We start from the raw sequence: 60,948 nt of genomic DNA on the forward strand, positions 1-60,948 counted from the left end.
ACCCTTATCTCTGAAGACACAGAGATACCAAGAAGAATCTGAACAAACTGGTCTTGATAAGTTCCCCCCAGTTTATTACCATTAGATCATACTTTTTTGTCCTTGAATCATACTTCTGCACAACTGTATATAAAATACACAGATTTCCCTGTTTCTTTGGATCTTATTTTCTGAATGTTTCCATGTCACATAAAACTTATATTAAATAAATTTTTATGATTTTCTCCTGTTAATTTGTCATTTATAATAGGCTATAAATACCAAACCTTGTGATGAGTGAGGAAAATATATTACTATTTCTCATATGTATGTGCATGAATATATATATATTATATTACATATATATGCATGAATGTGTATGTATAAAAAATTCTGAAAGTATATACAGTAAAATTTTAATGGTAATTGTCTGAATAGTAGGATAATTGTTAACTTTCATTTTCTTCTTTTTATTAGTATTTTCAAATTTCCTATTACAAATATCTGTAAGCCGAATGTGATGGTTAATTTTAAGTGTCAACCTGATTAGATTAAGGAATACCAAGAAATTTGGTAAAGCTATCTTTTTAGGTATGTCCATGAGGATGTTTCCAGAAGAAATTAGCGAGATTAGAATGAAAGCCTGAGTGGACTGGGTGGTAAAGATGCCCTCAATATGGATAGGAATGGGCCGGCCACGTGGCTCACTCGGGAGAGTGCAGCGCTGGTAGCACCAAGGCCACGGGTTCGGATCCTATATAGGGATGGCCAGTGCGCTCGCTGGCTGAGCGTGATGCAGATGACACCAAGCCAAGGGTTGTAATCTCCTTACCGGTCAGAAAAAAAAAAAAAAAAAAAATGGGTAGGAACCATCCAATACACTGGGGAACAAAAACGAAAAAAAGGCAAATTGTTCTATCTGCTAGAGCTGGGATACATGCTTCTCTTCTGTCTGTGGCCATCAGAACTAGAGACTCTTCAACTTTTCTATTCCAGGACTTAACGCCAATGGCACCATTGGCTTCCCCAGTTCTGAGGCCTTTGGACTTGGACTGAGCCATGTTACCAGCATCCAGCTTTCAGACAGCCTGTCATGGAACTCCTTTTCACAATCGCGTGAGCCAATTCCCCTAATAAATACCCTCTCATGTATTTATAAATGTATCCTATTGGTTCCGTCTCTCTGGAGATTCCTGACTAACACAACAAGTCTTCCCATTTTAACATTAACCAAGATATCGCTCTCTACAAAGAATGCTCAGAAATACTGCCACAGAGAATAAATAATTTTTTCGAAGTGTTCACTTGATCTGGCATTCAACAGATGACTCACAATTTAAGAAAAACAATTTCATTTGAAATTGTGAGATCCATGGAGTTGATGAATGAATGGGAGTACCAACTTCATAGGGATGTCATGAGGACTAAACAAGAAAATGTGAGTAAAAAGCTTTACCAGTGCCTGAAACATAGTGACGTAGTAAACACTCAGTCAATGACAGCCTGTTAAAACTTTCAGGGGAGAATGACAATGTCCACTCTCTAGTGCTTCAGATTCAAGTTCCCTTTATCAAGTCCTTTAGTCTCTCTCAATCTCAGTTTCCTCATCTGTAAATTGTTGGTAGGAGATATCTACATGTATTTTGTCAGTTAAGAATTAAATTTGATAATATATACAAAGCCCAAACCCTAAGCTTTGGCTTAAAAGTATTTCTGAATGATTGAGTAAAAAGGTAGAGATGTTAAACAGCCCCTGCAATAAGCTTGGTTGTGAAGTGCAGGTGCAAGTGTGGTCGGGGTACAGAGAACTAAGGGAGGGTATTTTAAAGACAGGAGAAATTGAGTATATTACTTTATTTTCTGAACAGAATAAAATAGTGGAGTAAGAAAATGAAGCTATGAAATGAGAAATGATAATCTATGAAACAGTATCTTTGATGAAATGAGAGAGACTGAGCCTTAGAGCATAGGAGAAGCATCTACCTTAGTCATCTTTCCTTTGAGACAGAAGGTAAGGACAGGTGCCAATAAAGAGGAACCAAATCTAGGAAGGAATTTTCTTGAACTGTCTCACCTTGAGAGAGCTTCTACCTGAAGCTTGGTGAATACACATTTTTGACTCTTAAGTTTATCAGTATCTGCTATCATTATTATCATTTCCTGTTCTCCTTTGGTGTGTTATTAAACTATCTCTACCCCCACAAAAAAAATGGAAACTTAGAGGGCAGTTCACTGAATTTTTAAAAGTGGGAGAAGACATTTACTTACTCAGCTAGTGCCTTATCCAAACACCTTACCCTGATATTATTGCTAAATCTCAGTTATCTTTACACAATTAAGCCTCAGTAATTTGAATTCCCACTTCATATAAACACTGGTTAAGACAAGCTATGTGCTTGTTCCCTTAGAACTTTGAATTAACATTTTGAACACTTTAAATTTTTGAGTTCCATAAAAGCAACATTTTTAAGATATTTTTGGCAGGTGCTCTGGCTAACATCACTGAATCCATTCATTTGTACAAGGGAGTATTTTCCCCTCATTGAAAACCAAACTGAAGGTGAAATTTACTGGATAAATATTCCTGTTTACTTGTCATGGTGAATTATGTGATTTATGTTTGAACTAGTTCATTATGCACAATAGTTTTGTGTGATAAATAAACTAGTAAATAACTTATAGGAGCCAAGATGATGGTCAGTAACATGTTAAAGACTATGTAACACTGAAATCTTAAAGTGAATTATAATTACAATACAGCTTTTGTGCAATTATCATTACCATTGTCACTATTATCATCATCATTCTACTTTCACATGCAATATAATTTTCTCCTAGAAAATGAGTATGAATATACTCCATGTTTATTAACTATTTGATTATACCTCTTCTTTAGTCAGGGTTCTCCAGAGATACAGAACTAATAGGATGTTTGTACATATAGAAAGACATTTATTTTAAGGAATTGGCTCACATGGTTATTCAGATTGACAAATATAAAATCTGCAGGGTGGGCCAGTAGGCTGGAAACCTAAGGGAGAGCCAGTGCTACAATTCAAGTCTGAAGGCCATTCTGTGCTGCAGAATTTCCTCTCACTCCAGGGAGACCAGTCTGTTCTATTCAGGTCTTCAAGTGATTGAACTAGGCCCCCCCGTATTATGGGGAGCAATCCACTTTACTCCAAGTCCACCAATTTAAATGTTAATATCATGCATAGAACATTCACAAAAACATCTAGAATAATGTTTGACCACATTTCTGGGCTCCGTGACTCAGCCAAGTTGACATCCATCCTTAATTGTAATCTATGTTAATGCAACTTCAAAAATTAGACTGCAATTATATATACCTGTGAGAAAGAGTTGAATATAATAAATCATTACCAGAGAAAAAATTGTCAGATACCTATCCTCCCCACACCCCATCACTTCTGCTATGCCAGACAGATAAGTCATGTGCAAGGCATGCTGCTCTGTCTGTCTCTGATCTCAAAGCCCAATTCCAATCTCTGTCCCTACTGGAACAAGCTGCCCAATATCAGTCTGCTTTTGGCCTTATTCAAAAACGCAGTTTGTGGTACCCTGTCCTATATTTCTCCCCTCTTTTTTTCTCCCATTTCCTCTCCTTTTCTCCTCTCCTTTCCCCAGTTCTCCTTGGAGGTCTCCAAGCCCAGGGTCCTCTCACTTTGCACATGCTTGAATGAGTAATAAACCTTTGAATCCCTTGCTATTACTGGCTCTGGTGAGGTATATTTGACATCTGATATCTCACATGACAGGAGTACAAGAATGACAACCGGCTGAGTCGGGAAAGGGAAATAACAGAATCAAACTCTTAACCATACCATTCCTAGATAGGAGAGTGGAGAGGGCAAAATTTCTGTTTTTTACTCAATGCACAAGAGCATTAACATGCATATATTAATTTTGTAGTTTTTAAAAATATCTATTAAAAAATAAGTCCATCTAATTAGACAAATTCAGATGAACAGAATATATTTCCTGTATTTTTATGATATACATTTTAAATAGAGCATTAGCAATGGCATAAACAAAACAGAAGTTTATTATCACACAAGAAGGCCCAGGCTGCTACAACAGTTGTGCTATACAAAGTAATCAGCAGGTCAGCCTCCTTCTATCTTGTGGTTTGCACATCTCCAGGTTCCTACATAGCTTACTACCACCTATCCAAATGCTAGCTAACATTAAAATGGAACAAAGAAGAAGGCAAATTATTTCCCTTTTGCTGTGGGTTGAATGTGTCCCCCAAAAGTTCATGTATTGGAAATTTGACCTTCATTGTAACAGTGTTAAGAGTGTGGGAAATCCAATTATGGTTTGTGAAAGATGGGGCCTTTGAGACGTGATTGGATTGTGAGAACTATCCTTTCATGAATGGATTAATCCATCCATGAAGTAATGAATTATCATGAGAGTGGTTCCGATGGCTTTATAAAGAGAGCCAGTGAGAAGGTTAGCTCTCTTTATCAGCTCATTCTCTTGCTATGTGACATTCTGATCACCACAGGACCCTGTAGAGAGTTCCCACCCAGAAGGCCCTCATCAGATGTGTTCCCTGGATTTTGGTCATCGCAGACTCCAAAACTATAAGCAATAAGTTTCTTACAGTTTATAAATTTTCTTCATAAATTACCCAGTTTCAGGCATTCTGTTATAAGCAACAGAAACAGACTAATATACTTTTCTTTTAAAAGTATTATATACAGAGATTACGCCTGCACACATCCTCTTCTCTAGTACACAAGCACACATAGCTTGAAGGGAGACTGGGAACCCTCTTCTTTAGTCCAAATGACCTTTTAATTGGCACCCTACAAAAAGAGGGGGAAACAGATGATGGGGCATAAATAACCAGCAGTGTTGAGTACATATATAAACTTCGGTTTAATAATTACATAGAAATGTACATGTGGGTATGTATGCATACATAACTTCTTGCATTGCAAGACTGGAAGTTGACCTGGTTATGTCAGTGAATGAGTGATGACTGAATGTCAGGGCCTAGGACATTACTGCATATTGCTGTAGACTTTATAAACACTTAGGCTACACTAAATTTATAAAAAAATAAAAATAAAGTAATTGCACTACGATGTTACAATGGCTATGACTTCACTAGAAGATAGAAATCTTTCAGCTCCTTTATAATCCTATGGAACCACTGTCATACTTGCTGTCCATTGTTGATCAAAATGTCACTATGTGGTGCATGACTGTATTTAGAAGAAAAAACTGATAATTTTATTCATATGTTGAAATTAATTAAAATTGTAACTATCCTTCTGCTATTATGGTGATATAATTTAATTCTGCCAATAAGGATTTACTTTATGTCATAAGGCATACCATTTTCATTTTGATTATGACAATTTGCAAGCACTGAGGAATTTCTCTGTGGATACAAAATAGACTCTGTGGTTTATTTGTTAATTATATGGAAAAAAAATAATCTCTTCATAGGTAAGTGTCAGCTATTGCCACAATTGTGCTGGAAACAAAACTCTCCACAACTCAGAGGTATCACTTATTCTTGCTCACAAATCTGTGTGTCAGTGGAGGTTGGCTGACTTCAGCTCCAAACTACAAGTTCCTTCTGGGTGTCTTTCTTGGCCCAGTGGGACTAGTAGGCTACCCACAACATGTTCTCCACATGATAATAACAGAAGTTCTAGAGTAAGATTAACAGCTTCATCATTTTTCAATATTTTATTTGTGTAGTGTCTGCTAGTAGTTCATAAGCCATTGCTAATCATATATTCAAGTCCAAAGTTAAGAGCAGAAGTACCTCCTTCCTGCCCATCTAGACATATGACAAGGGTGTGAATATGTTACTAAAATAGGAAAATGAAAATTGAGACCACTAATTCAATTTACTATGCAATGATATTGTAACCTTTCAAAGTGAATGCAACTCTACTTTGCATATTAGACTTATTCCTATAAATTAAATCATTTATTTGATACTTATTTAGCTACTATCATATGTGAGGCACAGAATTTTTTCCAAACATTTTTAAGATACACCTTCTCCTCTATATAAAATTAGTCTGGTGAAAGATTACAGCAAAGTAAAAAGCAATTATAGCATAATGTGGTAAACTCAATGATAAAGGTATGGAGAGGGAAATTACAGAGATATGAAAAGACGCATCTATTGCTGCCTAGAGAAAAAGAAAGGATACTTGAAAGAGCTCCTGGAAGAGATGTCTTTAAAATCCCTGTATTAGAAAGGGAATTAAATTCTATAAGTTATCTTTTGATGCATTAAAACTGCCAAAATATTTCACAGAATTTTATGTACATCGTTGGGTTTGCTGGCATGGTGTGAATTGAATGTGTCCCCCAAAGGTTCACATATTAGAAACTTACTTAATCCTCACTGTGACAGTATTAAGAGGGTGGGAAATCCTATTATAGTAATTGAAAGGTGGAGACTTTAAGAGGTGATTAGATTGTAAAGATTATGCCCTTGTGAATGGATTGATCCTTTCATAAAGTAATGGCCATGGTCTGATGGCTTTATGAAGAAATTGTGTAAGCAGGATAGCCCTCTCTTGCTAAAGCCATTCTCGTCATGTGATACCCTACACTGCTTTACAGAGTAAACACCAAAAAAGGCCCTCTCCAGATGTGCTCCCTGGACTTTGGACATCCTAGACTCAAAAACTTTAAGAAATGAATTTTATTTCATTATAAATTACCCAGTTTCAGGTATTCTGTTATAAGCAACAGAAATGGACTAATACATAGGGTGGCTGTACTTCACATGTTTCTCTTTCTCCTTCTGGAGCCAGTAGCTAGTCAGGGCATATTCCTCTCATGGTGACAGCAAAGAGCTAGAAGGCAAGGCTGAATTCACAAACACATTGTATCCTATTTTCTAAAATCTCGCTGGCCAGAGCAAGTCACATGATTGAACTCAACATCAAGAGGTGGTGAAGAAAGTATGTTCCTATTTTGTGTGTGTGTGTGGGGGGGGGGGTAGAATTGAAAGGTTACATGTAAATGATTACATGGAGGGGGAGAAGAACTGAAACAAATAATTCAACCTACTATACAAGTGAAAAAAATCATGAAAAACCTAATTTCCTACTAACTTATCCTCTACTTATCTATCTGTATTTCCACTAAATGTGTGTGTGGGTGGAGGGGTATCACTGGTTTCAGGTACAGGAGCTCAAGAGAAAATAAATCAAAATAGCAGGTAAGAGTGGACAAAAATACTGCTTAAATTTTTAATATTTATTTTTCTGATATGCACTTTGTATATAAAACCAAAACCACTGGATGTGAATATACTTAAAGCACACTTGGACAGGGTAAATTTAAGATGAGGGTTATTTTTTGTTTCATTACCATTGTACTAATTCTATGGATATTTAGTAGAATTTTGTAATTGGAAAAGCAATGAGATGCACAATGAGATGGTTTTCAGACTCTCCTTAGTTTTTATGTAGCAGAATTAAAGACTTCCAAAATTTGCTTGCTTACTCTTCTATTACTAAAATGTTCTTGATTCTCATGACTGGAAGCTGTAATTCTAATTCTTTTCTAATATATATTACCTGTTATAAAGAAATTAGGATAGCTGGACAAGCCAGTGAAGATATTCAGCATCCTTGTTGTCAGGCATTCTATAAAAGTGGCTGCCAGCAATATTCTTAAATAGAGATATTTGATGTGAAAATCTGATGTGACTATTTAATGTAATATATAATCCAAACAACTGGATGTACTTAGCGTCAAATTTAACTATAAGATTCAGCTTTCAAAAAAATTTAAAAGTTATAAAAACACAGTAAAAAACAAGCATTAAATTAAGGCAAGATTGATAATTCACTTATTAGAACAATAGCAGCTAACATTCATTGAACTCTTATGGGCAGTTTACATAAATTATTTCATTAAATTCTTTCACTTGATATTATAATTATTTACATATTTCAGATGAGGTTCAGAAAAGTGAAGTAATTTCTCATGATCATGAATTAATAACAAGAGTTTTTTCTTACTCATTTATGCCCATATGTAGCTTAACATCTCAACCATAAATCTGTTTTTCTTCAATTATTAAATACCTTAGGTGAAAATAGTCCTGATTTTTTCTAACTAAATTATAGTGTCATTAATTGTTTCATTTGTTTACTTAATAGATATTACCTGAGCAGTCATAATATGTAAGACATTATTTTAGGAATTGGAGACAAAGACATGAAAAAGGAAGATAAGATTCACTGCCTTCATGAATCTTACAGTCTGATAGGCTTAATAAACATGGGTTGACTGACTGAATGGCTGACTAATGGCAGTAGACCCACCCATCCTCCCACTTCAAATTTCTGTTTCTCTACTGTTTGCCCCAAAACCACAAAACAGAGATGTTTAGAATTGTTCATAAACTAAAAATATGAACTGAAATAAAGGAGTAAATAAATCACCTATAAATTAAAACAGTCAGAATTCTTTTGGTTCCAAGTGAGAGGAAACTTAGTGAAGATGGATGCTATTTAAATTAAAAAAAATTGGTACCGGCTAATGTAGGGGTAGATCTATCTATCTCCAGGACAGTAACAAACATTCACCAGGATATATGTCCAGGCTCTACTCCCTTTAGAGACCCTGATTTTAGGCTCTCTCCCATCCTTTAACAGAACGTTTTGCTACTTCCTAGCCACTCATTGTCATTTTGAGTCCAGTGTTTAAGATAATATCTGCCTTGGCATTTTCACCAAAAAAAAAAAAAAAAAAAAAAAGTTCGGAAATGTACTTTGATTGGACCAGCTCTCCGGCTCACCCCTGAAACAAGCTCAGTGGCCAGATCATGATTGCTTCAGTCAATATGAATCTGGCCCCGAAAAAGAAAGGGGCAACTCAATCCAAACCTTATCAGTGACAAATGGTGGGATAGGGAGGAAGTTCTCCATAGGTAGGATAAGCTTTATTGCATTAATTTTCTTATATATATTTTGAATGCAAAGAGACCTTTGCCAATTATTCCTTTTTTTGCTAGGTTTTATTTTATATAGATTAGGCTACCAGTTTGCCTAGTTCTAGATAATTGTGGTCTTACTGAATAACTGTTATGATCAAAATCATTTAGCAACTATTGACTAAATGCCAGTCTTCAATTAGCTAGGTATATCATAAAAATTACCCAGAAGAGTATAAGTTATTGTTTTTGATCTTAAGAAATAGCTATTTTCTGACTTAATAAGCTGTAATAAACATTCTAACTAAAATTATCTAAAACTTGATACCTGAAAGTAGTTAGTTTTTTAAACCTTGATAGAAGCAGAAGAAACATTTAAGCTAGTGGTTCCATTTTTCTGGAAGTAAAGAAAAATTTTTAAGGGACTTTTGGTATGAAAAGGCACAGCAACAATCCAATTTTGGAAAGGAAAATTTAAAAAGATGAGGAGCTATCTGTTTTGAAGAATATTTTAAATGTTTTCATTATCGTGACAGAAGCTGAATCAATGTTGATTGTTTCCCTAATGAAAATGGATCTTAACTAAATTTAGATTAAGACAATGTGTCTGAAAAATATTTATTTGGAGGAGATATAATATCTATTTGTTTGCCGATCTTTATTCAAACAGTTACTTACAAGGAATAAATCAGAGCAAGATACTTGGTAAAAGTGAGAAGGCAAAAGTTCACTTTAAGCAGATGGAGAGACTCTATAGGAGCAGGACTGAGATTGCTGGATCCCAGCCTAAAGTGTTCAGTTATAATTCTTTCACATGGTATTATTCCACACTTGGAAATTTACCAGTGTAGAATGACCACTGTGTACTGCTGGATATATCTTTCTGGATATTCCCTGGTGGATGTTTCTTAGAACAAGACCCCCTCATATTAATAGAAGTCAGGGGTTTTCCAAAAGGAATGGGCATCCCAACTGTCAGTCAGATTCTTGGAAGGAGGAGGACTCAGGATGGAAAGTAAGGATCTGGAATTGAGACCTGAGCATCTAGGAAAAGAAACTTCCTCAAGGGCATTTCTTTACAAATGAGAGCTGAACTCTGTAACCAGAAACTAAAAAGAGAAGTGGGTAGTACCTTACCCAACCCTATTAAGGGCTTAACTGTAGACTCTGGGAGTACTCATATTTAGTTTTGAGCTTTAATTATTTTTTTTTAAATGTATTGAAATTTTCTTCTGTTATTCTTCAAGTCTTGAATAAAGTCTTGTTAAATGCTGAGGTAAAAGAGGGGAAAATATTAAGCATTGTTGCTACACCTAATTAAAAGTGGCAGAGGTGGGCAATATGAAACAAGAAGAGTAGGGAGGTAAGATGGCCATTAGCAATCCATACAAATTTGTAGTACATATAAGTATTTATATGTTGTATATATGGTAACTCAGTGCCACTTGGAATAAAGATCATTTTGCAGGGCTGGCCCCGTGGCTCACTCGAGAAAGTGCAGCACTGGTAGCGCCGAGGCCGCGGGTTCGGATCCTATATAGGGATGGCCGGTGCACTCACTGGCTGAGCATAGTACACACCACACCGTGCCGAGGGTTGCGATCCCCTTACCGGTCAAAACAAAACAATAAAATAAATAAATTTAAAAATATCATTTTGCAGATTAAGCTTTCTGAAATTATACTGAGTAGGAACTCAGATTATTTTTTGAAGTATGAACACATAGGTAGATACAATAATAAAATATCACAGGAAATATAGTTAGATTTCCATTATTAGGCAATGTTGGAATCCTGTAAAACATGAAAAGAATGTTCACTAAACATTGCCAAAAATTACAAAGCAATATGAATGGTAATATTCAGTTTTTACAAATACACATGAATAATATATGAAGAAATAGGAGAAGGAATTATACTAAGTTTTTAGAAGACTTTATCAGTAGTTGATAGGTTATTCTTTTTTTCTATCATTTTGCTAATCAGTACAGAGTTTCAGTGATAAATATGTGTTACCTCTGGAAAATAGTAATGTACAATTTCAACTAAGTTATAACAATTAATTTCAACTAAGTTATATTTCACTGTTGTAACTTAGTTGAAATTATTAATTTATAACTATTAAATTATAATTGTTTTTAAAAGCTATGAACCCTTAGGGTGAGTAGGTCTGGGATATTTGTGGGGCAGTAATATAGTTAAAAACATACTTAGATGATGCTTTCTTATTATAATAGTTCGTCTCATGGAACCTCTCTCAAGATGGATATAAAATAATTGTAAGAGTTAGGTTTGAAAGAGAAGTTGGGAACGGGGTAGGAAGAATAGAGAGGAAGTAGAAGTCAATGCAGTCTCATACAATATAGGTCTTCCCATGACATAAGAAATCACTGTCAATGAATGTTTTCTTCTACTTTGAATTATTTAACCTGAGAAAGACTATCAGTATGTTTGAATCCCTGCCAACAATGCTAATGGTAGCATCTCAGCTATGCCTGAGTTAATTTATCAGCCAGCAATTAAATAATTTGTATTCCTTTTATTTTAAGACATCCTAATCAAGTAGAGAATTAAGCAAGAGATAATCACTTTCTCACTACACAGTCATGCTACAGTCTGAATATATATGTTAAAATACATATGTTAATACATATGTTAAAATCCTAACCCCCTGGGCCGGCCCGGTGGCGCACTGGATAGTGCGCCGCTTGGGAAGCGCGGCGGCGCTCCCGTCCGAGGGTTCGGATCCCACATACAGACCGGCTCCCGCTCACTGGCTGAGTGAGGCGCGGGAGCGACGCCGAGGCTTGCGATCCCGTTGCCGGTCCCCGGTCCGGTACGGGGGCAACACTGAGGGTTGCGATCCGTTGCCGGACATGGAAAAAAGACAAAAGAAAAAAAAAAAAAAAAAAAAAAAAAAAAAAAAAAAATCCTAACCCCCAAGGTGATGATATTAGCAGGCCTTTTGTGTGGGGATTAAATTAGTGCCTTTATAAAAGAGGCCCCAGAGAGCTTGCTTGCCCCTTCTACCATGTGATCATGTGAGAAGGCATCATCTATGAACCAGGAAATGGGACCTCACCAGACACTGACTCTGCCGGTGCCTTGATCTTGGAATACCTAGCTTCCAGAACTGTGATAAATAAATTTCTGTTGTTTATAAGCTACCTAATTTATGATATTTTGTTATATCAGCCTGAATGGACAAAGACAAGAAGAAAAGAGGGAAAAAGATATTTTATTTAGCAGTTGAAAAAAAGTTTCTTTCTTTTATCAAATAATGTGTCACATCAAGACACAAAGGAAACATTTAAAATATTTTTCTAAGTATACTTTATTTAGTAGCTGATTTTTTCAAAATGTAAATAAGAAAACAAAAATTCTCTCTAAAAATTAGTATAATGAAGATTATTACCACTATCTTAAAGTACTATCATTCATTTTTATATGCCTACAATTTTAATTTATTTTGATAAATTTAACTCACCAAAGCATAAACATACATTTGACCAACTTTAAGTAACTGATATTTATGAATTTCAAAAATTCAAAAAGATGACCATTTAGAGGTTGATTATCTAATTTGTAGCCTCCTCAACACTTCCTTTTCATTTTTTTATAGCAGGAGGCTTTTGATAATTTTGCTAAACAAAGGTGAAGTTGCACAGGCACAATAGCAGTGAGCCTAACAGCTTATTTTCCCAAGATGGTACATCGAGAACTGGAAGGAAACCAAAAGGGACATATGCTTTACATCAATGTATAGTGACCAAAAATCAGAAAAAAAGACAAAGTTCTTGCTCAAAAATAGAGAATAGATGATATAAGATAAAGGATAATTTAAGTCCCAGCCAATATCAAAGTATATTTTGGAACCAACAGTTTTAAAAGTTTTATATTGAAAGAATTAGGAAATACTTGTCGATAATGAATACATTAAAAAACTTTTCTAAGCATTTTTTAATAGAAAAGTACGAATATAAAAAATAAACAAAAAAAACTAAAAAAAATTAAATTAAAAAAGAAAAGAAAAGTATGAATATAGTAACAAGGTGTCAGTGGAAAGACAGAAAGATGAGCTAGTCAGGAGGGTAGAGCACATGTTGAAATGAAGAGGAATGAAATACAGGCAATTCATCTTATTTTATGATTTAACTTTCATGGTCCCATCACCCTACCAGTCTGAAGCACACATATAACATTTTCCCTTACAATAGTCCCTCATTGTTCAGTTTACGAAGGCTTAAAGCAGGCAATATTTTGCCTTGCCTAGGACAAACTTGCCATCTAATGACCATGCCTGGTAACTACAGAATTTGGGAATGTGCCCAGTGCACTCAAACACGCGTTCATTACCTTAAAACTAAACCATCTTTTTTTCCCCCTAAAAATATTTATAGAGCTCCTATTATGAACTGTGGTTTGGAGATACAATTATGGGCAATAATTAGTATTGCTCCTAAAAATCTAGTGGGAAAGAGAGACATTATTCAAACAATCACCAATGAAATATAAAAATAACAAATATAACAACTTCTGTAATACCAACTCTGTGCCATATTAATTAATCTGATACTCCTAACAAGCCTATGAGGTAGACACATAATAATATATCTCCATTTTACATATATGAAAATCGAGGCACACAGATTAAGTAACTCTGCCTAGGTCACAAAACAGAGCAGGAATATAAACCCCAGACATTTTTATTTCAAAATCTGTCATTTTAGCCACTTCTGAATGTAAAACTGAAAGTTTGATAAATGCAAGATAAATATATGATTGGACAACCTTCATTCATTCATTTATATATCTGTCTATTCATTCAGTAAATATTTATTGAGGATCTATAACGTGCCTATGAGGTACTACAAGATATCTACAAGTATCTACAAGGTACTATTTCTGGCCTGAGATAAAGCAGCAATCATGACAAAGACTCTAACCTTATGGAGCTTGTATAATAAATACACACACACACACACACACACACACACATGCATGTATGTGCAACATCGATATAAAATTTTTAGGCTGTTACAAGATATTTATAAGGCAGAGTAAGTGATTAGTGATGGGTAGGTGAGGAGGAGCACTATTTCCAGAATGGTCATTTATTCCTCTTTGAGGAAAGGACATCTGAATAAAGACTGAATAAATGTGATGAATATGAGCATCTGGAAGAAGAATGTTAGAGAGATAGCAAATGCAAAGGTCATTAGTAGGAATTTTATTTTTTTGTTTTGCACTTCTACCCCCACTGCTGCAAGAATGACTAAGGGGAGTACTCATAAAGCATAGTGGGATATGAGATTACAGATGTACCAAGAAATACTTTATAGGACAAGATAAGAAATTTAGATTTTATTCCAACTGTGGTGAGAAACCAAGTAAAGGTTTCAAACAGGGAAGTAAGATGATGTAATTTATGTTTTCAAAGATCACTCTGGTTTTTGTGAAGAGAGTATAGTGCAAGGTGCTTAGAGTAGAAACAAGGAAACTAATCAAGAGGTTATTGCCACATTTTAGGTAAGAAATAATGATGAAGAGATAATGATGAAATCTAATAGTCAATAAAATCAAATTTACAAATAATTATAAAACAAGGAAAACTATAAATGTAATAACAGAAGGCAAGATGTATACAGAAAATCAAAAGAAAGGTCATATTTAGATGAGGAGCAAGAAAATCATTCGGGGGTAGCATATGCAGCATATCTTACTATATAAAGACAAGAATACTTGGGTATCTTCAAGGAGTAGATACTTCAGCTTTGATGCAGAGTAAGGTGAATGCAAGGATGAAACATAAATTAGAGTCAAATAATGAAGGGACTAAAAGGATTAGGGAGATAAAAATTAATCCCTTTTCTATTTTTCTTTCCTCTCCTTTCTTACATAGCTTCCAGAAGAATCCTATACAATTCAGTTGCATGCTGGTTGCCACCTAATGCGGCGTCTTTTTAAAGACCTTGATAGTGTTGGGCACAGAAAATGTTGTTCAGACATTGCTAATAAATCTATTCAAAGACCACCAGACTAAGACACATGTATTGTCTGACGAAGTTAAGTTTATTAATTTGCTGCAGTAAGAGAGGCTGCACATCAGAGGATTGCTTGGGACATTTCACCAAAATACAGGAAGGAAGAGCCAGTGTTCTTATTTGTTTGAGACTAAGGTGGGGTTTAAATAAAATTAAATGAACAATTCTTTTATAGGCTGAAAGCAAAACGAGGTTGTAATGGCATCAGGCCTGAACTGAGGAGTAGGGTTAGGGTCTTGTTTGCCTGGAAAGTACAAAGTTAGAATGAATATGAAATTTCATGTCTGAAAACACATTATCTGAAGGTTTGCACCTGGGTAGGAAATTGAAGTTGCTTCTCTGTATCAAAGTACCCACATAGTTCAGCTTCCCAGGCAGAAGTGGAATGTTTCCAGCTCACTAATATGATATCAAAAAGCAAAGTGTTTGATAGTCTATGATTTCAGAGAACAAAGTTTCTCAGTGCTGAAATTGAAGTTAATTAACAAAATAAGGGGTTTTTTGGTTTTTGGGTTTTTTACAGTTTTACACCACTATAGCTTTTAATATATTTGATTAAAGTACAGTTTTAAAATCTTGGTTTTGCTGTGAAGCAGGAGCATATTTATCTTGAAAATGACTGAGGAGGGGAGTAGAGGAACTTAGAGAAGTAAATGTGGGACAAAGTATCATTTCCTCAGGCCTCTTGTAAGCTAGTTCTAAGAATTTTGAGGCTCCCTGGAAAATAACTGGCATCCAGACTAGCAAATCAGTGCAGGAGGTAGCTGGACTCATTCTATGTGGATAGGGCCCAAGACGGTTTATCTGCTGGAATGAATGACTCTGAGTGGTTATAAGCAGGTAATGAAGTGGAATCATAAGGGGTCAGCCATAAAGTACATCACTGACGTCATGAAACTACGTGACATAGATTCTGTAGGGCCCTCTAAAGGTCCACCAAAGTAACCTATATATTTGTTTGCCTGCCATGAGAAGACATCAACAACCAAGAGAGAACTCGTCTCTTTTCGCAGAGGATCCTGAAACAGAATGTGAAGTAGGTGAAGGAACAGGAACAGAAAAGACTATCCCACTTTCCCCGCTGTATGTTCCCTGAACTTAGGGAAAGGTACAAGCTTAGAAGTAAGATTAGTATTTAAAACTGGACTGAAAGTGAATCTAATTATAAATAGTGGATTGTTTTTAAATCAAATGAAAAAGTAGGCTAAGGAAAATGGCAGGGAAGGGAGAATCAATAAATCATGTTTGAAACTATAAAATAAAGAGGATTTTTTTGTTTGTTTTGTTTTGTGGTAGCTCCATGAGGTTCAGCTAAATCAACCATTCAGCAAATTGATTACATACAGATGCTTTTACTTTCATAAGATAGATTTGAAAAGCATAATTGCTGCTTCAAAAAGTATTGTTACATTTTTTTGTCTTTTTTTTCTTCATGTTTACATTTTATTTGAATAATTACAAAATTTATTTTTCCAAAAGCTTTTGATGCAAATTTGCCCTCATGTGGAAATCAACATTAGATGTCATGGCTATGTAAAATGTTTTCCAATCCGATAGGTGAGAATTAGCATTTTCTTCTGGGGTCTAATTGGCATTCTCTTTATTACTAGTGAGGTTAAACATCTTCTCATGCATTAATGGGCTCTCTAGATTTCCTTTTTGGAAAATTACCTGCTTATATCCTTTACACACTTTTTCCATTGATTTGTTTTCCGGTAGCACCTATATTTTCTGACACCTTAGCATTTGTCTGTAATTTATTTTTTATATAAGAGAGGGTAGTCTAGCTTTGTCATCTTAGAGAGAGACAATTACTTAAGGCAGTGCCATTTATTAGCTAAAGCAGTTTTCTATAGGCATCTTCTGTAACATTTCATACATTTCAATTTTTTGATTAATAAATACTTAAATACTAATAAATACTTAAATGTTTAGGTTAATGCACAAGAAAACAGTCTTCCAGGCTGCATCTGTTTTAAAAATGGATAGACTAACCAAATGGATTCCTAATTATAAATGGAGTCAAGGAAATATTTTAGAAGGTATTTTTTTCTGCTGTAACTTTCCTATCTTCTCTGGATCCATGCCAGAACAGCAGACATAAGCAAGTTACATGCCATTATAATATGTTAATTTCCTCTGCAACAGCCAAAAGGGCATGTAAATCCTACCCCTGTTCACTTGTTATTTAAAGGCAGGGAACAAACCTACGGATGACTATGTGTTGGATCCACACATAAACATCTATCAATAAGTAATACAGAATAATATTAACATTTTATCTTTGTGATAATTTTGTACAGAAATCTATAGTTTGGTTCGTTAAAGTCGTCATGTAAACCAATGACTATATAATCTCTGGTTGTCAGCAGGATGTATTTAGTTTCTTGTGAATAATGTTAATTTACAAGTTTTAATATTCAGTGATTATTAATCTATTTGTAGGCCGCCATGTTAATGTTTGGAGGATATAGATGAATAGAGCAATTACTGCCTTCAAGGAGCTTATCAGTACTAAGAAGACTACATATACAAATCTATAAATAATGACATCTATAACAGAGATGAAAAAAATACAATAACAAATGGGATGAAGACATAAATTTTGCCTTGAGAAAAAGGAAAAAAATCTTTGATGGTGATTGTTTTAAGTCACTAAATTTTGGGGTGGTTTATTACACAGCAATATACAGTGAAAACACTGAAAAATCTAGTCTCTAGTCTTTCAGCCCCTCAAGTACAGAGAAGAGAATAGAAGAGGCAGAGATGGTTTTGACTGACAGTGGACAATTTAGTGAGAAGTCATATCTGAGCACTTGAAAAAAGCGAGCTAAGCATGCAGATATCTGTGGGAAAAGCATTCCTAAAAGAGAGAACAGCAAGGGCAAAGATCTGAGTCATGGGTCTGAAGAGTTAATGAACAGTTAGAAGGTCAGTGTGTGTATAGCAGAGTGAAAGAAGGGAAGAATACATGAAGTCAGAAAGGTCATATACTGGGGGAGCCATATCATATAAGTTCTTACAGATCAAAGGAAAAACTTCAGGTTTTACTCTAAGTGAGAGAAAAAGCCACTGCAGACCGAGGATTTAACAGAATCAGTCTGACTGCTGTGATAAAAATATATTGACAAGGACCATATTTTTAATGATCATAAAATGGGCTTTGCTATAGTAAAAAAAAAAAGAATAACAATAATTCTAAGTTATCTGTGCCTTTAACATAAAAAAGTTCTTTCTTATTTACGCAGTTTGGGAGGAGTCAGGCATTTCTGTACGGCAGTTGTCACTTAGTCTGTGTTGCAGGTTTACCATCTCAATATGTGGCCTCCACAATCACTTCTTTCACGTTCATTCTTGCATGCTATAGTCTGACACATGTCACTTTTACTAAGAGGCCATTAACCAGACTGAATCACACAGTCCCAACCAACAACAAAGGAATCGGGAAATGTAGAGGAACACATGAAATAATTGTTGAGCCTTACTACGTCTGCCCAGAGGGCAAGAGCAAAAATAGGAGACCAGCCATGAGGCTATCGCATTATTCCAGAAAGATCACAGCCAGCTGGACAAAGGGGGTAATAGTGGGAATAGAGAAAAATGGCCAAATAATGAAAATATTTTGAAAGTAAGACAAAGGAAATTTGCTGAATGAAAAGGTATGAAGTATAAGAGATATAGAGGAGTCAAAGGTAACTAAAAAGGGAAAAACTGAAGGAGAAATTTTGAAGAATATTAAGAGCTCAATTTTAGATGTGTTATGTTTGAGATGTTCAATATACAATGCCGGGTAAATATCAAATAAGTAGTTCAATATAAAGATTTGAAGAGTTCAGGGAAGAGGTAAAGGTTGGAGCTATAATTTGGCATTCATCAATATATGGATGGTTTTTAAAGCCACAAAATTGGGTGAGATTACTTGTTGCGCGAGTGTAAGGTAAAAAGAGAAAACAATTGAGCCCTGGGAAATTCCAAACTTTGGAAGTCAAGGAGATGAGGAGGAATCAGTGAAAGAAACACAGTGACCAGAATGATAGGAAGAAAATGTGGCAAGTGTGGCTTCTAGCAAGCCAAATGAAGAGAGCTTGGTTTTTTGGTTGTTTGTGTGTATGTAGGTTTGTTTGTTTGTTGTTTGTGTGTGTTTCTTTTAATGGCTTTTACAGCAGAGAGTAAAGAGCTGTGTTTAGTCGGTCATGCTAGGAAATAAAGTAGGATAATATCTGAAAAATAACCATTGCTTTTATCTATGTGTGGAGGTCATTGGTGATCACAAGAAGGGCAATTTCGGAAAAGCAGTGGGGGTTCAAACCTAATGAGAATAGACTAAAGAGAATATGGAAGAAGAAAATTGGAGATAACAAATATAAAGCACTATTTCTGGGAGTTTTGCTGGTAATGGAAAGAAATGGAGTGGTAGCTGAAGAGGAAAGTGGGAACAAGAGAGTTTTTAAAAAATATATTATTTATTTACTTTTGCTTTTTTTAAACAAAAGAATAAATAACAACATATGTATATACTGATGAGGATGATTCAACAGAGTTCATAAGAAGGCATAGGACCTAGTTCCCAAGGGAGAGGTTGGCTTAACCAAAGAACCAAAGAGCACAAATACAGGTATCCATTGGTCTAGCTTTTTTTTTTCTTCTTCAATAAGATTAAGCAGCAAGGTTATCATATAAGAATAAAGGTGGGAAGGAGGATTCAAGGTTAGAGCAGAGAGGAAAAAGTATGGAGTCAAAGATTTTTGGAGACAGGTAGGAGAGAAAGTGAGCTAGAATAGTAGAAAAGGTGGTATGTTTTGGAAACCAAGTGAAGACGATGTTTCAAAGAGGTAGTGGCCAAGTGTGCCAAGTGCTACTGAGAGGTTCAAATGAGAACTGAAGAAGTCTACTGGATTTAGCAACTTGGAGGTGACTACTCACCCTAGCAAGAACTACTGTCTGGACTGGTGGGATCAGAGGCCAGATAGAATCATACTTTGGAATGTGCTATGGTTTTAATGTTTGTTGCCTCCAAAATTCATGTTGGAACTTATCCCCAATCTGATATTTGAAAGGTGGGGTCCTTAAAAGGGTTTGGATTGTGACGACTCTGCCCGAATGAATAGATTAATACATTCAAGTATTAATGGGTTAACGTTTTGATGGGTTATCAGGCAGCAGACTGGGGGCTTTATAATGAGAGTAAGATGGCATGTGGAAATGAGTTCTTGTTCAACCCTCACTATGTGATATCCTACATCACCACAGTACTCTATAGAGTCCCCAACAAGAAGAAGGCCCTCACCAGATGTGCCCCCTGGACCTTGCACTTCTCAGCCCCCAAAACTGTAAGAAATGCACCTTTTTCTTTATACATTACCCAGTTTCAGGTATTTTCTTATAAGCAACAGAAGACAGACTAATACAGAGTGGGAGGTGAAGAAATAAGGATACTTATGCTTCTCTCTAGAAGTTTGGCTATGAAGGGAGAAGGAAATACTTTTGGAAAGAAGCCGGGGAGGGGGAAGGGATCGACCCCTTTCCCTACTGTAGTTCTCCAAGGCCTTCCAGAAATAGGCCCCAGCAGTTTTCTTGGCTTCATGTAAAAAATCATGTAGTTTTGGGGGTAAAAAGAAAGTTGTGAAAGAAATATCTAAATAGCTACGAGGCCAAATGAGGAAGACCAGGGACATAAACCAAAAAAAAAAAAAAAAAAAAAAAAACCCAAAGCCAAATAAGCTGTTCCTGTCTGAGAAGCTACTGATAGAAGGGGACCTGATAAAGACGAAAATGAACTCAAGGAAACCACCACATTAGCAGAGACTTCCATCAACAGGTAGAACCAAAAAGAATCATAATGGATGAAGAACCAACAATTGGTCAATGATGTAAGACACCCCCAGCCCCTACTAGCTTTCCCTCCTCCATAACAAAGAAAATCAAGACCAAAAAGGAGCTAGAGGGCCGGCCCCGTGGCTCACTCAGGACAGTGTGGCGCTGGGAGCACCGAGGCCACAGGTTTGGATCCTATATAGGGATGGCCGGTGCACTCACTAGCTGAGCGTGGTGTGGACCACACCATGTGAAAGGTTGCGATCCCCTTACCAGTCAGGAAAAAAAAAAAAAAGGAACTAGACCCATGGTTCTCAAATTGTGTACTAAGGTGTGTGAGGTGCTTCGGCCACTTCATAGGGGTGCTATGGAATGTTTTAAATATTTGATGGAAACATGGCGATACTCACTATTTGTCAGATACTACATAAACTACAAGCTTGAGATTTTTCTCAATTTCAACATTATATCCTGTTAAATTCCTTTTGAGAATGGCTTACCTTTGCAAAGCTGGGTTTTTGGCAGTTGTTGTCATAAAGAACAAGTGCTTCTTGAAAATCAGAGGGGAACAGGAAATGAGGTGGCACCTAGGGGTGCTGTGAAAAAATTACTGAGACAATAAGGGCATCATGAACTGAGAAAGTTTGGGAACTTCTGGGCTAGATCAAGAGAAAGAAATGAGAAAGGCACTTCTCAGAGCAGATCACACCCACCTCCACTCAAACATGGGAATGATGAAAGGACATTATATCTTCCTGCAATCCCTTAGGTCAAGCCTGATATGGGAAGAGGGTAAAAGAAAAAAACTTAACGGAGTTTGAACTTGATATATCAGACCAACTTGTACCATTAATAACTAAAAGTGACCAGAAAATTATAAAATCTGCCTTAGATATTGTCAAGGTAAGGATAAGACAGATTTAATTGAGTACAACTAAAAGCAATTAAGTGGAGAGAAAATAAAATTCTGTCATGTTACTATCATACTCAGTTGTGATACCTCAATTACAGTAGATAAGGACCATTAAACTCTACGTGATGGGCCCACGTAGCAACTCCTAACTGTAGGCAGGAGTGGTAAATATAAAAGTGAATTCCTTCATGCATTCATTCATTGAACAGATATAGAATGTCAACTGTGTGCTGAGCATTTTACTAAACATAAGAGACACAGGGAAGATGTGAAGGCAACCTGGCTGGGACATCTGTCACTCCACTGATTGCTATGGTTGATTTGGCTGATCTGGCTGCCTAGGCAGGTGTCCCCTCCCTCCCTCACTACTTCATGTGCATCCCTCCCCAAGCTGAGCAGTTGGTCAGAAAGGATGACCTTACCTGATAGGAGAGGGCTGTTCTTCAGTAAGGGTATATGAATAGCTGCACTCCCCTGCTAGAATCTGTTAACAAAGCCATCAAGAAACACAGGGTCAACCCTGCAAAAGATAGTGTTTAAATAGCAGGCCCACTCTAATCACTTTTCTCACTACCCTCTTTTTTTTTGTTGTTGACCGGTAAGGGGATCGCAACCCTTGGCATGGTGTGATTTGCACCACGCTCAGCCAGTGAGCGCACCGGCCATCCCTATATAGGACCTGAACCCACAGCCTCAGCGCTACCAGCACCACACTCTCCCAAGTGAGCCACGGGGCTGGCCCAATCCTGTCTCTATTTTATTATTCCAAAGCACTTATTACTCTCTGAAAGGAACTCATTTATTTATTTACATGTTTTAGTTTGTCTTACTACTAAAATGAAAGCATTGAGAGGGCAGGGATTGATCATCTTGTTCCTCCTTTCCTCAACTTCTCAAAAGTGGCATGCTCCCACGGATCTATGCTGAGCTCCCTTCCCTCTATCTACATTCTCTCTCAGGCCTTGGATATAAATACTATATAGGCTGATGTCATATATGTATCCAATGTTGACCTTTCCCCAGAATGCTATATTTACACATCCAACTGCCAACTTGAAACAGGAATACTGAATAGGTACCTTAAACTTAACATATTGTTCCATTCTCCACAGTCCCTAACCTAGATATTTTAGTCAGTCTTCTCATGGTCAGTAAATGGCATCATCATCTACCAAGATGGTGAATAGTTTGGCACTCAAGCGAAAAATACAGAATATCCTTATTGACTGTTCTTCATCTGCAAGTTCCTATCCATTCTACTTGTACTTCCAAAACACATCTCAATTCCAGATCCTTTTCTGTATGTCTACTTTCACCAAATCCTTTCAGGCAGTGTCTTTTGCCAGGATTCTACAGTAGTCCAACTGGTCTTCCTAAGTAGTCCAACAGGTCTTCCTACTTCTACTCTATTTTTCATACTGTAACCAAAGAGAACTTTACATACCTAAAATTTTATTACCTTCCCCCCATCCCCACTGAAATAATTTGTCAGTTTCCAGTTGCTTTTTAGATAATCAAGAACGCTAACAAACCTATAGGGTCCATTCACATGGTCTAGCTCTGCCTATCTGATATTTGAGGGGTGGGGGGAAGGGTTCTCCCCATTTTTTTTTTCTAGTTTTTAAAACGTTTGTCATTCTCATGCTCCCCAAACAATGTTCCATGAAATCAGAAAGTTGGCGTATCATTTACTACTGTACCAGTATGTCTAACATCTATCCAAACAGTAAACAGAAAGAGCAGTAAGAGGTACCCTAGTTCTCCAGACTGCAGAAGCTGCACCCAGAATAATACCTTTCTTTAGAATCTTTAGGGTCACCTTTGTAAGTGAGGGATACATTTCTGATCGTCTTTGCTTCATTTCTCATGATCTTTGCCTCCATTTAGAATATAGGCGTGGAAACTCCCCCGAGTCAGAATACCGGAGGTCAAATCCCAATTCTTCCACTTACTAGTGATTTAACTTTGTATACCAGTGTCCTCTACTGTAAAATAGGGAGAAGAGTATCTACATATATAATTTATTAGGGTTTCTCTTCCTAGTGGCGGCCGATTCTGCGAAACGAACCCAGGCAGAGGCCGAAATGCCCCGTGATTCAAGGAAACAAAACATTGTCTCAACTTTTTGTTTCTACACTGAGTTCTCCAGCCAACGTGGGTCCTACTGAACTGACTAAAGTACTGGCTATCTTTAGGCTTTAACCATCTCAAGCCTGCAGGAGAACACCCTATATTTCCACACCAAGCTTCCCTCCCTGCCAGCCAGTCGGGCGCACTTTGGTAAGGCAGAGGATTAGGAGCCCAGCCTCCGCGGCTGCAGGTCGCGCTCGGCGCCGCACCCAGACTTGCTACCCGCTCACACATGCGCAGTGGTGAGTCCTTCTGTCCTTGGGCATACAGCATTTTTCCTTCCCGTGGCTGAGGTTCCTCCTTCCTTTTTTGATTGACAACTTTTATTTTTGAATCTTCGCAACTCTCTGGGCCAATTTTTGATTTTAATACTTTCGCTTTCCCATCACTATAGCACCTCACCTTTCAGTCTGAAGAAAAGATTTCTGAGGAGGTGCCGCTGTTCAGTGGCGTAGGTCTCGCGAGAAGGCAACTATCTCGCGGCATTTCCTTGTTTCCAGAATCCTTAGCGCGCGGCGGAAACGTACGCATTTATCTTACCTTCCGTTGACGCTTCTTTCCTCGGTTTTTCTGTTGCTGTTTTGAAAATGGCGGCCCCGGAGCAGTCGCTGCCGATACCGAGAGGTTGCCCGAGCTCCAGTTCGCTCTCTTCGCCGCGAGGCGACCGAACCCTTCTGGTGAGACACTTGCCAGCCGAGCTGACCGCTGAAGAGAAAGAGGACTTGCTGAAGTACTTTGGGGCGCAGTCGGTGCGCGTCCTGTCAGATAAGGGGAGACTGGTAAGAGCGCGCCCTTCCCAGGCCTCCGGGGAAGGCCCTGGGGTCGTGGCCCGGGGAGGGGGAGCGCTGACAGAACGAAGACGACAGAAACGAGTGGGAAGGATGGGCTTGTGGTGTCAGCGTCCCCATCTTTCTTCTTTTATATCAAAATACCTTGCGTGCGAAGTGGAGTTTTAGTTGGCCCTAGTCTAGGTTAGTCCCAGCACCGAGGAAAGGAGCACGTGAAAAGGGTAAAGCAGAGTGGAAAAGAGCTTGGTTGTCCGTTTTCGGACGTGCAAAGAAACTCAAAGCTCTAGACTCTTGAGTACTCTTACAAATACGAGGGTACTTCAAAAATTTCATGGAAAAAAATGGAATTAAGAGCTAATACGAATATTTCCAAGATCTTTTTGAAGAACCCTCGTATGTAACAAAGGACGTTTTAAAATCCTGGTTCATTTGTTAGCCAGCGTTAAAACATTCGTCAGAATGGAGTAGAAACAACCAGGATAAGAGTAATGTGAGCAGATTAGATACAGGATTTCTACCAGATTTTGACGAAGAGGCTCTTCGTAAAAATGTCCGACGGCGTCTTCTAGAAAACAGTATTGCATGGCTGTTAAAAGTTCCTACGCAGGATTGTACACAATTACTTAATTTTCTTTTATACCTGAGCATGTTTTGGATAAATTTCTCTTCATTAAAATAGTAATTGGTGATGTTACGTTTCTGCAAAATAGTCTGCGATGCGACAAGACGTCAATGGTTTTAAAGTTTCCCAGGTAATTCTAATGTGCACCCAGGGTTGAGAATCACTGAGTTAGAAGAAAGACAAATTTTAATTAGTTTAAGTGTCGTGTCTACCAGCAAATACAAATAGAAATAAAAATATTCTGTATGGTTCACTTTAAGTATACTTAATTAGGTCGTCTTGGAACAGATAAAATTTGAATGTGTGATATAATTACTCAACCAGCGTTTAATGAACATAGATAAGAACTCTTAGCATAATGATTCCTTTACTTTTGACTTACGTTTCTCTTCTGTTAGTTTTAAAACTGTTTATATTTAAAAACAGACTTCTCCCTTTGGACCTTATTACAAAAGCTGAAGCACAGAAAGAAGCACCTTGGGGAAAGATTTCTTTTTTGGTGAATATTTTTAAGCTGCATTAGGCCGTATAGAGGAAAGTTTAAGATCTTTAGATGTGTTATAGATGGGAGAAATTTTATATTTTTAGATGGTTTTATATTTTTATATTTTTAGAGTGATTCTCTGTTTAATAGGGGTTTTAAACTTCTGGTCTGTTGAACTGTTTGTATGTGTAAAACATGCTGTGTGCACATCTTTATATGAAAAAAGGCTGCATAGGTTTCATCTCAAAGAAGTCTGACCCAAAAAAGGTTCAAAACCACTGGACTGAAATTAGTAACCAGTTAAATCAGTTAAATGGTCTCAATCTTCCATCCTTTCCCATGATTTTATAAATGTGTCAAATCACCTTACTGATAAAATGTCAAGCTTCATTATGAGAAACTAAAATTATCTTGGAGGTAATTTGTACCTTAACTTTGTTTCAGAAACATACAGCTTTTGCTACTTTCCCCAATGAAAAAGCAGCTATAAAGGTATGACTTTTTCTTTGCTATTAAAGTTATCAACAGTTTCCTATTATCCAATCTTGGTTCAAAAATGGGAGGTAATGTTAAACCATAGTTTTTAAAAGCAGAAGTGTTTGTATTCCAAGAGTTTGCCCAGCAGGCTACATTTGGTTTGTCAGTTGGCAGATCTTGCCCAATGCTTAGGTATTGGGACTTAAAAATAGCAAATTAAGTGTAAAGCAGATAAAAATTAACTGCATATGTCATTAAGCAGGTTCTAAGGATGTAAAGATAGCTAACTATCTTTGTGCTGTTACAAGGCAAGATGTTTTAAGTATTAAAAGAATATATGTGTTTAAAAATCTCAGGCAATCATGTGCAAAGGAGGTAACCTTTGAGCTGGACCTCTAATGATTAGTTGGATTTTGAGAAGAAAATAAGGGAAGAGGTTTGGGGAACACTAAGTAAAGCAGTAGGGCATGGAAAGTTCTAAGTTGGGCAGGAGCTAAGGGTTGGGATGGAAATAGGACTTGAAAAATATGTTGGGTCTAAATTTGGGTCTGAGACAGGTATTGAATTTTGTTTAGTAGGTGTTCTTAAGGCACTTGATACTTTTGAGCTGGCTAATAATATACTCAGGCCTGTGAAAGATACGTGACAGAGTTTATATCATGGAGGAGATGTGGGGAAATATTAGATGTAGGAAGACCAGATGGAAAGGTGTTATAACGGTCAAGGCTTTCTGAAAAAGGCATTAAGAAAACAAAGGGAGAAGTAGATATAGATACACTTGATAGAGATTGAGTTTGTAGGTCTTGTGATGTGGGGATTGAGAAAGGAATAAAGTTTTTGGACAGTTATTGGGTTATTACACTAGCTGACATGAGGAGCATGTTTACAAAGATATATAATGAATTCATATGTCATCTGTTAACTTTGAGGAGTCACTGGACTTACTTCTCTGGAAATAGTAGACATTTGAAAATATGGGTCCGTAGCAGAGGCAAGGTCACGGATAGAAAGTTTCTTCAACAATTTAAATGAATGTGTTTGACTAAAGGAAGATGAGGCAGGAGAGAAGACTGGGATGGAACAGTTAACATAGAAGTAGGAGAACTAGAAAAGAAATGATCATGGACACAAAGAGAAAAGAGTTTTAAAATGAGATCCTGTGATGACACAAAAAGGACTGAAGATACTCTGTTAGTTAAGGACTTTCTACTGTGAAACATTATAAATGACCCAAACTTTCATCAATAAGGGGAAGGAATCCCTTAATTGTCTATATCCATACAGTGGACTACAGCTGCCTGAGAATGATGTCAAATGGTATGTATCAATAGAAAATGATAGCTCAGACAGAGTACATGAATAAAGTTTCGTAACATATATGGTGTAACCTCATATTTTTTGAAAACTAAACATTAGTGTATACACAGAAAAAAAAGTGGCAGAACTATATACCAGGTTGTTAAAAAAAGTCTTTGTCTGAGAGTGGGATTACAGAAGGCTTTCATATTATATATATTTTCGTAATGTATAGGGAATTTTTTTTTCAGAAAAAATACTTTTTAATACTGAACAGTGAGTTATAAATAATATATGGTAATGAAAAACACATTGTTTTAGGATGGAGATTAACTTGCAGGAAAGGGCATGAAATCAATCATTGTCTTTAGAAATGTTTGTAGTGAAGGAAAGGGAAGGGTAAAAGGTTAATTGCAGTGATAAGGCTTTTTGGCTAGAGTGCTAGCCTTATTGGTGACTGATAGGTTAAGAAACCGAAGGGAGAAATGTTTAAGAATAGAGTGGGTAGCTGAGAGAGGTAGGAGGATTGGTTAACATTAAGATTGAAAGCCATAAATCCTTGAAAATAAGAGAATGTGTGATATTCATTTTGAGAGGTAGACAGTTGAAGCGATTCAGATTAGATGACCTCTATGTCAGATGATCAAGGGTTCACTGATAATGAAGAGGTCTAGAGTTGATAAAGCGTCTTGAAAATTATTGAAACATTTAAAAACTTTCTTTGTATGATGAAGTAAGCAGATAAGGATGCAAAAAGATGGTAGAATAAAATTGTAGTCCTAGTTAAGGCCTACATTTCGATTTGTTAAAAAAATATTAAATTCTTACTGTGGTCTTGGGATATGTCAGTGAACAAAACAAAGATGCCTTCATTGGAACTCACATTCTCAAAAGGGAAGACAAAGCATAAATAATTAGCTCAATTGTTTAATATTTTAGAATATGATAAATGCTAGGAAACAAGAAAAAGTAGCCTCATTGGAACTCACATTCTTAAAAGGGAAGACAAAGCATAAATAATAAGTTTAATTGTTTAATATTTCAGAATATGATAAATGCTATGAAACAAAAAAAAGTAGAACAATAGGATCAAAAGTGCTGGGAAGGGAGGGGTCACTTTGCAGTTGAGGTGGTTAGCGTCTTGTTTGAACAAGATTTGAAGGAAGTGAAAGGAATTAGCTGAGGGAATATCTGGGGGAAGTGGGTTTCAGTCAGAGGAAGAGCTGGAACAGAGGCCTTAGGTTGTGGGCATTCCTGGGATGTTCAAGGAATCTACTGTGACTAGAACAGACAAAATGAAGGGAAGATCATTGGATTTGAAGTCAGAGAAGTAATGGAGTCTATATCATGTAGGTTATAGTAAAAAAATTAGATTTTACTCTGAGTAAAATGGGGAGCCACTGGAGTATTTTGAGCAAAGGAGTGACATGATGTGGCTTATATTTAAAAGGATCACTTTGGCTGTTGTGTTGAGAATAGACTAAAGAAGGGGAAGGGTAGAAATGGGAAACCTCTTAGAAGATTATTGTTGTAATTAAGGCCCAAGATGTTGGTTGTTAGGATCACAGTGGCAGCAGTGGAGGCGGTAAGCAGTGGTTAGATTCTGAATATATTTTGCAGGTAGAAGCAAACAGGATTTCTTGATGGCTTGGATAAGGAATGTGGGAAGGAAACATTAAGGGTGATTTCAATATTTTGACCTGCATAACTGGAAGAATGGTGATACCATCAACTGAACCATCAACTAAAATGGCAAGGCTCCAGATAGAATACATTTGGGGATGGGGACAGATTAGTGGTTCAGTTTCTGAAGCATTAATTTGAGGTGTTTGTTAGACACCTGAGTAACTAGAAGAATGGTGATACCATCAACTGATATGGGGAAGGCTACAAATAGAGTACATTTGGGGATGGGGGAGCAATTTCTGAAGTGTTGAATTTAAGATGTTAGACACCTGAGAGGAGCTGTTCATTATTTGGATAGAATAATTCAGTTGTCTCATAGTAGGAAGCAAGGTGCTAGGCTAAAAGAATGAGAGGAATATTGTGAGGTTAAGGAAAAAGGAGAAAGTACAAAAATTTTTCTTAGAGATTGGTAGATAAAATGGACTAAGATTGTAATATGTAATTGGCATCATTAAGGACCACCTTGAGATATGCGGTGTGGTTATGAATTTAAAATGAGACCAGGAAGATTTGTTACATTTGTTTTCTAGCCGTTTTCAGCTACCTGGGTGTAAGTCGAGTTGGCAGAGAGTTGGATTGAGCCAGATTTTCATTTTTCTCAGTTGTAGGAAGCAGTCCTTTAATAGGCAATAACGGCTTAACACCAGTGAGATTAGAAATGAGTAAGAAATAGCCAAGGAAATGTTTATGGCATTAACAGAAAACTGTATAAATTATTTTAGTATATGGTCGGTCTCTAACAAATAATTTTTGGTACAATTATCAATTATTTTACTCTTGTTTTTCTAATTAAAGGCATTGACAAGACTCCATCAGCTAAAACTTTTAGGTCATACTTTAGTGGTTGAATTTGCAAAAGAGCAAGATCGAGTATACTCCCCATGTCCCACTTCAAGCAATGAAAAAAAGAAAAGGTATGTAGATATTTAGGTTTTCTTAACATTTTAAAGTTTTTTTTTAATCAGTTATATAATTATTGGATTGTTTTCAAACTAGCAAGCAAATAATTTGAAACAGTAATGATTTCTTTCTCTGTTATATCTAGTAAAGTAAAACATTACCTTTACTTTTGCTCCTAATTGTGTTAGGAACCTTGAGTGTTGACTTAATATTAGAGATTAATAAATGTAAAGTGGGAAGGGAGTGGGGTGAAAAGCATTCAACTTTATGTGCAAGGAAAGTAACTAGTATGAAGTCCTTGTATTGAAGACAGCAAGGTGTCATGTTAGGCATGGCCTTTGAAATCAGACTAGTGTTTGGTTCCCAGCTGTGGCTTATGTGTTATATAATTTTCACACATTTGCTTTAGACTAGTGGTTCTCAAAGTGGTCCCTAGACCAGCTGCAATATCTGGGAACTTGATTGAAATACAAAATCTTGGGCTTCAACTCAGTCTCAGTAAATCAGAAACTTAAGGGGGAAGCAGGAAGTGGAGAGTGGGGAGGAGAATGGTAAGGCCCTAGAAGTCTGAATTTTAACAAACTCTCTAAGTGATTTTGTTGCACATTAAGGAAATTTGAGTACCACTATTTTATATCATGTAAACTTCAGTTTTCTTTTTGGTCAGTGAGAGTTATCACACTGTCTTCATACGCTTGCTATGAAAAGTAAATAACAGTGTATAGTGCCCAATATAACAACAACAACAATAACAATACAGGAGGTATTCAATAAAGATTAATTATACTTCCCTTCCTTTTCATTGATATTTGCCTGAGAAATGCTTGAAATTTCTTTTTTAATGGAACTGTTTTCATATTGCCAAGTTTGAAAAGATAATTTGTCCTTTCTGTGTGCAATTTTTTACTCTTCGTAAAAATAAGATCAACTTTAATTCTGTATTTTCTAGGTCTGATGACCCTGTGGAAGATGATAAAGAAAAGAAAGAACTTGGTTGTTTAACAGTAGAAAATGGAATTGCACCAAACCACGGGTTAGCATTTTTTGTTTGTTTTTTGTTGTTTTGTGAATATACACTGCAAATAAGATAATTTTTAAAGTAATGATATTTTAATGTGTCATGTGTATTTTTAATAGCTTGAATAAGCATTTTGAACTATGAGTTTGTTATAGTTCAAAGAATGCATCTTTTAAAAATGTTCAGTGCTATAAGATAAACTCTGATCTGATAAGAAATGCCTTATTAAAATATAATTGGAAGTCAAGTTTCTTTTTAAGTGTACTTATTTTAATCTTTTAGGATCAAGGTAAAAATCTAAAAGTACTGTATCATTTGAGCAATTTTCTAAATTATCAGATTTCCTAAAATGAATTATTGGTATGAAATTATTGAACCATGGTAAGCATTTGAAATGTCTTTTTTTTTTAAGGCTGACTTTTCCTCTGAATTCTTGCCTCAAGTATATGTACCCACCACCTTCAAGCACAATCCTAGCAAACATAGTAAATGCTTTGGCGAGTGTGCCAAAGTTCTATGTACAGGTAAGTAGAATAAAACTTATTTTCCTCAAAGTACATGTTTGTATAGGTTGATACTTTATTTTTCATGCTGATTCACATAATAAAATTAGTCAGACAAATTCCAGAGAGGCAATATATTTTAATGGTAATGAAATATTACTACTTTCAAGTAAATGGTATTGTAAACTGTAGTATATGGCTACTAGTAAACAGAAGCTAATTTGGGAAATGTAAGTTTTGGTAATTTAATTTCTAGTTACTTTACAGTACACCTTTAACATAGATATTCTTAAAGGAAAATATGCTCAGCAAATGCTTGAAAATATTGGCGATAATAAGATTTTTGAAGTACAAAATATAGATGATGCTGATTTTTCTTTATTGTACTTCTTTGTGTTTTATAATATCACAATAATCATGGGAAAGGATGTAAAAACATTTCAGTGGGTTTTACATTGCAAAAACATTACATTCTTAGTAATAGAAATAATTGTATTTGTAGAATTGACAAACATTTTAGAAAGGCCAATTTTCTGAAATATACCAGTGCCATGTTTTACCTTGTCCTGAGATTATAAAGGCAAGAGATAGTCAGTCATTCCTTTACTAAATTAATCAATAGTGTTTGGCAAAGTTTATTGTACATAAAATTTAAAATGCGAGTTGAATCATTATTTCATACTTACGTGATTTTTAAATATTTTTATCACTTTTAAGGTACTTCATCTTATGAATAAAATGAATTTGCCCACACCTTTTGGACCAATTACTGCACGACCTCCCATGGTAAGAAAGCTCTGAGAATTTTCAAGAATCAAAGTTTCCCTTCCTGAGTAGGCTTATTGAGGCTAAATTACACAACTGTTGTTGCAACCTCTGATGTGCATTAAAAATAAGGAAAAAATGTAACATAATGTGCTGATAATAGTAAAGCTGATAATTGAAAGTGGGGGAAAGCCAGAATATGAAAGAGATACTTTTGGTAGTAGAGAGCATTATCTCTTCCAGTGGCATTCAGTTCTTTGAGCCAGAACATTGTGCAGTCCTGTAAGATTACATATGACTAAATTATCTAAAAATTCCATTGTTCTGGTTTTATTGCAAATGACCTTAATTTGCAAAAGACAAAAAAGGTTACTGATATTTTTATTAAAATTTACTGTTCAAATCTATCAATAATTGAGATAGTGGGCTATCTCTGCTCTCAAATTTTGCTATAGTATTCTTAGTATATTTATAGATAATAGCAATGTAAAATTATTTTGAATGTTAATATATAAATAGAAGAGAATTTACTTTGGGATTAGCTGCTTTTCTAATGTATGTACTATTCACCATGTAATTTATCTTGGTAATCCCAACACCTACTCAATATTTGCTATATTACAGAAGTATTAATTAAGGTTATGCTAGCTGCTGTTAACAACAAACAAAACTTAAGTTCTTACTCATTTAATACAGTAAAACTTATTTCTGGGTCACATCAAGTCCATTCCAAATGTAGGGCAGCGGGATATTCTGCTTTACTGAGTCATTCAAAACACCTGAATTGTCTTCACTGTGTGCCTTCCCAGGTTGATGAGGACATTACAATCTGCAGATCAGGAAGGAAGAGAGGATTATATGAGTTTTTTATCTTCCCATTTCATTGACTGAAACTCAGTTACATGGTGAAGTATAACTGCAAGGGAGGTTTGAAAATTTCATCCAGCTGGGTGCTGGAATAACAGGAAGAAACAATTTTCGTGATCAGCTAGTAGTCTGCCACAGCAGGTGTTCCTTGAATATGTATTGAACATGTAAAAGAATATCATGAGGTAGAGAGTAATGAGAATTAAGTATTTGAATGGAAATGGTGTGTCTATTCAGTAAACATCAAACATTGCCTTAGTATTTTTGTTTTGTTCTTTTAATTAGTATGAAGACTATATGCCATTTCATGCACCTCTTCCACCCACATCTCCTCAGCCACCTGAGGAACCTCCTTTGCCAGATGAGGATGAGGAATTATCTAGTAAAGAATCAGAATATGAAAGCAGTGATGATGAGGACCGACAGAGGTTTGTAATATGAAATAATATTTCTTTAGATTCTAAGAAAGATAGCACATGGAAAGGAGACTCTCTTGCTCTTCATAAATTTTGCTTATAATTCTTCATAATTTGGGGTCTTTAGAATTTTTCCCCAGCCCTCCAACCCCTCAAACATATATAATTGCTATAGATTAAAACCTGAGAATATATAACAAGACCTAAGGGGAAATTTTTGAATTATGCACAACTTTTTAGGTTGATGATTATGGTACTATAAAGTACAGTCAAGCATTGTTTGTGGATTCCAAAGTTATCAATTTGCCTACTTGCAAATCAAAACTTACGGTGCTTTTCACCAGTTTTTCATGGGCAAGGGAAGTAGAGCTGTGACTAGTGGTTTTTGAGCTCCTGCTGTATGGAAGATACAAAAATGCCTAGACAAGATCCATTCTATGTATAGTCATGGGTTGTTTAACGAAGGGAATATGTTCTGAGAGATGCGCCCTTAGGTGATTTTGTCTTTGTGTGAACATCATGGAGTGTACTTACAAAAATATAGGTGGTATAGCCTAGTATACAATCACTGGAGGTGGCCTCTTAACTGGGAACATTAGCTGTGTGTGGATTATAAACTTAGGGGTCATGAACAAACCAACACAAGATTAAATTAAGCACAAGAGAAAATAATACAATCAAGAGTCATGGTAAGCACAAGATGTAGGAAACTGCTGTCTGCATACCTCTGCCTACTGTTTTATAGTAAACTATTTTTTTAGAATAAGTAGGAGTACACCTTAAAATAACCATAAAAGTATAGTATAATAAATACATAAACCAGTAACATAGTTATTATCAAATATTATGTACTGTATATACAGTGATTGTATGTGCTATACTTTTATATAGCTGCCAGTGTGGTAAGTTTGTTTATACCAGTATCACCTCAAATCATGAATAATGCTACAGTGTCACTAGGTGATAGGAATTTTTCAGCTTCATTATAATCTTATAGTGATGTCATATATATATTCCTTTATTGACTGAAATACTGTTATGAGGCACGTCACTATACTCATACTGTTAATAGGGAAAAGCTGTGTGTAAGGTATCCTTTGTCACTTCCTGATTGTTATTTGTAAACTCCTTTAGTGTAGTGTTTGAAAACTTTGTTCTCAAGTAGTTTGTTACCTTGTTTATATCAGGCTTTATTTAATAATAAGAATATGAATGAATAATTTTACCACATTGGTAGAGTCTTTTGAATATCAGTCAATAAAGTTACTTAGATTGTATTAGGATATCTTGTTCAACTGTTTAGCATGAAGTCCAGCCATTTTATTTTGGGAACGAATACTGTTCATAATGAAACATGTTTTTAAAAATTGACAAATTGTAATTAAGCGAATTCTTATTTCCTTCAAGGTAAGATGAAAGTTGAGCGAGGCAATTTAGAATTTGAGCTTTTGTCAAATTTATTATCTCTTAATTGATGGCTTAGAAGTTGTATTTATTCCATATAAGTATATTCTGTATAAGGAAATCATTTTATAACTTGTCTTATATGCCCAAATACATGTCTAAGCTTAACAGAAACAGTTGTAAATAGCTGTGCTTGTAGATAAGGAAATGTTGTTTACCTTCCCTCTCTACAACATAGAATGACCAAACTAATGGAACTAGCAAACCTTCAGCCCAAGAGAACAAAAACAATAAAGAAACGCCATGTGAGAAAAAAGCAAAAAATAAAGGATATGTTGAATACACCTTCATCTGCTTCTCACAGGTATTTTTTGTTTCGAATTATGAAATGAGCATTGTCTGTATGTACTTTGTCTTATTCCTTAACTCGCAACCTTCCTTAATCTGGCTTTTTTTTCTATGTCAGTCTTAGTTCACCATTGGCTTCCTGTTTGCCAAATTCACAAGTATTTGATCTCTGGCAGTTGACTAGCATTTGATACTACTGACTACCCGGGTTTCAAAATTTTCCACCCTTAATTTTACATTACTTTCTTATCTCTCAATCTCACATCTAACTGCCTTTCTTCGTTTTTTTTACTTTCTTCATTCCTCTCTCTCTCTCTCTCTCTCTCTAATTTGAGCAGCGACATTATAAGTGCTCATTAGCCAGATGGGGCTAGTGGCTACTCTTGACACAGCACTATTAAATAGTGTATAAAATATAGTTCATTAAAAATCCTTACATTAAACATAAGATGAACATTTTTGCATTGGTGAATATTTTGGGGTTTTGAATCAGTAGTCATCAAGTCCTATCTGTTATTTGCCAAATGACTTTATTAATACCGACTTTATAATTACTGAGTACAAATTATTAACAGCCCTTAACCTCAGTCTCCTTACTTCATTACTAGGAATTTAATAGTACCCATATTAAAAGTATTAATTTAATACCGAAGCACTAAATATGTCACGTTGTGCAGTACCTAGTGTAGTGAATGCTTGATCAGTATTAGCTTTTTAAAGTAAAATTTACTGTAAATAATGTTTAAAATAATATTTTATTCAGGATTTTATTTGCAATTACAAACTAATTCTGTGATTGTTTTTAAATAGCAGTTTACATCCAGTGCTGTTACCTTCAGATGTGTTTGACCAACCACAACCTGTAGGTAATAAAAGAATTGAATTCCATATATCTACAGAAATGTCAGCTGCTTTTAAGAAAGATTTAGAGAAGGAACAAAATTGTGAGGAAAAAAAATGTGGTAAGGATATTTTAGTTCTTTCATATGATGAAATCATCTTTTTGTCTTACAATTAAGTTTCATGTATAACGTTTTTGTATTTTAGTATTTATCACCTTCATCTAAAATATGCAATTAGGTTTTCCTCAATATTGTGGAATAATAACCATTTTCACCTTTTTTATATAATTGAAATTGATGTTAATGGTGAGATTGTCACTGTTAACTTTCACTAGTAATGCCCTCTAGAGTGAAATTTATTGTTTTTTTGCTGATGTTTACACTAAAAATATAAGGGTTTCTTGTATTGACTTAATTTTTTATTGCTTGTTTAATGTGATGTTTTGTGGTTTTATTATAATCATATGATTGGTTAGGAAACAATGTGATCTTCCCATGAGCTGTAATTTTTATGTTAGATTTTATGTAAATTTTTTTTTATCCAAAAGACATGGAAGATTTCTTACCAAGATGTTATTCTTAAATTTATAGATAATGTGTTGAAGTTACAGATATTTTTTCTGCTTGTTTTAGCCATTAATTTGATGTTATAATGGCATTTCTTTGTTCTCTAAAGCTTTATTTTTAAATTTCAGAAATAGTACAAGCTTATAGAAATGTAATGAAAGTAGAACATATATGATCATCACATATTGTATGCATGTATTGATATTCAACTCTGTACCCCACAAATATGTATAGTCAATATGTTTTTATTTTTAATTTGATTTTATTTATATTTGTTTTTGTGGGATACAGTGTGTTGTTTCAATACATGCATATCCTACACGATGACTCATTTAGTGTAGGTAGCATAGTTTTGTCCCTATTTGTTCACCCCTAATCCTCCCCTCAACCCCCAACCAACCCCCCCTCCACCCCTAATCTTCCCCCCACCCTCCCAGCCTCTGGTAACCATTATTCTACTCTGTACTTTTTTTTTTTAATTAAACACACAAAGATTAACATCCTTGTTGCAAAAATAACTCTTAAAAATGAACTGGAAAAATTGAAGCAGAAATTTGGTTAAGGACATGAGCAGATTAGTCACATACCCCAAAAAACACACGTGGTAATCTTGTAATCATCTTAATCTTTTAGTTATTGTTGAGAAGATTGAAGGTTGTTTCACAGTTTTTTGATGTAGCACTATGAAGTATTCATAACCATTGTATAAATAATCTTGAGTGACCACATCACATTAGCAGAATGCCTGTGTTAATTATGTAGTTTATTTAATCAGTTGAAAATATCTTTTTGTTTATACAGTTATTAATAGTTTAGAATGGGTAGGCTAAACAAAATACAAATTGCTGACCCCCAAAGCATATTGTTTTAGTCCGTTTTGTGTTGCTATAACAAATACCTGAGACTGGGTAATTTATAAAGGAAAGAGGTTTATTTGGCTTATGATTCTGGGACAGCTGCATCTGGCACGGGCCTTCTACTCATGGCGGAAAATGGCAGGCAGCCAGCGGGTACAAGCAGATCACATGGTGGGAGGAAGCAAGAGAGAGAGAAAAGGTGCCAGGGTCTTTTTAAGCAATGAGCTCTTGTGGGAACTTAATAGAGCGAGAGCTCCCTCGTTAATCCCCGTTCCCCTAAGGAGAGCATTAATCTATTCACAAGGGATCACCCCCATAACTCAATCAGTTTCCAACACTGCCACATTGGGGATCAAATTTCCACATGAGTTTTGGAGGGGACAACACATCCAAAGTCCATCACATATTCTGTCTACCCACTGAACATTTTTATGAGGTGCCCCTGTGGCACCTCAAACTAAACACATTGAAACTGAATTCATTTTCTTTTCACTTTGCATGCCCTCTAAGTAGTACCACCAGGCAACCATTTGGCTGTTTAGCTGTTATCTATGGCTGTTTTCATGCCACAAAGATAGAGGTGAATGGTCGTGACAGAAATATTTACTGTTTGGACCTTTACAGAAAAAGTTTGCCTACACCTATTCTAAAACATTGAGAAATGCTGAAGAATTTTAGTGCCAAAACATATCTTATTAAATTAGGAATGGGGGAGGTACCCAGAAACTGTTTTGAAGGGAAGGATTTTTAATGGCTAATGTTAACATTGAACTCTTAGATTTACCTGCTACTGAAGTTGATGCATCCAGTATAGGATTTGGAAAAATCTTCCCAAAACCTAATTTGAACATCACAGAGGAGATCAAAGAAGACTCTGATGATATGCCATCAGAATGTATTTCTAGAAGAGAGTTGGAAAAGGGCAGAATTTCTAGAGAAGGTAACGTCATAAAATAAACAAGCATATATTCCATTGTGCAATTTTTTGACTCTACATAAACAAAATAAATCACTTCAAGTCATTTGCCATAATTTAAGGCACATCAGAACCTCTCTCCAGTTAATCTTTATTATAATTGCCTCTTTTTGGTTTTTAATACTCATACTGTATAGGAGAGGAAGTTCCTTTCCATACAGTGTTTTCAGTCTATGTTTGGGAAAATTTATTTTTTTTCATTCCTAAAACTTTTATATGGCATTTAAATCAATGTGTTCCACAGTATGTAGTTTTTTAGTACTGATTTTATACAGCTGATTCTATCACAGTACTGTGTCTGAGATTCATGCAAAGCAGTTTTTAAAAAATGATTTGTCAATTAGAAATTTAAGCAAGATTTTATATTATAACATGATAGTTTTTAATTTCCAAAGGATTTTTACAGTTTTAGTACATTTTCTGAAACTTTTTAGAGGTTTTAGATTAATGTGTAATGTAATTTTCCCCGTAATGATAGGAAATAGACTTCCAAATAGCATTTTTGTATAGAACATCTTGTTGTCAGGAACAGATTACCGATGTTAAATAGGAAGAGCTGTAAAGGGTTTCAGTGACCACAATTTGACTGAGTTATCTGAGGATCGTGTTTGAGTACTTCATTCTTATATTTGAATATGGAGGTGGCTGGTCTTTGGGAAATTCACATTAAGCAAAATAATTGTACAAATGATTAATAATAGACATGCTAATGCTTATTTTGTCTGTTTAATTTATATTTGAATGTTGTTACAGTTTTCTTTGAAAAATTGATGAAAATATCTTAATTCTATATCCTTGTCTTGTTTTGTTTTTAAATAAGAAATGGGAACACTTTCGGTTTTCAGAAGTTATGAACCTGGTGAACCAAACTGTAGAATTTATGTAAAGAATTTAGCTAAGCATGTTCAAGAAAAGGCAAGTTGAAATTTATGAATTGATTTTATTATTTTACATTTTTTTTCTGGCTTCCTTATTTGTCTTTTTCTTGTTGAAATTCTAGGACCTTAAATTTATTTTTGGAAGATATGTTGACTTTTCATCAGAAATGCAACGGATCATGTAAGTGGCAGTCTTAATCTCAAATTATGTTTTCTTTTTATCCTTTATGAATTTATCCCTTTTTTAAATCCCAGCATTTTCACTTTAGAGAGAAAAATGATATGAAGGAGTTGGTTTGTTCTGTTGCATGATTAATCTTTTAGACGTCTAAAATAGGAGTTGGCAAACTTAGTAAGTGGGTAGATAGTAAAAATTTAATATTTTCACTTTATGGCAGGCCATACTGTGTCTGCAGTAACTACTGAATTTTGTAGTAGTGAGAAAGCATCTATAAACAATATGTAAATGAGTATTTGTGGCTGCATTCCAGTGAAATTTTATTTATATAAATAGACCTTATAATGAATTTTATCCCCAGTTCCCTTTCTGAAGCAGTGGTTCTCAAACTTCAACGCTCCATAAAAATCACCTTGAGAGGTTGGTAAAACAGTTTCGTAGGCCCATCCCCAGAGAATCTGGTTTTCAAGGTTGGGGTAGTACCGATGAAAGTGCATTTCTTAAAAAGCCCCTTAATGATGCTAAACCTGCTGGTCCAAAGCCTGCTCTTTGGAAACCATTGTTTTAGTGATTCATCCAGGAATATATAGCAATCAGGCAGAATTTTTCAGATTCTTACTCTGGCAGTAAATTCTCACCTTTTAACTCACAATTTTGTGAAAGCAAAAGAGAGAGATGAGATTGGTAAATGATCAGCTAATGTTTGGAGTTAGAATTTCATTCCTTAAAATTACATATTTCTTCATTTCAAAGTAAGCAAGACCCTTGATCGTGTAAGTTAAAAGTAGGAAGAAGTAGAAAAAATAAAGCTCTGAGTAAAAGTGAAATGGAGAAGTGACTCTTAACTAATTTTTCTTTTAATCTTCAAGTGAAAGCAATATTTTATAATCTTATCTGACATATATATCTTTTTAGATAGGTATGCACAAGTAGTACCATGTCTTAAAATTCTCCATTTATACTCATTAGTGGCAGATATCTCTTCTTATCAGGATACCAAAAGTTTCTTTTATTGGCCATGCAAAATGTTGGTTCATAGCTACCTTGAGTCATGATTATCAGAAAAAGGAAAAAAATATTTGCATGTACATATGTATAAATACATGTGTGTGTGTTTGTGTATATGTGTATGTACACATTCCTTTTATTTCTAGTATTTCCTGTAATTAGAATTTGAGGGGAAAAATAATTCTATATGGAGAAAGCTGTAGACATTAAAATAATAGGTTGTTTCCCATGAGACTAGTCATGTGATTTTGGGGGGAAACATTTCACTGCATTTTTTGTTACTTTTTATGTTTTATATTCTTTTCCTAGTTGCATAAACTATCTCAATGGTAGGCAGTACATTAATTGTAAATTACAATCTGATATTTCTAAGTAGCTTTTGAATATAGTTTTCTCTTAAAAACATTATAAATGAGTATGCTGTGGTATAACAGAACACTGCACTAGGAATTTAAAAAGTCTGTTTTGTGTTTCTTTCTAACTTTAGCTATCTACTTTATCACTCAGTCTCTGTAGGCATCACCTGTAAAATGATGGTTTTAACTAGATAACCAATAAGATCCATTCCTACTCTGAAATTTCACAATTACTTACAATAATGTAAAAAATTCTGTAATTTCTCTTAATGGTTTGTGTTAGACCCTTCTATTCTTGGTTGTGTGGTTGTTTTTAGGTCACAGATAATATTGATTTGACTGCAAGATACTTTTAAGTTTTTAAACAGATATGAAATAAAAACTTGCTATAGTGGCTAGTAGTGTAATTTTTAAACCACACAAATACATCTATAATAGTTAAAAATAGATATAGGCACAGCATCAAACATGTATTACATACCTACTTGTAGAATCAATTTTAGAACAGAATACAAAGTATAATTTTAAAAAGCCTAATTGTGTGCTAATTAGAATACTTGTAAAGTCATTTGCTTTAACACTTTGAAGATAGAAAAATTTTAGTTTGCCAAGTACCTTTTCACATTTTCATTGGCTTCATCAAAATGATTTGACATTCTTTGAATCAAAAGTACTTTTTCGTCTTTAACTTCTAGGTTTGATATACGCTTGATGAAAGAAGGTCGTATGAAAGGACAAGCTTTCATTGGACTTCCAAATGAAAAAGCAGCAGCAAAAGCCTTAAAGGAAGCTAATGGATATGTTCTTTTTGGAAAACCCATGGTGGTTGTATCCTTTAAATCAATGTCTTCCAAAACTATGTATATAATTTTTAGAAGAGTATAACTGAAACTATTTTTTATGTTATTTTTTAGAAAGTTCAACAACTGACATTCTAGCTAGAGAAATTCAGTTACAGTTAAACATGCCTTCACCAAGTCAGATGACAATGTTATTTAGATTTTTATTGGAAAATAAAAGAACTTCAGCAGCATAAGTTTATTAAGTTTCGGTTAAGTCTAAAAGTTTCACTTAGGCAGCTCAAAAGTACATACATACTCATGCTAATAAGCCGAAGAGACTAAAGTATGCAGAAATACATTTGGATGGAGACTTGTTAAAGAAATAATTCATTTTGATTTTTTTATTTCCTTATATTATAATTTACATTTCTACTCAAAAATTGTAGTAACCAGAATATATCATTGATTAACCATTTTGCTTTTAGTAGTTAGTCCAATTTGCAACTTAGAAATCAGCCTGATAGGTAAAGGAGTAAAAGTCTAGATCTAAAAAGAAATGGCTGTAAAGAAAAGGTTAATTTCTTATTTCCCCTCCAAATCATGGACAGCAGACAGGAGATACTCAGTGTAAGTTTAAAGACTACTACCCTGAAATAGGAAGTTTTTAATAATTATTTAAAAGATATTACTTTCATGTTTGTGAAGAAAACCTTAATGTTAAAATATTAGCAGTTTGCTCGATCTGCTAGACCGAAACAAGATTCTAAGGAAGCAAAAAGAAAGTGTTAAAAATTAGTAAAGGTAAGTGTGGGTAAAGCATAATAAAAAGATAAGACTATTTCTTGAGATAAAATTAAAGAAGGATAAAAGACTGATAGAATAGTAATTGAGGTGTCTCTTAAAATTTTCTAAGGAAATACGTACCTATGCAGTTAATTCTCATGAATCTTCAAAATTATGACTACAGAATAAAGCCCATTTCAATGTATAAATTAAGTTTTAAGAATGAATTTTATAAGGGGAATGTGGTTATTACTCTTTATTTACTTTCTTATGCCTGGAGTAAATTAGTGAAGTGATGATTTTTAAATTTAACATGCATTATAATCACTTGGAAAGCATGATAAAACATAGATTGCTAGGCTTCCCTCTTCCCCCACCAAGGTTGGCAGTAGGGAGTAGGGGGAGGGTGATCACCTTTCTCAGTTTTCCTGTGATTGGGGGGTTCCCCAGGATGCCAGACTTTTCAGTGCTAAAATGGGGAAGGTGTCTGGCAAGGCAGGACAAGTTGGTCACATTTGGCACCTGATAATTTGCATAACTGAGTTCCCAGGTAATGGTGAGGTAACTGGTCCAGGGGCCACACTTTGAAAACTCCTGAGGTACTTAAAGCTAAATTTTTCAACTTGTAAAATTCTACAGTGCTGAGTGTATAAAATTAGTTATTACCACACTTCACAAACATATATTTTTGTGGAGTTAAATCTTTTGTCTTTAAGCAAGTAATTTCAAATTATACTTAAGTAATTTAATGATTAAAATGTTGGAATAAAGCATTTTAAATTCTAAAGTTTGATTGAAGAAATAAGTGAAAACATATTCTTTTTAAAAAAATTTTAAATTTTTCTCACTTGGAAAAACATGAAATAAATTGGTCAAAATTATTCATGTTTAGCTGAAAAAAATCATATAATTAAAAAGCATTTTGCTTAATGTTAGCCCCTCTGTAGGTGCCTTGAATATTTGAATTTTGTGATAAAGTTTCTATACTGGTGTAGTCAGAAGTCCTACAATTATAGCATAGAGGAAAAATTAAATAATTTCAGTGTGTGTTTTAAAAATTATTTATTTGTAAATCTAATGCTGAAAAATAAGCAAAAATTTAAACTGCATTCTACTGTTCTTCTTTAGAAGCATTCCTGCGTAAATACTGCTGTAATACTGTCATGCAAAGTGTATCCTTTCTTGTTGTATCCTTTTTGGGGCAGTGTTTTTTTTTTTTTTTTTTTTTTTTTTTTTTTTTTTTTTTTTTTTTTTTTTTTTTTTTTTTTTTTTTTTTTTTTTTTTTTCCTAGAAATGTTTTGTCCCTCCCCAACCCATTTATACAGATTAAACAATAATTTTTTGTGCTTTATTATTTGTGTAGATTGATCATATCTTTTATATGTTTTTAAGATTCGTTGCATTTTCTCTGCTCTCCTTATCATTTTTCCAGAGAAAGTTAGTGAATCAGGTCAACTTACTTGGAGAGTGTGTGCATTTGCTTTAACACAGAATGTCGTCTTGTTTCTTTTATTTGTGTGTTTCCTAAACCTAATTTAATAAATATGCTTTCTTTTTTATTATATATCTGGTTTAGGTGCTTTATATAATGTGTTGTAAAATTTGGGGAAAGGAATTTTTTTTCTTTTAAAAGGTACATATATTGAAAATTTAAATAACTGGATTTCTATGTAAATTCCAATAAGAGTAGCAGACCTCATATCTGAGGTCTAATTATTGAAATCTCCTTTGACATAAATAACAAGTAGAAATATCTTCTTTCTTTCCTTCTTCTTTTTCTAAATGAAAAAAGAAAAAAAAGGATAAGAAAAGAGTAGCTTTGGGGAGAAGACATGAAGTTGACTCAGGGTAGCACATTAAGTAAAAAGAAACAATCCTGGTAGATAGGTAAGAACAGTGCTTTCCAGACTGGTTGATGACCAGAATCACCCAGAACAGTGGTTCTCAATCTTGACTACACATTGGTATGACCTGGGAATTTTTAAAAAATAGTGATTAAAAAAAAAAAAAATTAATCACAGGTATCCTCCCTCACAGTTTTGATTTAATTGGTTTGGAGTACAGCATGGATGTTGGGAGTTTTCAGACCTCTCAAAGAGATTCTAATGTAGAGCCAAGGTGGAGAACCACCAGGGAAAGGTTTTTATGCATAAAGATTCCTTGACTGTATCCTAGAAATAATAAATCAGAATCTCTAGGAATGGGGTCCAAGAATCTTAATTTGAAATGGTTCCCTTAGTAATTCCAAGGACTGACCAGTTTGGATGGTAAGAGGCATCTAATACCAACCTAGTCATCCAGGCTTTTATAGGTAGGAAAATAAAGGGTTGGAGCCTCTACATTTATTTGTTGAAAATTCTGCTATTATTAATACTATGAAAACAACTCAAAGTTCTGTTAATAATCATTACCCTAAGAGTACAAAAAGCTATAGATAACGAAGATGAAATTGTTTTTTTTCCTATAGGCACAGTTAAAATGTTTTATTTTTTAATGTTATAAATTACAGTTTCTGAATAAGCTGTTTTAGATAAATTTTGTTGTACTGACATGATTCACTAATTTTCTAGATATAAATGTTTTAGCTTTTAGTTATTTTTAAACTAATGAATTGTTTTATACTCATTATTATTTTTAATGATCTTTTATGGTGTTTTAGGTTCCTTTTGAATTCCCTGTCTTTCAAGTGCTTTCCAACTTGGAGGAGAAGAAAGTGACCACCTGGACTATGGAACTGTGCGTAACAACTTTGAAAGTGTATTTAAAAATTAAATCTGTATGTATTTAAATCAGTTCATTGGAAATATATAACATGTTTTAAGAACTTTCCTTATATATAATAAATATTTTCTTTTCAATAAAATATGTTTGTGATTTTTCTTTATTGTTTAAGACATCTAGGAAAGTATAACTTGATGATTACATAAATTTCTTATTAAGGTAATTTATAATACTAATTATAAATTTTCTGTTATGATTATAAATATTGCCATTTTTTTCATTCTTACCTGGATACCAGTGTACTTACACATATTTTTTTTACAGTGATTTCATTTCTTGTAATTATTTTAGGATTTTTTTTTTTTTTGGTCTGATTTTAAGTTTTATTGGTTTTCTTGGTAGTAGTAGATTTGTCCCAGTTTAGAGAATTTGTATCATTGTCCTAATTTAGTCTTCCATTTTTGAAGCCCCAAATCTGTCATCTATCAGAGTATTATTCCAAGGTAAAAATGTTTCTCATATGAAATTATTTTGTTCCCTTAGTTAAATTAATCTCAGCTCTATATAAGTAGGAAAACTGATATTTTTTGACTTGTTCTTGTTGATACTCTCCTGTGAGTATGTGATAACAACATTAACCTAGAGTCACTGCCCAAAGGTTCAGGTCTTGTATAAAAATGATCCTGTTGTGAATCACAGCTTCTTCCCTTTTACTTACAGCATTGTGAAGTGAGGAGAGTAAGAGCGTTAAATATAGGAATTAGAATTTTGGAGAAGTGAACCTTGGAATAATGTTTAGATATCAAGTAGGTAAAGAACCTTCTGAGGAGACTGAGGAGGAACAGCTAGAAGCCAAATGAAGAAAGATCTCAAGTAAAGAAAGGGTTGATAAGTATGTTAGCTCTGTTGATGAGGCATGATGAAAGATGAGTTCTTAGGATTTAGCATTGGGTTTAGCAACATTTGTGACCTTGACCTTGACAAACCAATTTGATGGATGGATGGAATGAGAGGAGATATTCAAGAAAATGATAAAGAGGAATTTAATGTAGAATCGAAGACAACTCTTTTAAGGAGTCTTGCTTTCTAGGGGAATAGAGAAATGGCTTGTTAGTGGAGGATAATGCAGTATATCGATTTTTTTTTTTTTAAGATACAGGTTTATATGCTAAGGGGACTGATCCAATAGAGGGAAAAAACAATATGATGCAGGAAGAAGGATATTGCTGGTGCCATTGAACTGGTGTACAAATAGAAGTGTTAGTTTTAAAGATAGGCACACAGACAGCTCATTAATTGCAATGAGATAAAAGACAACTTATGTAGATCTAAATATTTGTAGTTTGGTAGCATGTAAAAGTTTTGTTCTGTTTTCTCAATGAAAGAATGGAAGCAAACTCATGACGAAAAGGAAAAAGTCACGAAGAAGAGGGAAGAAGTCATGAAGTATTGAGGAAAGAAAAGGTGTAAAATAGACATCAAGGAAAGTGGAAGAGTAAACATAGAAGGACTGCTAGGCAGTACCTACTTTCACTTGGAGTCTGTGGTTGTTAATTTAATGTGAGGTCAGTTAACATGGTTTTGTATTTTTCTCCAGTTATATTCATCATGGATACTATCACTGAGTAGGCAGAGTTGAATTTAACCAAAGTTGAGGTTTTCCTAGGTGAATACAACAAAGTCAGAGAAGGATGAAAGTGTTGATATGTCAAAGAGAATGATTATAAAGGAGTGACATGGAAAGTTATCTGGGTAAGGATTGAAGTGAGAAAATAAAGCTGACAGTGGAAGCTAGTATGATCAGTTGTAGATTGTAATATGGTTGATATGTTGGAGTTCTTTACTAGAGGTAGGAATGAGAAATTTGAGAGGTTCAAATAAGAATAGGCTGACAAATTGAGAATATTAGAGTACAGTAATTAATGACTCTAAGTTCTAGAATGTGAAGATGAGAGTAGGGTGGAGGCAGGGTGATATAAAAAGATGAATTCAAGAAATTGAGAAGGTAGCGTATTAAAAGGATTATCTAAGTGGATTTTGAAATTATTAAGAATTATGACAAGAATAATGAGATAAGAGCTAAGTAAAAATATTTCTTGAGCATATAAATCTGTCAAGTATGGAAATAACATTTTAAGAATAGTTTTCTAAAATGTACTTAAATAAAGCTCTTGAGTCACCATCCTGCCACGGTAACAGGACATTCAGTATAAATAATTTACTGAAAAATTTTATTATAGTGGTTTTAAATTCAGTTCTTGTGTCTGTGTCTTAACTGATTTATAGCTTTGGGCAAATTCTTTACCTTCTCTGTCTCAGTTTTCATATGAGTAATAATACCTTAGAGTTATTGTGGAGATGATTTGATGAATATAAAATACTGAACACAAGTCTGATATATAGTAAGTTCTCAATAAACATTAGCTCTTTTGGCAGTAGTTCTCAACCTACTCTAATACCAAGTTATGTTAGATTTCTGAGGTCTTAGACAAAGCTTTGATAATCCTTCCCCTTGATTATCACTGAGATGCCCAGCACTTCTATTGTTTCCTTGCCTCATTTGGAGCATGGTACTGTTTATAAGTTTAGGAGCTTAGGTATCAGTGATTTAACTTTTTTTGGATAACATACACCATCCCCGACATTATGCCTATTTCATAAGTTGAGCATTAAGGACCAAGTAGGTCCAATTAGAAGGATTGCTAAGGCCTGTCCAGAAACTTTTTCTTTTTAACTGGGTGAAATTAGGCCTGGAGCAGCTAACCATTATCCTGACAGTTATCCTGACAACAGCTCATTTCACTGTCCATGAGTCTAAAAAAGCCATTGTGGAGTTGGAAAAGTACTGATAATTTGAACCCATAGCAAAAGTCCTTCCCAATAGCTATTTTACCACTGAGTTTTTCAGTTGTGTTAACAATAGATTTATTTTGCCTTTTACTGGAAAGATTTGGCTCTATAATTGGCCTAGTGGTATGTCATCCCTGAGGTGAAGAGTGAAGTTTTGTCTAAACGACATGAAATCAGAGTAGGAGCTTGTTCTCTGAAGGATAAGCATAATAATGTGAAATCCAAGAGAGAATCCAAGGTGTCAGGCAGCCAAAAACAAATGCTTTATTGTAGTACAATATATGAAAGTCTTATTGCCATGAGGTTGTTTTCCATTGATGCCTCCTTCCAGGGCTGGACTGGTGTGAGATGAGTGAGGCACCTAGGATGTAAAATTTAAGGAAGTACTCCTTACCTCACCCTAGTCATGGCTTTGCCTCCTACTATTAGTAACATGAACAGGATCCCAGATAATCCTGATTAGGTAAATCGTCAAACAAAATGCAGTAATATTCAAGTTGCTGTTTTAGATGATTTGGAAAGTATTTGCTGTGCAAATGAGACTCCTTCAAAATCAAGATCAAGAAGTATTAAGGCTTTCAAAAGTAGAAAGGAAAAGGAATTAATAACTATTAAGCACCTAAAAACTGGAAAGGAACTGTGCTGAGTGCTTATAGTAATTATTTTATCTTTACCACCCTATGAGAAGAGAACACTTCCCTTTGTGAGTAATGGAAAGTTCATTAACAAGTCACCTTTATGTGTAGGATACTTCATTACATTTAACTCCCTTTATTAATGTATATATGTTAAAAAAAAATAGTGACCTCAGTAGGATTATTCAGTAGAGATGAAAGCTAACCACATGTGCCTAGCACATGAGAGGTAGAAACTGATGGTTCTCAAGAGGAACAGAGAGTTCCTACCTCAAGTGCTTAAGCTACTATATAATCTACCCTGACATTTCCTGAAACATACCGTAGGTAAGGTATAGCACTCACATGAAAGCTAGTAGGGAATCTTAAAAAAAAAAAAAAAAAAAAAAAATCTCACGAAACATTTTAAAAAACACCACAAAAGAGACCCTGTATCCAACAAATGTAAGCTTTAATGCAGTGGGAAAAAAGCTAGGAGATCAAAGACTTTAGAACATGTATGATTACTCTTCAAAAACAGGAGAGGCTGTTACATTCATTTAAAGAAAAGATTAATTAAAAATAAGAAAGGGATATATGACTACACAAGAAGAAATTTTATGAGATAGCACTTAATATAGTACTTATGTACCAGGATCTTTGAGAATCTAAAAGTTCAAGGAGAAAATCAGCAATGTTATGAAGCTTTTCAGAGCTTAGAAAAAGATAGATATACAAAATCCACTGTATATTGTTTATGGAAACAAGATGAAGTAAAATCGCAAATACATGCATGAATAGGTAGGTCATAACGACTATTGGAGACTTTGAATATCTAGCCGTGGAAGGAAAGGATGGAGAGGAAAGACTGAGGTTGAGTGGGCAGCAATGTATATACTCATATTTTGCTTTTAAAGATTTTTGCTTTTGAAGATTTTTCATGAAATAACATCTTTTAAATCTGCGTCTTGGGACATGGGGTCTGTTTTTTTTTTTTTTTTCTTTTAAACCTTTCTGTATTACAAATATGTCACAACTTAAGATATTTGAGTGCCTGTAATCCAATGTTTCTCAGCCATTTTTTTATTTTTGCCCACCCCCCCAAGGATCATTTTTAAACTTTTTTATCTAATCACCCCCATGAAATTTTAATACCACAAATACTCTACATCTGTTTATGTGTTTAAAAGGAGTAAGATTTTTCTTCCCCACCCCAAAAACCAAACAGCAGCACATCATTTGGAAGATACAAGATTCTGTACCATAAAACATTCACAAATTTAAAACCCTAACACATGCAAAATATATTCTCTGACAAAAACAATTAAACTAGATATCAGTAGTAGAAAAATTTGAAAAATCTTTAAATTCCTGAATTTTAAGTAACATGTTTCTGAGTAACATATGTCTTAAAACAGAATTCTGAAGTAAAATAACAAAATTTTTGAACTGAATGAAAATAAAATATCAATTTGCGAGATACAGCTAAAGGAGTATTTAAAGGGAATTTGCTCTTTTAAGAAAAGAAAAATCACAAATTCATTACTTAACTTTCCACTTTAAGGAAGTAGAAAAAGTAAGAGTAAACTAAACCCAGAGTAAGCAGAAGAAGAAAATAAAAATAAGCATAAAATCAATAAATTTATAACAAAAAACAGTAGGAAACAATGCAAATAAAAGCTAGTTCCTCGAAAAGACCAATAAAATTGAAAAAGTTCTAGCCAGACTGCCAAGAAAAAAAGATGCAAATAACCGATATCAAGAGTGAATGGGCATCATTAAGTAAAAGGAATCAGTAAAGACTCCCCAAATTGTAAAAAGATAAGGAATATTTTGAAAAAATTTATTTTCTTACATTTGGTGAAGTGAACTAATTTTTTGGAAGTCACAAACTATTGAAGCATATTTAAGAAGTAAGTAATCTGAATAATACTATATCTGTTTAAGAAATTTACATTGTAGTTTTTCTTGTGGGAAAACTTAAGGCCCACATAGCTTCACTGGTGAGTTCTGCCAAACATTAAAGAAATTGTCACCAATTCTACACAAAAGAACAATTCCAAACTCATTTTATGAGACCTACACACTAAAACAAGACCATGTACAAGAAAGGTACGGATTATTATTACTCATGAATATAGAAAAAAATTCTGAAGATAATAGCAAGGATTATAACAACATAAGGATTATAATCACAGTCAAGTGGGGTTTATCTTGGATAATGCAAGTTAGTTCAACCTTTGAAAATCAATAAGTGTCATCACATCAAAGGAATAGAGAAGAAAAAGCATATGATCATCTTAAAAAAAAAGAAAGCATTTGACAAAATTAAACATCTATTCATAAGAAAAATTCAGCCAACTAGGAATGGGAGAGAACTTCCTTAACTGGATAGAGTGCAAAAAACATGCAGCTATCTTAGTGGTGAAATACTTAATAGTGAACGTCTAAATGCTTTTTCCTTAAGATTGAGATGGTGAGGAGGTGTATGCTCACAGCTCCTGTTGAACATCTCATCTTTATAGCTAGGGCCATAAAGCAAGAGAAAAAGCCATACAAATTGGAGATGCAAAGGTAAAATTACCCCCATTTGGAGATGGTATGGTTGTTAATGTAGAAATTCCCAAAGAATTAACAAAATGGCTCCTACAACTAAGTGAATTAAGCAAGGTTTCAAGATGAAAAGTAAATATGGAAAAATCAATTGTACTATCTACTGGCAATAAGCAACTAGAAATTGAAAAAAAAATTTTTTGATTTACCATTTCTAATAGTATGAAAACTAAGAAGTAATTAGCTATAAATCTACCAAACTATATACTGGACCTGTATCTGAACATCCCTCACCAGTATTTGATAAGATAAATCAAAGAGGACCTAAATACGTGGAAATATATACTGTGTATGTGAGTCAGACATTATTTTTAAGACTTGCCAAATTGATGCATTCCCATTCAAATAACCCAGCAGGATATTGCACTGATGTTGCCAAGATGATTCAGATTTCTTTAGAAAAGCAGCAGAATTAGAATAGTCAGCACAATTTTGTGTGCACACACACACAGACACACATACAATTGGATGAATTATACTGCCTGATTCCAAGCCTTACTTTAAAGCTAATCAAGATAGTGTGATATTGATAAAATGATACAAACTTTAGACAAATTAAATTTAACAGACTTTGAGCAAAAAAACGATTCATGAATTGGGCAGCCCCCAGAATAGTTTTAGAGTGACTCTGGCGCTGCCACATGGTCAGGTAACATTTATAAACAGAAAAAGCAAAGTGAGATACAGAAAACAGAAGTGAGGCACAGAAACAGCTGGATTGTTTACAACTGGGCCTTTGCTTTAATTGAACCTGGTTTGAACATTAGCTGCCTGTGGTTGACTGAAGTTTGGTGGTTGTGATTGGCTGAGACTCAGCTACTCCTTGTAAGAATAGGTTACAGTCTCTTTGCACATCAAGTTCGGTTACAGTTCACAATGTCCAGAGAAACATTTAGGCCAAAGTTATTTAACAATTCTCCCCTTTTGGTCAACGTGATTTTGAAAGATTGACCAAAACTTTAAGCATTGGCATCACTCTCTGTCACCACTGTAAAGAATTATTTGGTTTCAGATTCCACTGGAAAATAGCAGAAGGATTTTGTAAAGTCGAAACAAGGAAACAATATATAAATTGTTTCCAATGTAAAATGATTGATTTATATCAGGTTACTTCAGGTTATTTTTTCTAAGGATCATAGCCGAAGAGACTCCCTTGTTATGCCGGAATCTCCTGTTTTCAGGAAAAAACACAAAACCAAAAAAAAAAAAAAGGAACTAGTCCGTTTTGGGATCTATCTGCTCTCTTAAGGTTCACTGTGATTATGTGTTACTTTGCATGACTTAATCCATTTTGGTTTGGTCTGATGTGTTGGAGCCTAGTGCAGGAGCCCAGTCCAAAACAATGATCTGTCATAATTTTCTTTAACAATTGGAACAGAAAAGTCCAGAAATATACCCACACATGTATAGTCAATTAATTTTTGACAGAGGAGGAAAGGAAATTGAGTGGAGAAAGAACAGTCTTTTTTAATGCACTATGAGGGAACAACTGGACACTTGTATGCAAAAAAAGAATCTCAACACATTTCTCTAACACAGAAAAGTATAAAAGTGGCTGATAGACCTAAATGTAAAATGTAAAGCTATAAGACTTCTAGAACAAAACACAGGATAAAATATGTGTGACTATAATTAGGCAAGGAGTTCTTATTATATACAACATCAAAAATTTGATTTATTAAAAGATAAAGTAGACTTCATAAAATAAATTTGTTTTTGCCTTTCAAAAGACACTATTAAGAAAATGAAAAGACAAGTCACAGACCAGATCTTTCCATGCATATATTTGACAAGGATTGTATCCAGAATATGTAGAGAACTCCCAAAACTCAATAGTAAGAAAACAACAACAAAAATCCCTTCACACACACACACACACACACACACACACACACACACAAAATGGGCAATAAACTTGAACACTTGACCAAAGATTTACAGATGACAAATAAACACATGAAAAGATGCTCAACATCATTAGCCATTAAACAAATGCAAAATATAGCCACAATAAGATGGGACCACACACTTATTAGAATAGCTTAACATATATTTTGACAGTAGTAAGAGTTATCAAGAATGTAGAGCAATTAGAGCTCATGCGTTGCTGGTAGAATGCAAAATGGTACAGCCACTTTGCAAAACAATTTGGGCAGTTTCTTATAAAGTTTAGCAGACACATGTGACTCAGCCATCACACTTTTAAGTATTTACCCAAGAGGAACAAAAGATTATATTCACACAAAAACCTGTGCTTTACTCATGATCCTTCGAAATGGAAACATGTTCTTCAACTACTGTAGTACATCTACAAAATACTGATGACTTTATCTCACACTCATTTAGACACACAGTTATAATATTGAGGCCATCTAATATATACCAGGGATAGTAATAGATGATTTTTATGGTTTTATGTCAAATGAACTTATCTCAGACATATCATGTAAAGTAAAAGAAACCAGACTCAGAAAGTTGCATACTGAGATACCATTTTCATGAAATTATGTGAAGGCAAACTATAGGACAGAACAGATGACTGGTTGCCAGGGACTAGGCGTGTGTGGACAAGTTGACTTCAAAGGGACATGGGAATTTGGGGGCATAATAGATACATTCTACATTGTGGTTGTGGATATACACTATGCATTTGTCAAAACTCATGGATCTATACATCACAAAAAGGAATTTCACTGTATGTAAATAAGTTGTATAATGAAGTCTTTTTTTTTTTTTTCTTGTTCTGTGTCATTCATAATTTGTGTATTTGATGTAACTAGAATAGAACTTCTGGTGATAAATCTAAGCTCTGATCTAACTTAGGTATCTTTGGTATGAGATATCATATTATTATTTTGCTATAGATGTTATTTTCTCCCTTATTTTCATAAAGTAATTTTTTATATGCATGGAGTTCAAGGATTTTTCCAATTGTTCTATGATATGTTCCAAAATATAAGCATAGTGTCTGGATATTTCAGTCAGCTTTGTTGAGGGGCTTGTTCATTGATTTTTATCTCTGTAACCAAGCTACCATTGTTTAAGGACATTAAATAGTGCTATTGCTATATGTCTGAGTAAAAGGAAAGTTTTGTCTATGTCTAGAGATAGTAGTATAATAAAGAGAGCTTTGGCTTTGGGTTAAATGTCTTGATTTTAATCCTTGACTTTAGCAAGTCACTTCACCTCTCTGAACCTTGGTTTCCATATTTCTTTTTTGGACATAATAATACCAATCCAGCAGTGTTGTTTAGGAGAAATATATACATCCGCAATACATAAATCATCTATTACTATCCCTGGTATATATTAGATGGCCTCAATATTATAACTGTGTGTCTAAATGAGTGTGAGATGAATTAAAAGTATTTACAACTTGTTATGCTCACAACTTTCTGGGGAGAGCAAGATGCCATGTGGGGCTACTCAGAAGAAGTACCAGAGTTGATCAGGAGACAGAGGGGGAGAGGAAAACCGTAATCGGCAAGTGTCTTCATAGTGGCTTCCACAGGAAGGAATGGGTGAGGCAGGTTAGGACTGACTAGTTTGAATAACTTCTGTGGACTCTGGGTTATAAGGATTGTCCCTGATGGTTTGGCACTTGTACCTAGGATGATTAGGGCAGATGAATAGTGGCCAAGTGTATGAGAGTCCTACAAGGGAGGTGGTTGGGGGTTTGGATGGAATCAATTGCTTGAGAAGGGGAACTAACCAGCTTTTAGCCAGGACCTCAAAATGGGATCAAGATACCATTTACAGAAACCATGTTATAGTAGTTTCTTCCTTTTACATTGCTGTGTGATATTCTGTTGTATGAATATACCATCATTTGTGTATCCAATCATATGTTGATAGATATTTGGGTGGTTTTTGTGTTTAGGCTATTATGAATAATGCTATTATAAACAAGATTAAAAATCTGAGAGGGATTTCAAAAATGAAGACAATGACTAAACTGGATTAGGATAACTACTGTTGAAGTGTTCTAAGATCACTTTATTATTGTCTGTGGCAATGGGCATAGGGGTTCACTATAGATGTTGAAAATATTCATGGAATAATTTCCATGTTAACCATTAACAGATTAGCAACAGAGTGCATAATTCCTACTGTAATAAAGGGTAAAAAATAGATTAATAAAAAATAAAAGAAGGCAAGAATGTGAAAAGAAAAATAAGTTTCAGTGGGCAATAAGAACGTGGACTTAAGCACAAATGTATCAAAAATTTCATTTAGTGTAAATGGACTGAATGTTTCACTCAAAGGACAAACATTTTCAGACATGATTTTAAAAAATAGGGATTAAAAATAGGTAAAGGTATAAGACTAGAACAAAATAAGCTATGGAAATTCTAACCAAAGGAAAGTGAGTGTGGCTTTGTTAATATTGGACAAAATAAATTTCAGACCAAATTAATGATAAAGATGAAATAGTTATAATTAATGTTTGACTCTTTGGCTGGAAAATCAACAATTTTAAGTGTTTACTCTCTTTATAACATAGGTTTAAAATAGACAAAGCAAAAATTGTCAGAAGAGTAAAAATTAATAAGGAAATCTACAATTAAAATGGGGTATTTTTAACATACCAACCTCAGTAATTTGTAGAACAAGCGGATTTCAACAAAAACTTGACCAAATGAGCATAAAGAGAAGGCATTCTTTTTCAGTTGTCTATACACAGTGTTAGAAGGCAACTCTTTTAAAGACTGAAGTAATACAGAATATGCTACTCAAACTAAGACCGTATAATAGTCTCTTATTGACTCAATTTTATTCAGCTATTTTCCAACGTAATGAACATTTATTTCCAGACATTTTGCTATTATAACAAGTATTATAATAAATATCCATGTATATATCTCCCTGAACACATGGGTGAGTATTGTTATAGGCTAGATGAGTATAAGTGGAATTTAAAGTGCATTTTTATATCTTATTATTATACAAAGTTGCCCTTACAAAGGTACCAATTTGTTCTGTCTCTATTGAGAATATAAAGTATATTACAATACTTTTTATCACACTCTCATCAAAAATTTATATTCTCATCTCAAATTATTACCTTTCTGATTGATGAAAAATGATTTCATCTTTTTGTTTGCATTTTCCAAGTTAATAACAAGGTTGAGCATCTTTTCACGTTTTTTTGGCCATTTGGGTTTCCTCTTTTGAGATTTGCCTGTTCCTTTTTCCATCTATTTTTGGTTTTAGATTTTTTTCTTCTCTCCGAGTACTTGCAGTTCTTCTGATGTTCTTTTTATTCTTTGTTATTTATTGCAAATATATGCTTCTAGCCTATCACTTGTTTTTGGAATAGTCTTTATAGTGCCAATTTAAGTACTCCCACATGTTGGTAAGAATTAGGGTAGTGCAAAAGGGATGCCTGCATTTTTATTACTTTTAACTATTTACCATGCAAAAGGATTTGTTACTTTTTAAAGCTGGTTATTCAAATAAATGCTACTTGTCTCATTCTTAGATCTTGTTTTCCACATAAATGAGTGGTTCCAAACGAGACAGAGAGAGACAGAGAGAGGAAGAGAAAGGAAAAGAGAAAGAGAAAGCAAGAAAGAGAGAGAATAATGTATTAATGGTTGATTTTTTTTTATAAAGGTAAATTTTAATACTTTATATATTGAAATATCTTGTTATACAAATTTTGGAAATTTTCCTGATTACTTAGAAACTAAAGTGTGGAAAATGCAGAGCTAATTTATTCCAGCCGTATCTTTCATTGTTAACATTCCCTGATTCAATGATTTATTCTTCCCATGTCTTTCTAAATCCCAAGGGAAAGGAAGTGCCATATAAAATGTCTTGTGAATCAACAAGTTTAAGGGAATTTACTGGATATATCAATCAGGACAGAAGAGTTTATACTGCAGTAACAAAACAACTAAAAATTCTCAGTGGCTTTCAATAACCAAGTTTATTTCTCATGTTCATTGCAGATCAACAAAAGAACTCTTGTTATTAGTCCGTTGCCATATGTCACAAAACAACTTCTTTTTGACAGGCATTTTAACAATCCAGGAGTCCCCATAGTAAAACATGATTTCTGCTCACATTTTATTGCCAAAGCAAATGACATGGAACTTCCCAAATTCAACAGGTCATGGGTATATATTTCACCCGCAGGAATGAGCACCTGATAGTCTTATTTGTAAACAATAATACATTCTGTGTGTGAGTATAATACCAGAAAAAAAAATTATAAGACAAAAAAAGTAATTTCAATCGAGCATTTGAAAAACAAGAAATATGAGAATAACACCTACTACTGCTCTCCTACTACTGCTGCCATCTTCTAAACATATTGATATGAGCTAAGCAACTTTCTAGATTCCAAAATATTTTTATATACAGTATCTTATTTGATTTTCATAATGACACAATGAGGGAGACTGTAGGACTGAGTAGTAGGTAAGACCTCACCGTGGTGTTAGATTGCTTGGCTTTGAATCTTAGTCCCAAATCATAGTAAATAACTATGATTTGACTATGAGCAAATCCCATTACTTAATTTTCAGTGTCTCTGTTTCCTCATTTTAAAAATAGGAATAATAAATATTGTATCTTATAGGGTGATGATGTATGGAAATGGCACATAGTAACATTCAGTACATATTGTTAGTATTGTTAGTGGTTTTTGTATTTCTGTCACATTTATCAGTAATTCTATCATCCTTGTTTTCTAGATAAGGACCAAAGTGAAATCTGCACACTTTAATGTTTTCTCTAAGGCTGACATAGTAGATAGCAATACTTGGATTTAAAATTAGATTTTTAATTTAGTGACTTTGTTTACATTCTACTCTCACTTATTTAATTAATTTGACCCGGTCATATGCGAATCTGGACTCTAAGGTTCTTTTAGAAAAGATTTTTCCAGTATATTGATATAAATGTTTCAGGAGGACAGAAGATTAGTTGAGATTGGGAGAGGATATTGTAGAAAGAAAAAGGAAAACAAAGAGGTACAGAGTGATTAGAGAGGAGGCAGGGCAGCAAATTGAACAGGGGAGGGTAGTCAGTGGTTTGCTCAAGAACAGGAGTGATAGTGACCAATATGGTGACACTGTGGAGATCAGATTAGACTGCTTGTACCCATTAGATTCGAAAAACTGGGGCAGGGCTGTAGGAGTGCATATTGAAAGTAAGAAGTTATAAGAAATCTATAAAAGGTTGAATCCAGCATTTTTTTTGTTTCCAACTGAAGACAAAGTAAAACCAGAACAGAGATTTTTGTTATTTCATGACTGTAAAACATTGACTGTAAGTTCGGGAGATTGCTAGTTTGAGGAAGTTGGTGTGGTAACTTATTTTCATATTTTCTGAGTGTCATATAAATCCCTCCCCACCCCCACCCCTGCACACTTTTTGTCTTGAAAGAAATGGTTTCTGTCATATGATTTGATATGGTTAAAAGTTTACACTCTATTTCAGTTCAGTTGACAACTAGTGTTTCAGTGCCCAGCAGCAGGAAAAGTACTATTTATGTTGGAAATATGTCTAAACCTTGGCTCAAAATGCTTCTGATTTCAGAGATCTGGAATACAAATTATTATCTTTGCCTTTTCTCTAATCCTCACATGTGACTTATATTAAGGTCAAGTTCATTTCCTTTTTTTTTTTTTTTTTGTTTTTTTTTTTTTTTGAGGAGGTGTGGTGGGTGGAAAAAATTGTACATAATTGTAAAATTCATGGAAATTATGACTTTTTTCACTATGAGAAACCACTAATTTAATTGTCCTATGGTAATACTACTACCTACACTGTTAGAATACTGCAAACTGTGAAAATAAATTTTTAAAAAAGTGAAAAGTGAAAACACTTGGAGATAAATATAAATAATGAAAACACATGCATATTTGTGACATTAAAGTATTTCCATTTTTACTTTTAATGGCACGTATTAAATTACTGGTTATAAAGTTATTTAACTATAAGGCACCTAGTATAAGAACTGCAAGTGACAAAAAATAGATCACTTGTTTCTTCTCTGTAAGTGTAAAGTCTTTTGCATGGTAACAAGCCTGAATATCAGGCACAAATGTGTGGGTACTTCAGATGGGGTAAAGTAGTATTTATATAGGTGGAAAGGAAGCTGTAGAGAGAAATACAAGTTTCTTGTAGGTTTCTACAAGGAGATACTGACTTTGATGTGATTTACATAGACTTTCAGCTAAATAAATAAATGTACGATATTTGATGTGTTGAGAGGAATCCTGAATTTATGCTAGTCTTTTCCCTATAATGTCATTCATATTGTGGACATTAAGTAAATTAAAAAATACTTCATGTGATGTTGGTTGGAAAAAATACTTTTGAGAACATCAGAAACTGTGGGTAATTTGGAGATGATAATTTTTTTCTTCTTAACATGGGATATTTTATTGACACTCCAAATATAAATACTCCTTAAGGACCATTGTTTTATTGTTTGGATATTATGAAATTTCCTGTTTTATGTTTTTAAGGAATTCCCAAGATGTCTCCTTTGGGACATTATAGTAACTATTAGAACTTTGGAGTAAAGGGAAACTTTTGCTTTGTAGACCAATTAGGAAATATGAGGTATGGGCAACTGATATTAATATTAATACCTCTGATTCGCTTCTCTGAAAGTAATTCTTTTAACATAACTATTCCAGGAAGTACACATAACAAGTATTTCAGTTTTTTATTATTTTGTTTTCTTTTTGATGATGCCAAAGACATCAAGGATTTCTTTGCAGATTTTACTTCATAAGATAAAAATATATTTTAGTTATTTTAATGCCTCTCCTGCTGGGTTACAGCTCTTCTAATCCCTTGTTTGAGGTAAAAATTAAGATTAAAAGAGAAAACACATGACAATGCCTGACCCTTAGTAGTAGGAGCTTACTGTATATTTGGATAACTCCACCTATACTTGGATGTTATTAAAATTCCCCAAATAATGTCTTCAAGTTATTCCTTATTTTTATAACATCCTAAATGCATTGTGAAAAACTCTGATTTGTAAAAGAACAATTCAAAGCTGATGGATGAGGGAGTGATTAGAAGTGTATTTCAAAACCAATATGTGTCTGCCAGAAATCCTCAAGAGAGAAAGTGAGAAAGAGAGAGATAGAGACAGAGACAGACAGAGAGGGAGGGAGGGGTAAGGAAGGAAGGATGGAGGGAAGGAGGGAGTGTAGAAGGGACAGAAAGAAGGTAGAAAAGGGAAAAAATGTGGAGAAATTGATAGTGGAAAACATTGCTGGTTCTTTCCCATCTGCATCTGCTCCTCTAGGGGATATGCAAATACATCTGAGAAGTAGAAAGTTTTATTACAAGTTGTGAAGTGAGGAATGGAAAGAGAATGACCAAGTGAAAATAGAGTGAGGGTGGGAAGAAAGCATAAGTTTATAGCAGTTTTATATGACCAGTAGTAAAAATAATGATAGAGCAATAATGAGAACATTAAAGCAACCAAATATATTGAGCTTTTCTTGTATCCATACACTAGGATAACAGCTTTATTTGTTTT

General features: G+C 34.5%; 1 protein-coding gene across 2 annotated transcripts; it reads left to right on the top strand.

Moving 5' to 3' along the window:
- The first annotated feature begins 24,393 nt into the window (after positions 1 to 24,393).
- RNPC3 (RNA-binding region (RNP1, RRM) containing 3) lies at positions 24,394 to 45,496 on the top strand. Of its 2 annotated transcripts, XM_008576973.1 has the most exons (15): positions 24,394 to 24,611; positions 26,171 to 26,218; positions 29,981 to 30,099; positions 31,035 to 31,118; positions 31,516 to 31,627; positions 32,324 to 32,392; positions 33,524 to 33,666; positions 35,297 to 35,422; positions 36,217 to 36,368; positions 38,451 to 38,612; positions 39,469 to 39,563; positions 39,649 to 39,707; positions 41,764 to 41,896; positions 42,580 to 42,651; positions 45,293 to 45,496. In XM_008576973.1, the coding sequence occupies exons 1-14, from the start codon at positions 24,420 to 24,422 to the stop codon at positions 42,637 to 42,639; spliced, it is 1,554 nt and encodes a 517-aa protein (XP_008575195.1). In that variant the 5' UTR covers positions 24,394 to 24,419; the 3' UTR covers positions 42,640 to 42,651; positions 45,293 to 45,496. The 2 variants fall into 2 exon arrangements, with proteins under 2 accessions (XP_008575195.1, XP_008575194.1); XM_008576972.1 differs by lacking the exons at positions 39,649 to 39,707; positions 41,764 to 41,896; positions 42,580 to 42,651; positions 45,293 to 45,496 and having other exon boundaries at positions 36,220 to 36,368; positions 39,469 to 39,628.
- Positions 45,497 to 60,948: the final 15,452 nt, after the last annotated feature.

Source organism: Galeopterus variegatus, unplaced genomic scaffold (assembly GCF_000696425.1).
Source record: "Galeopterus variegatus unplaced genomic scaffold, G_variegatus-3.0.2 Scaffold1436, whole genome shotgun sequence".
NCBI classification, from domain to species: Eukaryota; Metazoa; Chordata; class Mammalia; order Dermoptera; family Cynocephalidae; genus Galeopterus; species Galeopterus variegatus.

Bases quoted from the DNA above. Each gene is read 5' to 3' on its own strand.
- RNPC3 (XM_008576973.1), top strand. From the start codon at position 24,420: ATGGCGGCCCCGGAGCAGTCGCTGCCGATACCGAGAGGTTGCCCGAGC. The intron at 32,393-33,523 runs GTAAGAAAGCTC...TCTTTTAATTAG, and splicing joins TTACTGCACGACCTCCCATG to TATGAAGACTATATGCCATT. The intron at 41,897-42,579 runs GTATCCTTTAAA...TTAAAATATTAG, and splicing joins TTGGAAAACCCATGGTGGTT to CAGTTTGCTCGATCTGCTAG.